General features: G+C 46.0%; 1 protein-coding gene and 1 long non-coding RNA gene across 2 annotated transcripts; both read left to right on the plus strand.

Moving 5' to 3' along the window:
- The first annotated feature begins 7098 nt into the window (after positions 1-7098).
- On the plus strand, positions 7099-37194 carry PIRT (phosphoinositide interacting regulator of transient receptor potential channels). Its single transcript, XM_077458547.1, has 2 exons — positions 7099-7470; positions 35379-37194. The coding sequence occupies exons 1-2, from the start codon at positions 7306-7308 to the stop codon at positions 35820-35822; spliced, it is 609 nt and encodes a 202-aa protein (XP_077314673.1). The 5' UTR covers positions 7099-7305; the 3' UTR covers positions 35823-37194.
- Positions 37195-59918: 22724 nt separating this feature from the next.
- On the plus strand, positions 59919-69547 carry LOC143934827 (uncharacterized). The gene is made up of 2 exons (XR_013263374.1): positions 59919-60601; positions 68939-69547. It is a non-coding gene; the product is annotated as an uncharacterized LOC143934827 (long non-coding RNA).
- Positions 69548-72089: the final 2542 nt, after the last annotated feature.

Raw genomic sequence — 72089 nt, forward strand, 5'->3', positions numbered from 1 at the left:
AGGAGGTTCAATAGCAGTATTCCACTTTTGTGATCCTGTTTCTTTGAAGCCCCATAAAATATAAACCAGTTTAGGAATCCTATTTAATGAGGAGGGGGAAGAATCATTCGCTGATGCCATGCATGGTTGGGTTTGGACGCATTTTCCGTTTAATTTTCATTTAAAAAGGTAAATACCATATCGTGAGCAATAGGCCGTAAGGTGGTGGCACCCTGGGGTGTGGATTTCACAGGTTGGTGTGACGGTGATATAAAATGGGAAAACTCTGAGAAATAACTTTCAGTGGCTCCTACTCACTTCCATGTCCGCAATGCAAGTTCTCGTTGCCGCCGACGTTTTTCTGGGTTTGACCAACTTGATTGACTGGCCCAGCAATTACCAGGATTGTATAGAGATCTACAGACTCACATAAACACACATTGCTGTGCCAATGCTAGTGACAGACCACAACATACAAGTCTTTTTTTTTTTATATTGGCTAGAGTGACACTTTAATGTCCCCTATCTGGTCCTTTATTGGCTTTGCCTTGTAATAACTTTTATCACCACAAGATGGTGCTGTGAGATTGTTGGATTTCACTAAAGTGTTCAACTAGACCGGCATTTCTGAACCTTGTTTTATTTCTTTTTTACCCTTGAAATAAATTTCCAGTCCCACGTTAATAATTAATATATCTGACAGCTGATTGGAGGCAATGGGCACCCCCTCCCCCAAACACAGGAATAGAGCTGAGGCTGTCAATCACAGGCTGTGTGCTGAAGCTCCCTCCCTTGTCACCATGTTTCTCTTGGTGTCAGCAGAACGTATCAGAAGTGACTCATGCTGATAACAGAGGAAGGAAGCAGCAGACAGAAATGACACTTGGTGCTCTGGACTGAGACAAGTAGACACTATAGAGGGATGTGCTTTGTTCAGGTTTCATGTCTGAGGTTTACAAACCACTTTAAGGAACGAGCGTCGCCTCGCATTAAACGATGAACGATCTGCCAATGTGCTGAAAAGCATTTCATCCTGTGCCATGCAGCACAACGGTAATAAAATAAATCAATTATGTTGTGCCCCTGGTGCACGAGGGGGGGGGGGGCGCTATTCCAAACAAATTTTCTGTGCATTGCAAAAGTAAGCATGACAACAACTTGACACTCTGCAGGACCTGAATGCACCCCTCCCCCCATGTATGTCCACCAGGGGGCGTCACCCACATCTTATTGGGCGACAGATCAGATAACAGCGTTTGGCAGTTGAATAAACACGGAGCGCTGGCTGTGAGTGGGCGTGCACAGGAGGCGGAGCCTATCATCATTATTAATGAACTCCGACCATACACTATACAATCTGATTGTACAATCTCCTTTCGCTCTACCATCAAATATGTAGTGCAAGACCCCTATATTAGGTTTGTGCTTCTATGGCCGCGTACACACGCGGGGACTGTTCGCCCAACTCTGTCCGTCAAACAGTTTCGGCAAACAGTCCGCTCAAAATTAGCATGGACGGACATGGCCACACACGACGAACGAACAGTTTGCTGAAACCGTGCGCGATGACGTGAACGGCACGTACGACGGGACGAAAAATACGACGTCCTATACACTGCATTATAACTTTCGGCGTGTAAATCCTTTCTGAGCATGCGCGCAACTTAGTTTGACGAACAAGCCTACACACGAGGGGACTGTTCGCTGAAACAAAGTTTCAGCGGACAGTTTTTCGGAATTTCCGAAAAACCTTGTTCAGCACACTGTCCGCTGAAACTGTCCGCTGAAACTGTCCGCTGAAACTGTCCGCTGAAAGCCCACACACGGGCGGACTGTCCGCCGAAACACTGTTCAGCGGACAAAGTTGGGCGAACAGTCCCCGCGTGTGTACGCGGCCTAACACATCGTTTTGCTAAAAAGCAAAGAGTAGATTGTACAATCAAATTGTATAACGTATGGCTAGTTTTAGACTCACCATACAGGTGACAATCTGACCATACAATCTCTGTACAATCAGCTTTAGGTCTACCAAAATACTATGCAATAGGAGGACCTACCTCAACTATCCAATCAGGCAGGCACTTGCACACTTATTGGTTGATCTAAAGCTTGCCATATACTATACAATTAGATTGTACAATCTCCTTCTACCAAAACTGTAATAGGACAAACCCAATAACTCTATTCATTGGCGACTGGTGCTCCATATTTTGTGTGGGGGTTGGGGGGCGGCAGACAAACCTTCAGGCCCCCCCCCTCCCCAAGTCCCTGGGGAGCTCGGTCAATCTTCCATGCTTGCCAGCCCCATATTTACCCCATCCAGGTCCCAGGCAGCTTCAGTGGCTTCCCCACTGTGCCTCCTCCTCTTCCCTCCTGCGTCTCCTCCTCTTCTTCCCCTGTGTCTCCTAATCTTCCTCCCCTGCGTCTCCTCCTCTTCCTCCCCTGCGTCTCCTCCTCTTCCTCCCCTGCGTCTCCTCCTCTTCCTCCCCTGCGTCTCCTCCTCTTCCTCTCTGCGTCTCCTCCTCTTCCTCCCTGCGTCTCCTCCTCTTCCTCCCTGCGTCTCCTCCTCTTCCTCTCTGCGTCTCCTCCTCTTCCTCCATGCGTCTCCTCCTCTTCCCCCTGCGTCTCCTCCTCTTCCCCTGCGTCTCCTCCTCTTCCTCCCCTGCGTCTCTTCCTCCCTGCATCTCCTCCTCTTCCCCCGCGTCTCCTCCTCTTCCCCCCTGTGTCTCCGCCTCTTCCTCCCCCACGTCTCCTCCTCTTCCCCCTGTCTCCTCCTCTTCCTCCCCTGCGTCTCCTCTTCCTCCCTGCGTCTCCTCCTCTTCCTCTCTGCGTCTCCTCCTCTTCCTCTCTGCGTCTCCTCCTCTTCCTCCATGCGTCTCCTCCTCTTCCTCCATGCGTCTCCTCCTCTTCCTCCCCTGCGTCTCTTCCTCCCTGCATCTCCTCCTCTTCCCCGCGTCTCCTCCTCTTCCCCCCTGTGTCTCCGCCTCTTCCTCCCCCACGTCTCCTCCTCTTCCCCCTGTCTCCTCCTCTTCCTCCCCTGCGTCTCCTCCTCTTCCCCCCCCTGCGTCTCCTCCTCTTCCCCCCCCTGCGTCTCCTCCTCTTCCTCCCCTGCGTCTCCTCCTCTTCCTCCCCCAAATGTAGATTAGGGGGGCGCCCTACATGTAGATTGGGGGCAGCGTCTCCTCCTCTTCCTCCATGCATCTCCTCCTCTTCCCCTGCGTCTCCTCCTCTTCCTCCCCTGTGTCTCTTCCTCCCTGCATCTCCTCCTATTCCCCCCTGTGTCTCCGCCTCTTCCTCCCCACGTCTCCTCCTCTTCCCCCCTGTCTCCTCTTCCTCTCCTGCGTCTCCTCCTCTTCCTCTCCTGCGTCTCCTCTCCCCCCCTGCGTCTCCTCCTCTTCCCCTCCCTGCGTCTCCTCCTCTTCCCCCCCTGCGTCTCCTCCTCTTCCTCTCCTGCGTCTCCTCCTCTTCCTCCCCTGTGTCTCCTCTCCCCCCTGCGTCTCCTCCTCTTCCCCTCCCTGCGTCTCCTCCTCTTCCCCCCCTGCGTCTCCTCCTCTTCCCCCCCTGCGTCTCCTCCTCTTCCCCCCCTGCGTCTCCTCCTCTTCCTCCCCTGCGTCTCCTCTCCCCCCCTGCGTCTGTTCCTCTTCCCCCCCCTGCGTCTGTTCCTCTTCCCCCCCCGCGTCTCCTCCTCTCCCCCCTGCGTCTCCTCCTCTCCCCCCTGCGTCTCCTCCTCTCCCCCCTGCGTCTCCTCCTCTCCCCCCCCCCTGCGTCTCCTCCTCTCCCCCCCCTGCGTCTCCTCCTCTCCCCCCCCTGCGTCTCCTCCTCTTCCCCCCTGCGTCTCCTCCTCTTCCCCCCTGCGTCTCCTCCTCTTCCCCCCCTGCGTCTCCTCCTCTTTCCCCCCTGCGTCTCCTCCTCTTCCCCCCCTGCGTCTCCTCCTCTCCCCCCCTGCGTCTCCTCCTCTTCCCCCCCTGCGTCTCCTCCTCTCCCCCCCTGCGTCTCCTCCTCTCCCCCCCTGCGTCTCCTCTTCTTCCCCTGCGTCTCCTCCTCTTCCTCCCCCAAATGTAGATTAGGGGGGCGCCCTGCATGTAGATAGGGGGACATCACCCTGCATGTAGATTAGGGGGTGGCGCCCCTCATGTAGATTAGGGGGTGGCGCCCTGCTTGTAGATTAGGGGGGCGCCCTACATGTAGATTTGGGGTGACATCCCTGCATGTATATTAGGGGGGTGGTGCCCTGCATGTAGATTGGGGCAGCATCCTCCATGTAGATTAGGGGGTGACGCCCTGCATGTAGATTAGGGGTGGCGTCCTGCATGTATATAAGGGGGGCAGCGCCCTGCTTGTAGATTTGGGGGCGGTGCCCTGCATGTAGATTAGGGGGTGGCGCCCTGCATGTAGATTAGGAGGGGCACCCTGCATGTAGATAAGGGGGGCGGCGCCCTGCGTGCAGATTAGGAGGGTGGCGCCCTGCATGTAGATTAGGAGGGGCACCCTGCATGTAGATAAGGGGGGCGGCGCCCTGCGTGCAGATTAGGAGGGTGGCGCCCTGCATGTAGAATAGGGGGGCGGCACCCTGCGTGCAGATTAGGGGGGTGGCACCTTGCATGTAGAATGGGGGGCAGCACCCTGCGTGCAGATTAGGGGGGTCGGCGCCCTGCATGTAGAATAGAGGGGGACCCGTGTATCCTGCATGAGCGGCCGCCACTTATTCTATTCGTTTTGTATCCAATCAGGCAGACCCTTGCACTGCAGAGTCAATCTAATGGAGATTGTACAGTGTATGGCCAGCAAAACAATGTGATTTGAGGACCTTTACTAAACTATCCAATCAGGCAGGCTCTTGCCCTACAAACTGTAGTTGGCAGATCTAAAGCTGGCCATACACTATTCTCTATTCTCATTGTATGATCTAATTTATTCGTGTTACGGTCTGACCATGCAATCTTTGTACAATCAACTCTATATCTACTAAAACGATGTGGTAGGAGGACCTGTCTGACCTTTCCAATCAGACCTTTGCACCACCTAGCTGTGGGCGGATCTAAAGGAGACTATAATGTGTGTGATTGGAGGGAAGGGACACACCCCCTTCACACAGCACACAGGAGCAGAGCTGAGGCTGTCAATCACAGGTTGTGTGCAGGAGCTCCCTCCCCTGTCACCTTTTATCTCTTGGTGTCAGGACAACTTGTCAAACTTGACTCCTGCAGATAGCAGAGGAAGGAGGCAGCAGACAGAAATGACACTCAGTGCTCTGGACTGAGACAAGTACACACTATAGAGGGATGTGCTTTGTTCAGGTTTCATGTCTGAGGTTTACAACCACTTTAAAGGAGATTGTACAATCAGAGTCTATAGTGTATGGGCAGCGTTATGTGTATGGTGAGCTTCACCCGGAACAGGTGACACCATTCTCTGAACCTGCCCTTGTATCCTTGTGTGTCCGTCCTCATCACATATCCGACCCTCCCCTGCCTGAAACTGTCTGTGTTTACCTGTCAGTAACCCTTCGGTTTCAGATTCGGAAGAGAACAAAAAACAAAAATAAGCCCCCCCCAAAAAAAGAAAACGCATCAACACATGCAGTTCTTATTTCAGACATAAAATAAAAGCTTCCAAATACCTCCCCACCCATCTATGAGCCCCGCCCCAGCACCTGAAACATGAAACTGTCAGAACCCCCCATGCCTGCATTTGGTTTCTAATGTCTACTCTCTTACTTCTCTTATTTCAGCCTTGTTTTGAATTTCAGCTGGTGTGCAAGGAACAACTGGAGGCCAATATACACCTGACAACGGATCACCAAAAATTGTACAATTTTTCTTTTTTACGCTGTCGCCTTCTAATTTGCTGAGCGCTTTTTTTATGTTCATTTTTTTTGTACAGTTGCCTTTTAATTTGTCTGACACTTTTTATTTTTTTTTATTTTTTTTTATTTAGCAATGTTGCCTTTTAATTTGTCAGACATCTTTTTTTTTTCTTTTCCTTTTTGTGCCATTGCCTTTTTAAATTTGTTGACTTTTTTTTTTTTTCCCTTTATCAATTTAGCACTGTTGCCTTTAAATTTGCTAGTAGACATCGTTTTTTGTTTTTTTAAATTTTGCACAGTTGATTTTTAAATTTGCCAAATTTATTTTAAATTTATTTTTTTTGCACCATTGCATTCTAATTTGCTGAACTTTTCTTTATTTTTTTATTATTTTGTAAAGTTGCTTTTTAATTTTTATTACACCTTTTTTTGTTTAGCAACATTGCCTTTTAATTTGTCGAACGTCTTTTTTTTTTTTCTTTTTTTTGTGCTATTGCCTTTTAATTTGTTGAGTTTATTTTTTTTTTCTTTATCAATTTAGCACTGTTGCCTTTAAATTTGTTGGATGTCCTTTTATTTTTTAAATTTTGCACCATTGAATCTTACATTTGTCGGATGTCTCTTTGTTTTTTTGTACCATTGCCTTTTAAATTTGTTGAACTTTTTTATTTATTTTTATTGTTTTATTATTTTGTACAGTTGCTTTTTAATTTGTGCAACAACTATTTTTTTTTTTTTAGTGCCACTGCTTTTTAATTTGTTGACCTTTTTTTTTTTTATCTTTATCAATTTAGCAATGTTGCCTTTTAATTTGTTTGACGTCTTTTTAGTTTTTTTTTATTTCACACCATTTGTTTTGTTTTTTTATTATTTTGTACAGTTGCTTTTTAATTTGTCTGACAACTTTTTTTTTTTTTATTTATTTTTTTCTTTTTTAATGCCACTGCCTTTTAATTTGTTGACCTTATTTTTTATCTTTATCAATTTAGCAATGTTGCCTTTTAATTTGTTTGATGTCTTTTTTTGTTTTTTTAAATTTTGCACCATTTGTTTTTTTTTTTATATTTTGTACAGTTGCTTTTTAATTTGTCCGACACTTTTTTTTTTTTTTTTCAATTTAGCGGTGTTGCCATTTAATTTGTCAGACGTCTTTTTTTTTCTTTCATTGCTGCTTCATATTTGTTCACCTGCTCTAATGAGTGATTGAAAAACAAAGCTTGGCTCCTCCTGAAGGTTTTCCATCTCTCCTCCCTGGACTCCCCCCCCCCCCCCCCCCCCCCCTCCTAAAAATACATCTTCCAGAAGTGCTGGATTCACGCCTGAACTGCCGGCTGGCCGGTCCAAACTCTCCGACCAAAACTTTGCACTCTGCACAATCCGTGCGGATTATTGCCCCCCCCCCCCCTTCTCCCGGAGCTGCACTCAGCGGAAATCTCCTAATGTGACGGCTGGGAAGAACGCGATTTGCATACCGCGCAGTCAGGGGCCAGGAAGGGGTTAAAAAGCATTAGCAGCCCATTATGCTGGCAAGAGCCTCGCCGGGAGAGGACGGACCGTACGGCTGCGACAGTGTGAGTCGCATGTACAGCGAGCAGGGAGGAGACCCCCACACCAGCGCGCTCCACTGGTCGCTCGTCACCAAACTTCTGCAGCTGCGCTACGATGGGAGCTGCCCCACCGACGATGTGAGTAGCACGCCAAACGTTTTCTTCTATTTCTGACGCTCCCACATATTCCTTTCCATCCTCCTGCCTGCAAAAGGAGCTTGCACTCTAATGTCTCCGCCGTCATTCCATTAATATCGATTTATATCTCTGGCGTGCCAGGCGGAGATATGGAGAAAAAAAAATCAGTGTGTGTGCGCCAGAGGGCGATCGCCCTACCATTGTATAAGTGATCTATGGCTCCGACATATACCGCAGCGCTGTACAGAGAACACAGAACCAACCAGAGGAGCTTACACTCTAATGTCCCTTCCCCCCACAGGCACATCAGTCTCTGTACAGAGGAGCTTACACTCTAATGTCCCCTCCCCCACAGGCACATCAGTCTCTGTACAGAGGAGCTTACACTCTAATGCCCCTTCCCCCCACAGTCACATCAGTCTCTGTACAGAGGAGCTTACACTCTAATGTCCCCCTCCCCCCCACAGGCACATCAGTCTCTGTACAGAGGAGCTTACACTCTAATGTCCCCTCCCCCACAGGCACATCAGTCTCTGTACAGAGGAGCTTACACTCTAATGTCCCTTCCCCCCACAGGCACATCAGTCTCTGTACAGAGGAGCTTACACTCTAATGTCCCCCTCCCCCCACAGGCACATCAGTCTCTGTACAGAGGAGCTTACACTCTAATGTCCCCCCCCCCCCCCACAGGCACATCAGTCTCTGTACAGAGGAGCTTACACTCTAATGCCCCTTCCCCCCACAGTCACATCAGTCTCTGTACAGAGGAGCTTACACTTTAATGTCCCCTCCCCCACAGTCACATCAGTCTCTGTACAGAGGAGCTTACACTCTAATGCCCCCTCCCCCACAGTCACATCAGTCTCTGTACAGAGGAGCTTACACTCTAATGTCCCCCCCCCCCCCCCACAGTCACATCAGTCTCTGTACAGAGGAGCTTACACTCTAATGTCCCCTCCCCCCACAGTCACATCAGTCTCTGTACAGAGGAGCTTACACTCTAATGTCCCCTCCCCCACAGTCACATCAGTCTCTGTACAGAGGAGCTTACACTCTAATGCCCCCTCCCTCACAGTCACATCAGTCTCTTTACAGAGGAGCTTACACTCTAATGTCCCCTCCCCCCACAGTCACATCAGTCTCTGTACAGAGGAGCTTACACTCTAATATCACCTCCCCCCACATCACATCAGTCTGTACAGAGGAGCTTACACTCTAATGTCCCCTCCCCCCACAGTCACATCAGTCTCTGTACAGAGGAGCTTACACTCTAATGTCCCCTCCCCCTACAGTCACATCAGTCTCTGTACAGAGGAGCTTACACTCTAATGTCCCCTCCCCCACAGTCACATTAGTCTCTGTACAGAGGAGCTTACACTCTAATATCACCTCCCCCCACATCACATCAGTCTCTGTACAGAGGAGCTTACACTCTAATGTCCCCTCCCCCCACAGTCACATCAGTCTGTACAGAGGAGCTTACACTCTAATGTCCCCTCCCCCCACAGTCACATCAGTCTCTGTACAGAGGAGCTTACACTCTAATGTCCCCTCCCCCTACAGTCACATCAGTCTCTGTACAGAGGAGCTTACACTCTAATGTCCCCTCCCCCACAGTCACATTAGTCTCTGTACAGAGGAGCTTACACTCTAATGTCCCCTCCCCCCACAGTCACATCAGTCTCTGTACAGAGGAGCTTACACTCTAATGTCCCCTCCCCCACAGTCACATCAGTCTCTGTACAGAGGAGCTTACACTCTAATGCCCCCTCCCTCACAGTCACATCAGTCTCTTTACAGAGGAGCTTACACTCTAATGTCCCCTCCCCCCACAGTCACATCAGTCTCTGTACAGAGGAGCTTACACTCTAATATCACCTCCCCCCACATCACATCAGTCTGTACAGAGGAGCTTACACTCTAATGTCCCCTCCCCCCACAGTCACATCAGTCTCTGTACAGAGGAGCTTACACTCTAATGTCCCCTCCCCCTACAGTCACATCAGTCTCTGTACAGAGGAGCTTACACTCTAATGTCCCCTCCCCCACAGTCACATCAGTCTCTGTACAGAGGAGCTTACACTCTAATGTCCCCTCCCCCACAGTCACATCAGTCTCTGTACAGAGGAGCTTACACTCTAATGTCCCCTCCCCCCACAGTCACATCAGTCTCTGTACAGAGGAGCTTACACTCTAATGTCCCCTCCCTCCACAGTCACATCAGTCTGTACAGAGGAGCTTACACTCTAATGTCCCCTCCCCCCACAGTCACATCAGTCTGTACAGAGGAGCTTACACTCTAATGTCCCCTCCCCCCACAGTCACATCAGTCTCTGTACAGAGGAGCTTACACTCTAATGTCCCCTCCCCCTACAGTCACATCAGTCTCTGTACAGAGGAGCTTACACTCTAATGTCCCCTCCCCCACAGTCACATTAGTCTCTGTACAGAGGAGCTTACACTCTAATGTCCCCTCCCCCCACAGTCACATCAGTCTCTGTACAGAGGAGCTTACACTCTAATGTCCCCTCCCCCACAGTCACATCAGTCTCTGTACAGAGGAGCTTACACTCTAATGCCCCCTCCCTCACAGTCACATCAGTCTCTTTACAGAGGAGCTTACACTCTAATGTCCCCTCCCCCCACAGTCACATCAGTCTCTGTACAGAGGAGCTTACACTCTAATATCACCTCCCCCCACATCACATCAGTCTGTACAGAGGAGCTTACACTCTAATGTCCCCTCCCCCCACAGTCACATCAGTCTCTGTACAGAGGAGCTTACACTCTAATGTCCCCTCCCCCTACAGTCACATCAGTCTCTGTACAGAGGAGCTTACACTCTAATGTCCCCTCCCCCACAGTCACATCAGTCTCTGTACAGAGGAGCTTACACTCTAATGTCCCCTCCCCCACAGTCACATCAGTCTCTGTACAGAGGAGCTTACACTCTAATATCACCTCCCCCCACATCACATCAGTCTCTGTACAGAGGAGCTTACACTCTAATGCCCCCTCCCTCACAGTCACATCAGTCTCTGTACAGAGGAGCTTACACTCTAATGTCCCCTCCCCCACAGTCACATCAGTCTCTGTACAGAGGAGCTTACACTCTAATGTCCCCTCCCCCCACAGTCACATCAGTCTCTGTACAGAGGAGCTTACACTCTAATGTCCCCTCCCTCCACAGTCACATCAGTCTCTGTACAGAGGAGCTTACACTCTAATGTCCCCTCCCCCACAGTCACATCAGTCTCTGTACAGAGGAGCTTACACTCTAATATCACCTCCCCCCACATCACATCAGTCTCTGTACAGAGGAGCTTACACTCTAATGTCCCCTCCCCCACAGTCACATCAGTCTCTGTACAGAGGAGCTTACACTCTAATGTCCCCTCCCCCCACAGTCACATCAGTCTCTGTACAGAGGAGCTTACACTCTAATGTCCCCTCCCCCACAGTCACATCAGTCTCTGTACAGAGGAGCTTACACTCTAATGTCCCCTCCCCCACACAGTCACATCAGTCTCTGTACAGAGGAGCTTACACTCTAATGTCCCCTCCCCCCACAGTCACATCCGTCTCTGTACAGAGGAGCTTACACTCTAATGTCCCCTCCCCCCACAGTCACATCAGTCTCTGTACAGAGGAGCTTACACTCTAATGTCCCCTCCCCCCACAGTCACATCAGTCTCTGTACAGAGGAGCTTACACTCTAATGTCCCCTCCCTCCACAGTCACATCAGTCTCTGTACAGAGGAGCTTACACTCTAATGTCCCCTCCGCCACAGTCCCATCAGTCTCTGTACAGAGGAGCTTACACTCTAATGTCCCCTCCCCCCACAGTCACATCAGTCTCTGTACAGAGGAGCTTACACTCTAATGTCCCTCCCCCCACAGTCACATCAGTCTCTGTACAGAGGAGCTTACACTCTAATGTCCCCTCCCCCACAGTCACATCAGTCTCTGTACAGAGGAGCTTACACTCTAATGTCCCCTCCCCCACAGTCACATCAGTCTCTGTACAGAGGAGCTTACACTCTAATGTCCCCTCCCCCCACAGTCACATCAGTCTCTGTACAGAGGAGCTTACACTCTAATGTCCCCTCCCTCCACAGTCACATCAGTCTCTGTACAGAGGAGCTTACACTCTAATGTCCCCTCCCCCACAGTCACATCAGTCTCTGTACAGAGGAGCTTACACTCTAATGTCCCCTCCCCCCACAGTCACATCAGTCTCTGTACAGAGGAGCTTACACTCTAATGTCCCCTCCCTCCACAGTCACATCAGTCTCTGTACAGAGGAGCTTACACTCTAATGTCCCCTCCCCCACAGTCACATCAGTCTCTGTACAGAGGAGCTTACACTCTAATGTCCCCTCCCTCCACAGTCACATCAGTCTCTGTACAGAGGAGCTTACACTCTAATGTCCCTTTGTATACATTGATCACCGGTGTAGAGGGGCGTCTCTCCACTCAGATTAGAGGAAAATACAGTTTTCACATTCCGTGTTTCTTTTATGGATATTATTATTTATTTTCATGATGATCATCGATTGTATAGAGAGAACGTTGTAACATAATTGCCAAATATTCTGCTGAATGTGTTGAATTATTGACTCTTATTTAATACTTGTAGAAGTGGATGGATTGTGTTATTGTCCTATGAAATGTGTAAATGTTCGGATATTTGGTATTGTGTCGTCCCGGACTGTGTGCTTCCTGAATGTAAACTTTGAAAAAATATATAATAAAATGTAATATGTTAAAATGAAAAGTGTAATAATAATAATAATAATAATAATAATCATAAATTATTATAACCATCATTGTATTTTGATGATGGATGATAATTATTATTTTTTTTCATCATCATGATCAGGGGTTCCCGGAGACCCCATATTTATTTTAAAGGGTTCCTCCAGGGTAAAAAGGGGGTTGGGAAAGGTTGCGCTAAAAGAAAAGAAACATCGACCCTTCAAAGTAAACGTTCAGTTAGCTTAGTAAATAAGACAAAGCTGCGTTCTCTTCAGTCACCCAATCACATGCAAGTAAAAATCTATTTTTTTTTTTTTTAATTAGTTTTTTCTCACGTTGATTTGGGTATTCAGAATCCAATATACATTTTGACTTGTGTGCTAAGCCAAGTAAAACTGTCTCCGTTCCTTTAGTAAATTAGCCCCACCGCACTTCTGAATTGGCAGCAGCAGTAGTTTCAGGGCAGATTGTGTTAGAACTTTGTTTGCATTGGAAAAATAATCCAAGCTATAATAATAAAAAAAATAATAAAAAACGTAATAAAATTTGTATTATACATAATAAATAAAAAATATATAACTTGATACCAATTAAATAAAATAAGAATAATGATAAGAATAAAATATTATAATAATTAAATTAAAAAAATTATATATTTATATATATAATATTATATTATATGCAGCAGCTAGTGCCATTTATTGGTTAATGAAGTCTAATTAGCGTTTTTTTCCCGTTCTTCCATATCGCGCTTGTTTTTTGTGAAAAATAGGACATTTCTTTCATTTTTTTTGTTTTATATATACACATACACATACATACATACATATATATATATATGAGATAGAGAGATATCTCTATCTATCTCGCTATCTCTCTATCTCTATATGTAAAATTGTACAGGATTTATATAGCGCCAACAGTTTGCGCAGCACTTTACACCATGAGGGCAGACAGTACAGTTACAATACAATTCAAAATTATATAAATATATAATATGTATGTAAAGCGCTGCGTAAATTGACAGCCCTATATAAGTACCTGTAGTAGTAATAATAATAATAATAATACAGGAGGAATCAGAGTTCCCTGCTTGCTAAAGCTTACAATCTAGAAGGGGGGGGTTAAGTGAAACAAAAAAGGAAATAAGTGTGGGGGATGAACACACACACACATACTTATTATTAAATAAACACAAATCATTTGTGATACTAACAATATTAAATACCAATTTAAGAAAAATTATAAAATAATAATAAAAAATAATAATAATAATAATAATATAAATAAAAAAATAAAACATTTTGCAAGTGCTGAAATCTCTCTAGCAAAGGATATTTTGGACCCCTCTGAACCAATTTGCTAAAGACAGATTTACAAATTTTCGGCATAAATTATCACGGGATGAACAGCACATGGGGACTCCGAGTATTTATATCTGACGGATGTCAAACTGGTAATAATAATGATGATAATATACAGGGGATCGTATGACTTGTAGGAGAGAGGGCTGAACAAATGTATATGTCGTTCTTTTTTAATTTGCGATAATGAGGGATGATCGTTTCCCACACTCGGCACATTTCCGGTCGGCAATCTCATTGGATGAGGCGGAGAGCCCCTCACTCCACCTTTTAGACTTGTCTATTACTTTTTGTTCTTTTATGCTTTTATTTCCTCTATATTGTTGTCAATATTTCAAAGTATAAAAGGATTACAAATTGGGGGGAAAGTCCTGGGAAACGATCGGATCCCATGTGTCAGGGGGCGCTAGATTTGGACCAGATGTCATTATTTTCGGTGTCCTGAGCCTCTAAAATTTCTGTGTGATTTTTAGCAGATCTAATTGGTTTCTGCCTCATATCTGATTCTCCTGTTCCATCAGCACCTCTTAAATTGGATTCCAGTCCCGCCAGGCCCCGCCCTTCTAATACATGTTGTTCTTTTTTTAATTTTCAAGATACAAGTGGTGCCCAACTGGGCAATGTGGAAAATGATACTATGTTGGGCACTCATAAAATTTGTTATGCATGGCATTGGGCAAGAATGGGGCGTACGGTATCTACAGTAAGGCAGACAATAGAGAATACCTGGTAAAAAAGTCATACATGATCTGGAGGTCACCTTCTCAATCGGGGGGGCCCAGATGAGTTATGAAGAGCAAACTAGGCAGGAAGATGATGTGTCCTGAAAAGGAACCTGGGGTATGAGGGTAGAGGGGGGGGGGTTGTTATCGGGGATCCCAGAGAATAAATGGAAGGGAAAGAGGGAAGTGGGAAAGAGGAAGGGGAAGGGGGGGGGGTGGCTTTGAAGGACTTAGAGGGTAAGATTTGGAAAGAAAAAGGCGCACTTCCTGATTAGGGTAACCTGGATGGGGCATCAAGAACAAACCAGGCAGGAGGGAGTGCCATAGTGAAAAGGAACTTGGGCTGTGAGGTTAGATTAGGGGGATTGTTACAGAGGATCACAGAGAAGATATACAGAAGAAGGGGGTAGTGGGGAAGTGGATGGGGGAGAAGGGGGGTTCAAAGGGTAAATAAAAGGGTGCCTTTCCTGATCAGGGTACCTAGATGGGTCATCAAGAACAAAACTAGGCAGGAGGGAGTGCCATTGTGAAAAGGCACCAAGAGTGTGAGGGTAGGCTTGCTGGCGGATGATTGTTATAGAGCTGTGGTCTCCAAACTGATACCCAGGGTTGGGTGCAGCCCGTTGCTTGGATTTATCAGGCCCTTGGTGTAATATTTCATTCTCGGAACACCAACAATGAAGCATATTTCCCCCACTGACACCAGCGAGGAGGCAAAGTTCCTTGCAATGACATCAATGATGGGGGGGGCACAGTTCCTCGCATTGACACCAATGATGGAGACACAGTTCCTCGCATTGACACCAATGATGGAGACACAGTTCCTGTCAATGACACCAATGATGGAGACACAGTTCCTGTCAATGACACCAATGATGGGGACACAATTCCTGTCAATGACACCAATGATGGGGGGCACCGTTCCTCTCAATGACACCAATTATGGGGGCACAATTCCTCACAATGACACCAACGATGGGGCATTGTTTACTCCCACTGATATTGGGGCGTTTTCTACTTCTAATGACTACAATTTGGCCCCCCATTAAGTCTGAAGGACAGTAAACTGGCCCTTTGTTTAGAAAGTCTGGAGGCCTCTGTTATAGAAGATAAAAAAGAATGTATATGGAAGTAGAACAGGGAGCAGGGTAAGACAAAAGGGGAAGTTTAGAGGAGAAGAGCGAATGAAAAGGTGCATTTCCTGGTGAAGGTACCCAGATGGGTCACCAAGAGCAAACTAGGCGGGGGGGGAGCACCATTGTGATAAGGAACCTGGAGTGTAATGTACAAGGGGGAGGGGATGGGGAGATGTTAGAAAGGATCATAGACTAGATAGGGAAGTGAAGAGGCAGCAGAGGAAGTGGGAAAGGGAAAGTGCTCTGAGTGTGTGTGTGTGGTTGGGGCGGGGGTTGGGTTTGAGGGTGCTTTGTTAGCGTTAAAAATTTAATTGACCAATCGTAGGTGAGGGGGCGGGTTGGCGACCAAACTCTGTTGATTAAAAATGTAGAGAAAGGGGAGGTCACCGACCAGTTTTGTAGAACAAGGTTGGCTAAAAGGGATTACAAATTCTTCGGTAGGTTATAAAGAACAGATCACGTCTATTCTCTCTGACCCAGATCAACGAGACCAGTTCTACCATGACTAAGACATTTCGCTGCTTATCCAAGAATTTTCTTCCACTCCAAGTCCAGTTGAATGCGACTCTAGCAGGATGGAGCCCCCTCTTAGTCGGGGTTCCCCCCATTTAGGGGTATTTAAGGGAGAAGTTTTCTTTCGTCTCCACAAAGTTGAGATTTTCTGCTCACTTCCTCTTCGGGGATAAGCTGGATCTCCGCCACCCTCCCTGGACAGAGAAGAAATTGGCATTTACAGCCGGAAATACTTCTCACCGGAAATACTTCTCGCCGGTTTCAGGAGTACCGCGGCACTCCTCATGGAACACTTGACTTTGGGCCAAACTATGCTTAAGCCACAATGTGAATGGGGTCCTTGACCATGTTTTTGGAAGTGAACAATGGTTGTACCACCTCCCAGGAGAACGGGTCTGTAACCACAGAATACTAGGGGTCCCTCATAAGTGTTTGCTGACACAGCCTGTAGAGTAAAGGTACGTAAAGCTGCAGACTTCGAATCTCGAATTTTGAACCCTCAACCACTGGCAACCTGGTACAGCAAGCCTGCCGCAAGAACTGGCTTAAAACAACCCAACACGGGGTACAGATTTTATAAAACATATGATATATCTTTTGTTTTTTGACCTGCTATGGCAATATACACTATATTACCAAAAGTATTGGGACACCTGCCTTTACACGCACATGAACATTAATGACATCCCTGTCTTAGTCCATAGGGTTCAATATTGAAGGAATTCCCATAGACACCCTCCTAAACCTTGTGGACAACCTTCCCAGAAGAGGTGAAGCTGTTATAGCTGCAGAGGGTGGTCTAATTCAATACTGAACCCTACGGACTAAGACTGGGATGTCATTAACGTTCATGTGTGTGTAAAGGCAGGCGTCCCAATACTTTTGGTAAAATAGTGCGTATATAGAACAAAAGACCAACCAGAATTTAATAAATGCTAATTACAAATTAAGCTTAATTAATTTGGTTTTGAAAGTACCAATTTCAGCAGCGAAATTTGCTTTAAAAATACTGTTTTGGGTGTATTTAGGGTCGTTTAGTATTCTTGGCATGGGAGGGATTGATCGTTTTGGGAATATAATTAACATGTTCAGCCAGAAAACTGACAGTAATCCCCCATCCAGCTCTCTCCTTAAAAGGGCCGGAGACTCGGAGCGCCTGACTTTTATGGAGGATCTCGGAGAGGTGAGTATGAAGACTCGGAGCTCCTGACTTTTATAGAGGGAGGATCTCGGGGAGGTGGGTATGAAGACTCAGAGCTCCTGACTTATTTTATGGAGGATCTCGGGGAGGTGAGTATGAAGACTCGGAGCTCTAGATTTTTATGGAGGATCTCGGGGAGGTGGGTATGAAGACTCAGAGCTCCTGACTTATTTTATGGAGGATCTCGGGGAGGTGAGTATGAAGACTCGGAGCTCTAGATTTTTATGGAGGATCTCGGGGAGGTGGGTATGAAGACTCGGAGCTCCTGACTTTTATGGAGGATCTCGGGGAGGTGGGTATGAAGACTCGGAGCTCCTGACTTTTATGGAGGATCTCGGGGAGGTGGGTATGAAGACTCGGAGCTCCTGACTTTTATGGAGGATCTCGGGGAGGTGGGTATGAAGACTCGGAGCTCCTGACTTTTATGGAGGATCTCGGGGAGGTGGGTATGAAGACTCGGAGCTCCTGACTTTTATGGAGGATCTCGGGGAGGTGGGTATGAAGACTCGGAGCTCCTGACTTTTATGGAGGATCTCGGGGAGGTGGGTATGAAGACTCGGAGCTCCTGACTTTTATGGAGGATCTCGGGGAGGTGAGTATGAAGACTCGGAGCTCCTGACTTTTATGGAGGATCTCGGGGAGGTGGGTATGAAGACTCGGAGCTCCTGACTTTTATGGAGGATCTCGGGGAGGTGAGTATGAAGACTCGGAGCTCCTGACTTTTATGGAGGATCTCGGGGAGGTGGGTATGAAGACTCGGAGCTCCTGACTTTTATGGAGGATCTCGGGGAGGTGAGTATGAAGACTCGGAGCTCCTGACTTTTATGGAGGATCTCGGGGAGGTGAGTATGAAGACTCGGAGCTCCTGACTTTTATGGAGGATCTCGGGGAGGTGAGTATGAAGACTCAGAGCTCCTGACTTTTATGGAGGATCTCGGGGAGGTGAGTATGAAGACTCGGAGCTTCTGACTTTTATGGAGGATCTCGGGGAGGTGGGTATGAAGACTCGGAGCTCCTGACTTGTTTTATGGAGGATCTCGGGGAGGTGGGTATGAAGACTCGGAGCTTCTGACTTTTATGGAGGATCTCGGGGAGGTGGGTATGAAGACTCGGAGCTCCTGACTTGTTTTATGGAGGATCTCGGGGAGGTGGGTATGAAGACTTGGAGCTCCTGACTTTTATGGAGGATCTCGGGGAGGTGAGTATGAAGACTCGGAGCTCCTGACTTTTATGGAGGATCTCGGGGAGGTGAGTATGAAGACTCGGAGCTCCTGACTTTTATGGAGGATCTCGGGGAGGTGGGTATGAAGACTCGGAGCTCCTGACTTTTATGGAGGATCTCGGGGAGGTGGGTATGAAGACTCGGAGCTCCTGACTTTTATGGAGGATCTCGGGGAGGTGGGTATGAAGACTCGGAGCTCCTGATTTTTATGGAGGATCTCGGGGAGGTGGGTATTAAGACTCGGAGCTCTGCATTTTTATGGAGGATCTCGGGGAGGTGGGTATGAAGACTCGGAGCTCCTGACTTTTATGGAGGATCTCGGGGAGGTGGGTATGAAGACTCGGAGCTCCTGATTTTTATGGAGGATCTCGGGGAGGTGGGTATTAAGACTCGGAGCTCTGCATTTTTATGGAGGATCTCGGGGAGGTGGGTATGAAGACTCGGAGCTCCTGACTTTTATGGAGGATCTCGGGGAGGTGGGTATGAAGACTCGGAGCTCCTGACTTTTATGGAGGATCTCGGGGAGGTGGGTATGAAGACTCGGAGCTCCTGACTTGTTTTATGGAGGATCTCGGGGAGGTGGGTATGAAGACTCGGAGCTCCTGACTTTTATGGAGGATCTCGGGGAGGTGGGTATGAAGACTCGGAGCTCCCAGACTGCTCGGCGAGTCTATATTACATTTCTGTGTATAAAACGAATTAGCGAGCACTTTTGTTCCTCTGCGCCAATAAAGCCCCCCCAGGAGGAGTTGTTTGGGGTTATCGGAGGATTCTCGGTGCCAGAGACAGACATCTATCTGGATTCACCCTCTGCAGTTCCCACATCCCACTAATTGCTTTCTTTGATGGGCGGAAATTAATCTGTTTGATGGTTTTAGAGATGACTGACGCAGCCTGAGACTGTGGCCATATGCCAACGGGGCACCTCCCAAGCCAGCTCATGCCCACGTCTGGGGTGGCAAAGCTTGGAGTGGTTTGATCCGTAGAATGAGGAATGGCGAGCTGTTTTTTTAAATGCTAGTCACATTTAGTAGGCATTAAAGCGGAACCCCCCCCCCCGATGGAAGATTTTGCTTTGCTCCCTCCTTTCCCCTCATCTCCTGTTATTGTCACTTCTTTTGGGGGGGGGGGGGGCAGGTACCAGGTTACAACACCCACTTCCAGTAGGATGCATTCCATCAATAGTCCCACCAGCAACCACCAACAGGTCCCAGGAGGCTGCTGGTGGTCCACACTAAACATGCCGGGGGACCTGAACACCGGCAAAGAACTGGCACAGGGCGAAGCATCTCCCAAATTTGGGAAGCATTGGGGAAGAACTCAGTCCCAGCAGTCTCCTAGATTCTACTAAATGCTTACTGAAGATCGGCAAGTGCCTAATGAAGCTCAACAAGTACCTGATGAAGCTCGACAAGTGCCTAACGAAGCTTGACAAAGTGTTCAGTCCCAGCAGTCTCCTAGATTTTAGTAAATGCTTACTAAAGCTTAGCAAGTACTTAATGAAGCCCGGCAATACCTGATGAAGCGTGATAACTGCCTAATGAAGCTCGGTAAGTGCCTAATGAAGTTCAACAAGTGCCTAGTGAAGCTCGGTAAGTGCCTGATGAAGCTCAGCAAGTGCCTAAGGAAAGCTTGGCAAGTGCCTAAGGAAAGCTTGGCAAGTGCCTAATGAAGCTCAACAAGTGCCTAATGAAGCTCGGCCAGTGCCTAGTGAAGCTCAACAAGTGCCTAATGAAGCTTAACAAGTACCTAAGGAAAGCTTGGCAAGTGCCTAATGAAGCTCAACAAGTGCCTAATGAAGCTCGGCCAGTGCCTAGTGAAGCTCAACAAGTGCCTAATGAAGCTTAACAAGTACCTAAGGAAAGCTTGGCAAGTGCCTAATGAAGCTCAACAAGTGCCTAGTGAAGCTCGGCCCAGTGTCTAATGAAGCTTGATCAGTGCTCAGTCCCAACAGTCTACTAGATTCTACTAAATGCTTACTGAAGCTTGGCAAGTGCCTAATGAAGCTCAGCAAGTGCCTAAGGAAAGCTTGGCAAGTGCCTAAGGAAAGCTTGGCAAGTGCCTAATGAAGCTCAACAAGTGCCTAATGAAGCTCAACAAGTGCCTAATGAAGCTCAACAAGTGCCTAGTGAAGCTCGGCCAGTGCCTAGTGAAGCTCAACAAGTACCTAATGAAGCTTAACAAGTGCCTAGTGAAGCTCGGCCCAGTGTCTAATGAAGCTTGATCAGTGCTCAGTCCCAACAGTCTACTAGATTCTACTAAATGCTTACTGAAGCTTGGCAAGTGCCTAATGAAGCTTTCTAAATGCGTGTTAAAGGATAAGTCCACCTGAACAGTAAAATCTCTACATCTACAGCCACGCACGATCGAACACTTACCTATCCATCCCTGTAAAGAAGAAATCACTATACATACATGCAATCCGATCCCATGCTGAGCTGTCAGCCGCGGCTTTGCTGTGTAAGCGGTGTGCAAAGGACACAGCCGACAACGGAAGCCCCATAGAAAGTCTATGGGTGACGTCACTCCCCATCCATTTCCCAGCCGTTGTCGGCTGTGTCCTCTGCAGAGCTTCCCCCGCTGGAGATCGTCTTCTGAAAAAGTACGTATAGCGATTTCTTCTTTACAGGGCTGGATAGGTCAGCGTTCGATCGATGCGTGTCTGTAGATGTAGAGATTTTCGTGTTGGGGTGGAATTATTCTTTAAAATTCTACAGCTAGCCCCTTCCCTGAGAAGAACATGACAGGGTCCCTTTAAAGCCCACCCCCCGCCCCTCCCCCCCACAGTGGTGACTGAAGAGCGTGCAGACCGAGCCGTGCGATTTGACTATGTACAGAATATTCAGCACTTGCCTGTAAATATTATTCTGTGCTCCGCTGCGGATCGCATTCAAACTACTGCAGGTGAAATTTTCTTCTGTAAACAGCCCGGATGTCCCCTTTAAGGGGCAGAAAATCTAAACGGGAAATTTGCCTAAAAAAAATAAATAAAACAAAACCACAGACTGAAGATGTATTATATGGCAGCTGAGCCGTCCTTACATGTGTGTGGCGGCTGCATTTGTTTTCTCTATTCAGGATTTTATTATATTTGATTATAGTTTCCCCCGGTGATCCCTGTCTTAGGGGGGCAACACTCACCCCCCCCCCCCCGCACTGTAACTATGGAAAGCACGGGGTGAGATGTCCCACATGTGGAAGTAATGAGCGTTGTGGAGCTTGTGAATAATTTACAGCCCGTTCACCCATTAGCCATTTAAGCAGCTGATGGGATATCACCGGTTCAGGCTGGTGGTGGGGGTGTAATGGTGTGGGGGATGGGATATCACCGGTTCAGGCTGGTGGTGGGGGTGTAATGGTGTGGGGGATGGGGTATCACCGGTTCAGGCTGGTGGTGGGGGTGTAATGGTGTGGGGGATGGGGTATCACCGGTTCAGGCTGGTGGTGGGGGTGTAATGGTGTGGGGGATGGGGTATCACCGGTTCAGGCTGGTAGTGGGGGTGTAATGGTGTGGGGGATGGGGTATCACTGGTTCAGGCTGGTGGTGGGGGTGTAATGGTGTGGGGGATGGGGTATCACCGGTTCAGGCTGGTGGTGGGGGTGTAATGGTGTGGGGGATGGGATATCACTGGTTCAGGCTGGTGGTGGGGGTGTAATGGTGTGGGGGATGGGGTATCACCGGTTCAGGCTGGTGGTGGGGGTGTAATGGTGTGGGGGATGGGATATCCCTGGTTCAGGCTGGTGGTGGGGGGGTAATGGTGTGGGGGATGGGGATCCCCATCTTCTGATGGCTCCTTCCAGCAGGATAATTCCCCATGTCACAAAGCTCCAATCATCTCACCACTGGACAATGAGGTCCCTGTCCTCCAATGGGCTCCACACTCACCACATCTCATCCAATAGAGCACCTTTGGGATGTGGTGGAACGGGAGATTGGCCTCATGGATGGGCAGCCGACAAATCTGCAGCGACTGTGTGATGTTATGATGTCACTATGGAGGAAAATCTCTGAGGAACGTCTCCAATGCCTTGTTGTATCTCTGCCACCAAGAATGAAGGCCAAAGGGGGTCCAACCCGCTACTAGGAAAGGGGATCTAATAAAGTGTCCGGTGAGTGTATATTATTGTTCAAACGGTAAGCAGGTTCACCTGGCGGTAGCCCCCTACTCGGAAGGTACAGCAGTACACCAGAAGCCTATTATCGCTTAGCGGTGGATTACACAAACCCCCAGTGGGTTTCTACCCCAGACCTCCATTATGAGAGGGGGGGAGGGTAGGTGTCCACCTCAGCAGAGGCTGCATTGAGGAGCAGCCAAGTCCCGGCACCCCACACCCCATTGTCCTCAGAGGCAGCTGAAGCTTCACACTGACATTTATGTTCTCCAGGCCAACTGTGACATTGACCCCACAGGTAACCTTCACCCCGCCGTCACCACTTATAGATACAGCTGCTCACACTGACCTGGGGGCTTCTCTTACATCCTGCTGGGTCAATCGTTTGAGGTAAAAGCAGCAATAAATAAAAAACAAAAAAGAACATTGCATGCTTAAAACCCCAACCACATTCTTGAATTCTTGGATTTCCATCCTCTGGTTTCTTTGGCTTGGCAACAACCAAGAAAAGAGGAACCCCCCTCCCCCCCCTCCACTATTCAGCGGGTCTGGGTGCTGGAAATGTTTTATATTCCGTAAATCATTTGTAGTAAAGAAGAAGAACAATTTCAAGCAGTCACAACAACAAATAAAAGCGTCGCTCGATCCTCGCAGCATATAGAAATAACCAACCAATGGCCAGCAGGACATGTGACCGGTCAGAAAGACTCATCGGGGTCCTTCATTGGGAAATGTTCCGATTGTCTCCGGAGGACAATACATTGTAGATTCAGCCGGATATTATATTTGGCCAAAGACAGGCAGTCTTGGTAAAAACATGAACATGTCCATCTGGGCACAGTGCATCTCCAAGAAGAACGGACTTCACTTGGGTTATAAAATGAACAAATACTGTAGCTGTTGACCTTTAGGAAACAGATTCAGGGCCTTGAAAAAGTATTCACACCCCTTGAAATTTTCCACATGCTGTCATGTTACAACCAAAAACGTGAATGTATTTTATTGGGATTTTATGTGATTGCTTTGACCTTCTGGTGCCGCCATTTTGGATTGGGGAGCCAGTTGCGACACCCTACAAAGCATGCACGAGGCATGGCAGGGAAGCCAGACTGGCCCTACAGCAGTGTCTCTCAATTCCAGTCCTCATGGCCCAGTAACAGGTCATGTTTTCAGGATTTCCCTCGGATGAAACAGCTGTGGTAATTACTAAGGCAGTGAAACTGATCAAATCACCTGTGCAAAATAATGGAAAGCCTGAAAACCTGACCTGTTAGTGGGCCATGAGGACTGGAATTGAGAAACACTGCCCTACAGGAAGGCTGCAAGTGGTGGAGGATGCGGGCAGAGCGAACATTATTCACGCTTAGGAAAAGGGTTGAGGAAGTGGAAGAGCGTATCCACCCAAAAAAAAAAAGTGCCTGCCCCCCCCCCCCCCCCCCCACGAAATAAAAAAAGAGTGTGTGTAAAGGCAGGCGTCCCAATGCTTTTGGCAATATAGTGTATATAGAGTGAGGCATGATGCCAAACATACTGACAAGTAATGTATGGTTTACATACAATGTAATCGTTAATTGCCGTGGTTCCAGAACTGGAGCCGGTTTACAGTAAAGGCTGATCTGGCAATAATCGCGGTGCTGATGTTCCGTACTCACATAACGTCTATTTGTGGAGCCAAATCGCCCCAATTATACATCATTGTCTCCGAGTTCTCGCTATCTTGGCAGAACACAAAAGTCAGTTAATCGCACGTCCAGCGTGCGTAGGAGGCATTAAATGATTGGGGACCTCGGGGTTAATCACTCTCACTCTGCGATGATGACCCAGTCGTCACATTCCAGATATTTTTCACTTTGATCTCCTGACAAATGGTCCGTCTATGATCTCAGAAACCACTGAGGTCCTCCTAGAACGTTAGACGCTGATTGGTGGAAATGCTCTCGCATTCCGGAACAAAGTATTTCTTCTCAACACTTTCCCACTTTTTTTTTTTTTTACCATGAATAGATCTAAGCCGGGACACATCTCACCGAGGACAATGGGTGATGAGAACCTGTCCTCTCTCGCTATCACATGACGCCAACCATAGTCCTCTTCTCTGCATTGGCTTGAAGGAATTCTATGAAGAGAAGAGAATAAATTCCCGCGTGGTCACCAATTTATAGAGGAATGTTGAAGATAATCCTTCCATGGAGCTCCCGCCTTTTCCATCTTCTGAAATTTGATTGTCAAGTCTCAACTGAAAAAGTTAAAATGGCTCTTCAGGTTTCGGGTTTTTATTGGATAGATTTTTTTTGTGGGTTTGGACTTGTTCTATTTTCTTTATTCTATTTTCTAAATTAATCTTCCAGAAGATGGTTATATTCTTTCTATTTTATTCTATTTTTATTCTAATCTATTCAAAATTTAAATTTCGGAAGGTGGCTATATTCTATTTTATTCTATTTGAATCTATTCTTTTTTTTTTCCTATTCAATTTTGTAACATTTTTGTAAAATGTAAAAATAAAATAGAATAGAAAAAAAAATGTAAACTAGAATAGAAAATAAAGGAATAGAACCGAAAAAAAAAACTAGAATAGGAAATTTAAAGCGGGAGTCCGCCGGGACTCCGCGTTTTTTTTTTTTTTTTTTAAAGCCAGCAGCTACAAATACTGCAGCTGCTGACTTTTAAAATAGTGACACTTACCTGTCCAGCGCGCCCGCGATGTCGGCACCCGAAGCCGATCTGTAGATCGTTTCTCGGGTGCTGCCGCCGCCATCTTGGGTATGGGAATCAGGAAATGGAGCCTTTCGGCTTCATTTCCCGGTTCCCTACTGCGCATGCGCGAATAGCTCTGCGCAATAAGGACGGTCCCCGCTGCCTCTGGGATCTGTGTGTTTTCCCAGCAGGCAGCGGGGCACTTGCGGAAAGGGGCGTAATCTACGCCCCTTTCCGCAGAGAGCTATCCCGGAAGTGGGTGCAGTTACCTGGATTATCCAGGTAACTGCACCCCCCTCCCCCCTGAAAGGTGCCGATTGTGGCGCCGGAGGGGGGGAGGATTCCGATGAGCGGAAGGTCCATTTTAGGGTGGACCTCCGCTTTAAAAAAATGAATAAATAGAAAAAAATTGAATCTTTTTCTTTTTTTTTTCTATTCTATTTTCTATTTGTGTTTATTCAATTTTTTTTATTTCCTATTCTATTTTTTTTTTCGGTTGTATTTCCTTTATTTCTATTTTACATTTTTTTTTCTATTTTTTTTTTTTTTTTAAATCTATTCTGTTTTATTTTATTCTATTCTTCTATTCTTTTCAAAAAAAGATTCAAATAGAATAAAATAGAAAGAATATAGCCGTCATTTTTAAAAGAATAAAATAAAACAGAATAGGAGAAAAAAAAAAAATGTAAAATAAAATAGAATAGAATTTTTTTTTTAATTAGAATAGAAAATAAAACGGAAAATTTATATCAAATACTTACCGTAATTTTCCTTTCCTGATAGGCTCCATGGCAGCATACGTGTGGGTAGCCCCGCCTCCACGATTACCCAATAGGACCCAACTCCCATAAATCTTTGCTCCTGGCCACTATCAGTGTTCCGTAACTAGCCGACTCCAGACATTTGGGAGGGAACTCCTGCTGCCATGGAGCCTATCAGGAAAGGAAAATTACGGTAAGTATTTGATATAAATTTTCCGTTTTCCTGAAAGGCTCCATGGCAGCATACGTGTGGGAAATAACTCGCCAAACACACCCGGGTGGGCAAAATGTCGAGCAAAGAACAAAAGTTTATTTAGCATTGTCAACCGACAAAACTTGCAAACCAAAATTAACAGAAGACAGAGCCGCTGGCTCTACACAGTAATGAGAAATAAAGGTATTAATAGAAGACCAAGAGGCCGCTCTGCAAATAACTTCAGGCGCCACATGGCGAGAAGCTGCCCACGATGTTGAAATACTCCGTGTTGAATGAGCCGTTAATGCCTCAGGAGGAGCCAAGCCCTTTGCTCTGTACGCCCTCTGAATGATCTGAATGATCCAGGTAGAGATAGATCTAGCCGAAGCTTGCAATCCTTTATTCTTGCCATGAGGGAGAACAAAAAGAAATTTCGTTTGTCTAAAGGGAGCTGTGACTTCCAAATATTGTTTCAGCGCGTGTCCTACGTCCAGAGGATGAACATCCTGACTCTCTGAGTTTTTGAAAGTGGGAAGCACAACTTCCTGATTCTCATGGAAGACCGAGGTTACTTTGGGATGCGATCCCAACATGGGAATCAATACTGCCCTATCTGGAAAGAAAGTCAGAAAGGGTTCTTCCGAACCTAGATTCCTAATCTCAGAAACTCTCTTGGCTGAGGTTATAGCTACCAAGAAGATGGTCTTGAGAGTGAGATCCCTTATGGACAGAGGCTCCGTAGAATCCTTTCCAAGGTTTGAGAGAAAATCCAGCACTAAAGGGAGGTCCCATTTAGGAAACCTTGGTTTTCTTTGGGGTCTGAGCCTAGTAGCTCCCTTGAAGAATTGTTGTACCAGTGCATGGTTTGCCCAGGAAATACCCGTAAAGGCTGAAATAGCCGATACTTGCACTCTCAATGAACTGATAGCTAGAGGTAAATCAAGGCCTGTTTGAAGAAAGCTTAGTATGTCTTGTATTGTTGGAGAACTGCAAGAATTTTCTCTGGAGGACATATGGGCCGAAAACTTGGACCATATACGCTCATATACCCTATTAGTACTCCCGCGTCTGGAATTGAGAAGGGTTGGGATGACCTCTTCCGGACAACCAAGAGCTTCTAGCCTTTCCCTCTCAAAAACCATACCTTGAGGTTCAGACATGATGGGCATGGATGTAACCTTGTGCCTTGAGATAGCAAATCCGACCTGAGAGGCAGGGGAACTGGCTCTTGATAACTGAGGAGCAGCAGTAGAGGGAACCAAGGTCTGTTGGGCCAGAAAGGAATTACTGCGAGAATCTCCGCCTTCTCTGACCTGAGTCTCCGAAGGAATTGCAGGATCACCGGAACTGGAGGGAAGGCGTAAGCTGTCTGAAACTTCCAATGTTCTGTGAGGGCATCTATCCCATATGCCTGGGGATCCCTGAACCTTGAGTAATATTTCGGGAGCTTCCGATTGCACGGGGAAGCGAACAAGTCGACTTCCAGGGACAATCCTAAGGTCAGGAGCCAATCGAATACTTCCCGGTGTAGAGACCACTCGTTGTTGTCCAACTCGACACGCGATAGGAAGTCCGCCTGAACATTCTGCACCCCTGGGATGTAGACTGCAGAAAGGTTGGACAAATTCTTCTGAGCCCAATTCATTATTGGCTCCGTCTCCTGTAACAGGGACCAGCTGCGAGTTCCCCCTTGCTTCTTTACGTAAGCCACCGCGGTTGTGTTGTCCAACCTTAGCATGACCGAGGCATTCGCTGTCAGATGATGGAATGACCGAAGCGCCTGGAAGGCCGCTCTTAGCTCCAGAACATTGGAGACGACTCTCTGTGATGGAAACGTCCACCTGCCCTGAGTGACCTCCGAAAGGCAGTGAGCGCCCCATCCTCGGTTGCTGGCATCTGAAGTTACCGTGACCCATGAGATGGGAATGATTGAATGGTGGTTGCGCAGGTTCTTCCCCTGCAGCCACCAAAGAAGAGACGTCCTCATGGCTGGAGTGAGGAATATGCGCTGTGTCTGGCTGGATAAGTCCCACTGTTGTAGAAACCCCTTCTGAAAGGGACGAGTGTGCCACTGGGCCCACTTTACCATGGGAATGGTGGCTGACATTGTGCCAATCACCCTCAGACATTGGAGAGCCGAGAGATGGGATGCTGCAAGGGCTGCATGAATCCTGTCTCGTATGACTCCAACCTTCTCTTCTGGAAGGGCGATAGTACCTTCTGCTGTGTTGAACTGCGCCCCTAGGAAAACAAGAGACTGAGTTGGATCTAGGTGACTCTTTTCTAAGTTCAGAAGCCACCCGAACTCCTGTAGAGTGGAGATGACTAGGTCTTTGTGCTCCAAGAGCTGATCTTTGTTCTGGGATAGCAGAAGAAGGTCGTCGAGATAGTGATGGAGACGAACACCTTTGACTCTGAGAAAGGCCACAACTGCCAAAAGAACTTTGGAGAAGACCCGTGGGGACGTTGTTAACCCAAAGGGAAGACATGTAAATTGAAGATGTTGAATGCCTACTGCAAAGCGGAGGTATTGTTGAAACTCCTTTGCCACGGGAACATGGAAGTAAGCGTCCTTCAAATCGACTGATATCATCCAGTCCCCCAGATACACGGACTGCTGGATGGTAAGCAGAGATTCCATCTTGAACTTCTCTTTGCGAATGAAGGAATTGAGATGGGTCAAATCTATTACCGGCCTCCATGTGCCATTTTTCTTTTGAACCAGAAACAAAGGGGAATACATGCCCTCTCCACGTTCTTCTTCTGGAACGGGAACGGCTGCGCCTTGATCCAGTAAAGAGTTCACGTAGGTCAATAGGACTTGTTTCTTCTCTTTTGATTCTGGAAGATTTGTGGGAATAAATCTTAGCTTTGGGGTGCTGATAAAACCCACTTGTGACCTGAGGAAATTGTTTTTACAGTCCAAAAATCCCGAATTGAGGCCGCCCAAACATGCCTGAAGTGGAGAAGACGAGCCCCCACCTGACAAGTTTGAGCGGGCCCAATTTCAAAAGGATTTCGCGGAATCCTGCTTGCCGGACGAACCCCCTTTTGAGGTATTTTTGAAAGAAGATTGCCTGGATCTCCATGACCTTGAGAATTCTCGACCAGGTCTATAGCTCCGCGCCTCCCTGGCACGATCAGGGCCTTGTCTTCTAGGAAATGGACGCCTTTGATTTTGAAGACGTCTGTCCTGGGGAAGAAACCCAGATTTCTTGAATAGGGGAGTCTTTTGCTGATTCAATAGAAATACCCCTCAGGAATTCCTCTACAGAATCAGCCCATGATTCTATGGCCTTGGATACCGCTGCCATTGCAAGCACTGGTTTGCAAGCCATTCCAGAAGTCAGATATATCCTCTTAAGGTCTGAATCGATCCGCCTTTCCAAAGGATCTTTAAAGGATACCGTATCCTCTAAGGGTAGGGTTACATATCTCATCAAACGCATGAGCGCTGCATCCACCAGTGGTGCTGACTCCAGGTGCTTCACATCCTCTTCTTTAAAGGGATATAATTTCAGGATTTTTGACTGCATGGAACCCTTTTTATCCACCTTGCTCCATTCCTCGGTAATAATGTCACCCAACTCTGAAAGGAAGGGAAAAAATTGTCGCTCCTTATTGAGCTGTTTAAAGAACTTTCTCTGCTTTGGTGGGGAAGTAACAGGGTCTTCCCACTACAGAGCCTCTCTCACTGCTTTGACCAACGAAGGCACCAGTCCATAGTCAAAACCTAAACTAGGATCCTCACAGTCAGATTCACTATCTGAGATGGGAGCAGATAGGCGGCTTGGCTGAGAGGATTCCCATGTCTCCTGCAATGGGTTCTCTCCAGGTGGAGGAGCCAATAATTCTGACGGGGATTCACACAGCTGTAGAGCATCCCTCTCCTGCAGAGACTCCTTCACAACCCGTTTTACTATTGCCTCCAAACGCTGGTCTGCACCATCCCTTTCATCTGCAGCTTTGGAGAAGCAATGATCGCATAAGGATACGTCCGAAGGAACAGGCATCCTGCACCCCCAGCATGATTTTTCCGTACGCTTGCTGGAGTGAGCAGCAGGGGGGTGAGAATAATTCTTATTATGCTGTTCAGATCTTGACCTATGCTGGCTAGATCTTGAGGAGGATTTATGGCGGTGTGATCTTGATGATCTACTGCGTCTAGAAGTGTTAGGTTGTGGATCAGACCCAGAAGGGCTGTAAGGGTAAAACAGACAGAGAGAGAAAAGGATATACAGTCAATCCTACCTATGCCAAACACTCTCTCCAATATATAAAAAGCATAAATACTAAAAGACCTACCTAACATGAGCGGGCTGGCCACTAGGAGGCAGTAAGGCGTCCATATTCACAATAAACCCACAGTTTAAGAAACACTGCAACCAAAGAGAAAAATAAAACACACATTTTTTTTTTTTTTTTTTTTTTTAAAAAGCATTTCCCCAGCCTAAGGGACACGCTCTTACCTTAAACCGCCGCGCTGACAGCCCCGGGAAGTCGCTGCGACCACTGCAAACATTCCCAGGGTTCTGACAGCTTCCAAAGCCTTTTAAATTTGGCGCCCGTGACGTCATCGCCGACGTCAGACGCGAGGCGCTCGCGCGCATGCGCGGGAACCAAGCCTCGGTCTCATACCGGGTTCGCACATGCGCAGAACGCCTGCATAACCCGGAAGTAGGAGAGAGGTTTGCTGGAACGCGGAAGCGAACGCAAACGGCATGGAGGAGACCGCAAGACAAACAAAAGAAATACACACAAATACAATGCTGCCATGGATAGATAAAAGGCTCACCACTCCACCAACGATCACCTGGCCGAACGGACTGGAACACACACGCCATACCTCCAGCAGATAATGGTCACCCATAACAACGGGACACAGACCGTGCGCACTCAGGTAGGAAATCCTTTCTTCAGCGCTACTCTGCAAATACTCTCCATACCCTGCTTAACAGTCAGGGCCTATCGGAGGAAAATTTCTCAGTCAATCAGCCAATCGATCGTCGTGAAGTTTTATTTCCAGGAAAGAAACCATCTGGTCCTACTGGGGAGGACAAAAAAGGAACACTGATAGTGGCCAGGAGCAAAGATTTATGGGAGTTGGGTCCTATTGGGTAATCGTGGAGGCGGGGCTACCCACACGTATGCTGCCATGGAGCCTTTCAGGAAAGGAGTATAACCAAAAAAAATAAATAGAATAGGAAATAAAAAAATGGAATAAGAACAAATAGAATAGAAAATTTGTTTTTATTCCAATTTTTTGTTTCCTATTCTATTTTTTTCAGTTCTATTCCTTTATTTTCTGTTCTATTTTATTTTCAATTTTTTTTCTATTCTGTTTTATTTTATTCTATTCTTTTCCAAATTAGAATTTCGGAAGACGGCTATATTCTAATACACGCAGTCTTTTAAGGAAATCAGGTTGTTTGGATTCTTTTGATGTTGGGGAGTTATTTATGGAGGCAACATGCGAGCCAAAAATGTTGGTCTTCAGTGGTTACCATCTACCTACTGAGGACCTTGGGTGAAAGCTGGGCGTTTAGGAAAAAAAAAAAAAAGTATAATTTAGACATGTGCGGTTCCAAACCAAAATTCGGACGACATTTTTGTTATTTGGAGATTCAAATGTATCTGAATTTCCAAATTACAATAGTAACACATTCTAAATGAATCTAAAATAAAATTTGGTGCCAAATAATAAATCATCCAAATCAAATTTTGAAATGAAATCAAAATACATTTTGAAATGTAAACATATTGCTGAATTCCTTCAAAGACTGCGTGTATTAGAATACAGCCATCTTCCGAAATTCTAATTTTGAAAAGAATAGAATAAAATAAAACATAATAGAAAAAAAAATTGAAGATAAAATAGAATAGTAAATAAAGGAATAGAATCGAAAAAAATAAAAAAAAATAAAACAGAATAGAAAAAAAATTGAAGATAAAATAGAATAGTAAATAAAGGAATAGAATCGAAAAAAAAAATAGAATAGGAAATAAAAAAAAATGGGAATAAAAACCAAATAGATAAAAATAGAATAGAAAAAAAAAAAGAATAGATTCAAAACAGAATAAAATAGAAAGAATATAGCCGTCTCTCCGAAATTTAAATTTTGAATAGATTAGAATAAAATAGGAAGACTAGATCTGTCTTCCAGAAGATGAATTTAGAAAATAGAATAAAATAAAACAGAATAGAAAAATAATAGAAAATAAAATAGAATGAAAAACAAAGAAATAGAATAGAAAATAAAAGAATAGAAACAAATAGAATAGAAAAAAAACAGTAGAATAAAAACAAAATAGAAAGCTGTCTTCTGAAATTTGAATTTATAAAAGAATTGAAAAAAAAAAAAATACCAGAATAGAAAGAATCTAGCTGTCTTCCAAAATTTGAATAGAATAAAATAGAAAGAATATCCTCTTATGGACCGTCCCACGCATGTATACCGCGGCAGGGTGGCCCTCCTGCGCGAAATCACCTACCTGTACGGGATTTCGCGCAGTGGGTATGGGGCACACGTCGCTGGCAGCCCACTCCTGCTGGGATTGGACAACCGATGTCTGCCAGGACCTGCCGATCATTCTGTAAACAAGGCAGACCGCCATTCTGTGAGAGGAAAAGATGGAGGAGATCTTGCATTTCTGCTAAGCAGAAACACGGATCTCTGTCTTCCCCAGTCAAAGCACCTCCCCCACACAGAAAACACTCCCAGGGATAACCCCTGATGTTTACCTCCTTCCCAGCCAGTTAGTACAGTGACAGTGCATATTTTTAGCACTGATCACTGTATTAGTGTCACTGGTTCCCCAAAAAGTGTCAGGTGTCCGATTGTCCACCGCAATGTCGCAGTCCTGCTAAAAATAGCTGATTGCGGCCATTACGAGTAAAAATAAATAAAGATTCCATACATATATGCCATAGCCTGTAGACGGGATAAGGTTTGCGTAAACCAATCAATATATACTTATTGGGATTTTTATTTTTATTTTTTTTACCAAAAATATGTAGCAGAATACATATTGGCCTAAATTGATTAAGAAATTAGATTTTTTTTCTTGGATGTTTTATAGCAGAAAGTATGTACGTTTTTTTTTTTTTTTTTAATTGTCGGTCTTTTTATGTTTAAAAATGTAAAAAATATAAACCGCAGAGGTGATCAAATACCAACAAAAGTAAACTATATTTTTCAGAAAAATAGACATCAATGTTATTTGGGTACAGGGTCGCACGACTGCGCAATTGTCAGTTAAAGTAACGCAGTGCAGTATCGCAAAAAATAAATAAATAAATGACCTGGTCATGAAGGGGGGTAAATCTTCTGGGGCTGAAGTGGATATAGCCATAGCGCCTAACTGTCCCTGATTTGAACAAAATCCCTCTGTCCCTCTTACCTCCTTTATGTGTCCCTCATTTTGGTCTGATCTATATAGTTGTACAGGGGTGTTGCTGGGTCTACAAAAGATCTGGGGCCGGAGCCCATAGCAGCGTAGTAAAGAAAGGCACACGTTTGGGTGGGCATACACCTGTATATAATATATATGTGTGTGTGTGTGTGTATATCCCCAGAGAGCCCCCCTTACATCAGAGTCCCCAGAGAGCCTCCCCCCTGCATCAGGTTCCCCAGAGAGCCCCCCCCCCTTAAATCAGGATCCCCAGAGAGCCTCCCCCTTATATCAGGGTCCCCAGAGAGCCCCCCCCCTTATATCAGGGTTCCCAGAGAGCCTCCCCCTGCATTAGGTTCCCCAGAGAGCCTCCCCCCTCCATCAGGTTTCCCAGAGAGCCCCCCCCCCTTAAATCACAGTCCCCAGAAAGCCTCCTCCCAGCATCAGGGTCCCCAGAGAGCCTCCCCCTTAAATCAGGATCCCCAGAGAGCCTCCTCCATGCATCAGGGTCCCCAGAGAGCCCCCCACTTACATCAGGGTCCCCAGAGAGCCCCCCACTTACATCAGGGTCCCCAGAGAGACCCTCGCTTAAATCAGGGTCCCCAGAGAGACCCTCGCTTAAATCAGGGTCCCCAGAGAGCCCCTCCCTTAAATCAGGGTCCCCAGAGAGTCTCCCCCTTAAATCAGGATCCTCAGAGAGCCTCCTCCCTGCATCAGGGTCCCCAGAGAGCCCCCCTTAAATCCGGGTCCCCAGAGAGTCTCCCCTTAAATTGGGGTCCCCAGAGAGTCTCCCCCTTAAATCCGGGTCCCCAGAGAGCCTCCCACTTAAATCAGGGTCCCCAGAGAGCCTCCTCCCTGCATCAGGGCTCCAGAGAGCCTCCCCCTCAAATCAGGGTCCTCAGAGAGCATCTTCTCTCCTTGGGGACCCCTGCAGGGACTCTGAGTCCCAAAATCCACCCCCTAGCGTCGCCACTGTAGTTGTATATAAAATTATTATTATTATACAGGATTTACGCAGCGCTTTACAACATTGGGGTAGACAGTACAATACAATACAATTCAAGACAAGGGAAATCAGCAGGGCCCTCTGATTCCCCTTGCGTAAACTGTCGGCGCTATATAAATCCTGTATAATAATAATATAAAATGCACCAAGTATCTTTCAAAAAGCCTTTCCCAGCGCTAAACCTTTCATCCAATTTCTAAATTGCTGCATTCGTGAATTTCACAGGTCAGTATAAATAAATAGTAATGGTAAAAAACAAAAAAAAGCCCTTGTGGGTTTAACTAATCCTTTTTTTTGTTGTTGTAGAATTCTCCTTTAGGGGGCGTGACAAGGGGTGTGTCCTATTCCTACATACATTTGCTAATAGGTGTCCAGCTACGTATTCTTCACAATGAATTTGGATCAAGTTGATATTTTAGATTCAATTTCGATTCGAATCTGGTTGAAAAAAAAAAAAAAAAAATGAAAACAAAAAACAATTTTTTTGTTACGAAATGCAATGAAATGAAAATTAGTAGCTTAACAAATCGACCCGAAAACTAAACATATTTTTTTTTTTTGTTCTGCACAAGTCTAGTAGAGGGTGAAAAAGTTGAATCAGTGAGAAGAATTCTACAATGGTCAGAATGTATTAGTACAGACTGAATAAATACAGTGGGTTGGACGCGGCCCACTCACCAATCCATCTTTTTGGTGGTTCTCTTGGGGTTTTAATCGCTGTGTGTAGCTCCTTTGGGGGAAATGGTAGCACACAACTGACTAAAGTTTGAGATACTAGGCACAAAAAAACAAAAAATTAGTATCCTTCTGCCCTTTGTGTTTTTCAGATGCTAGTTGCCGACTTAAAGAAGAACACCATGGAAAAGACGCCGGAGCACATCGCCCTCAGCGAGTACAGCATCGCCGACATTTCTTCTTCCGAATCCAAGGACCTGGTCACCAGCAGGACTGAAAGCACCTTGTACAGTTCCTCCAGAAGCGAATCTTCGTGGAATACCGTACACCGAAGTGCCTGGGACACCTACCAAAAACCCATCATCATCATGTCCATTGGGGGTTCAGTCTTCCTTTTGGGGATCATAATGACCACCATGAACTTTGTCTATACCTACGCTCCGGTCTCCAAGAACTTTGGACCTGTGGCCCTCTCCATCGGACTGATGGTTTTAGTTGTGGGTTTGGTCTGGGTGCCCATCATCAGGAAGAAGAGGAAACAAAGGTCAGCCTCGCGGCTTTTCAACAATTCGCGCCAGTTTTTCTTTCACTTTTGAGCTTTTATTTTATTTTTATTTTTTTCCGGGAGGTCTGGCCACAGGAGTTACCATCCAGAAAATGAAAGCTACTTGCTCGGTGAATGCATCGAGTCTTGGATCTCATAACCATAAGAAATATTTCCAAGAAGTGTAAACGGTCCTTAAAATGTTGACACGAGGGAGAGCTGGGAAATGGTGGAGCAAAAAAAAAAAAAGCAAATGGGCTTCCAGGCCACCATAGCAAGAGACGGCCTTCAAGGAAAAAAAAGGGTAAAAAGGCGCCCTCTAGGGGCTGCAAATGCCAAATGAAGGAATGCATGATCACCCTTTTGGTTTGCATAATCCCCATCTTGAAGGCATGGAGCTGGTACTTTGTAGCCATAGGACTACCCTACAAGAAGATAAAGCTGTGGAACATCATGACTTTTACCAATGAACGGTTCCCCATAATTCCCTAATCATGGGAAGGCTCGCCTACCAGGATCAAAAGAAAATATGGCCAACCTTATTTATTTTTACCTACGTCTCTCATTGGATCTGATCTTCAGGAGTTTTGTTTTTCTTCTATACGTTCCGGAACTTCTTCCCACCCAATGGTGCAGCCCTATAAAGTGGGCGTGGCCTGTCCTCTGATCTTCAGGAGTTTTGTTTTTCTTCTATACGTTCCGGAACTTCTTCCCACCCAATGGTGCGGCCCTGTAAAGTGGGCGTGGCCTGTCCTCTGATCCTTATGAATTTTGCTTTTCTTCTATGCGTTCCGGAACTTCTTCCCACCCAATGGTGCGGCCCTGTAAAGTGGGTGTGGCCTGTTCTCCGATCTTCAGGAGTTTTGCTTTTCTTCTATGCGTTCTGGAACTTCTTCCCACCCAATGGTGCGGCCCTATAAAGTGGGCGTGGCCTGTCCTCTGATCTTCAGGAGTTTTGCTTTTCTTCTATACGTTCTGGAACTTCTTCCCACCCAATGGTGCGGCCCTATAAAGTGGGCGTGGCCTGTCCTCTGATCTTCAGGAGTTTTGCTTTTCTTCTATGCGTTCTGGAACTTCTTCCCACCCAATGGTGCGGCCCTATATAGTGGGCGTGGCCTGTTCTCTAAGCAGACAGTGACAGATGGAAATCGGGGCAGAACCTCTGGAAACTCGCATGACAAGTTATATTTAAAATTCATTTTATGCACAGCAAAGGAAGGGATACTATATCTGCTGAAAAGATTATATAGCTGTATAATAAGTCACATATTTTTGTTACCATCAAAGCTTTAAATGACCTCTTTTTTTTTTTATTCTGTGCCGACGTTCTGCAGCGGAAGGAATGTTTTATGAAATGTATTTATTGCAATTGTAAATATTCCAACGCGTGTCTTTTTCAGGAAAATAAACCTTATTAAGCGTGACTCGGGGTGCCCCTTCAACACCAATCTGGAGACAGATTTTAATTACCAGAATTATAAAGCTTTGTAAACTTTCAAATATTTTTTATTGTTTATTTGCTTTACTGTCTATTGATGGGCCCACATGTGACTGCAATTTGTAGTTTCATGGCAGATCGATTCCCCTATGTCCGTGTATTCATTCATCTAGCTTGTCCCCATATGCCAAAGCAGGGATCTCCAAACTTTCTAAACAAAGGGCCAGTTTACTGTCCTTCAGGGTTAGGGGGTGGGGGGGACACCAGACTACAGCCAGTGGGAGTAATAGTGCCCCATCATTGGTGTCAGTGGGAGGAATAGTGCCCCATCATTGGTGTCAGTGGGGAGGAATAGTGCCCCATCATTGGTGTCAGTGGGAGGAATAGTGCCCCATCATTGGTATCAGTGGAAGGAATTGTGCCCCATCATTGGTGTCAGTGGGAGGAATAGTGTCCCATCATTGGTGTCAGTGGGGAGGAATAGTGCCCCATCATTGGTGTCAGTGGGAGGAATAGTGCCCCATCATTGGTGTCAGTGGGAGGAATAGTGCCCCATCATTGGTGTCAGTGGGAGGAATAGTGCCCCATCATTGGTATCAGTGGGAGGAATAGTGCCCCATCATTGGTGTCAGTGGGAGGAATAGTGCCCCATCATTGGTGTCAGTGGGAGGAATAGAGCCCCATCATTGGTATCAGTGGGAGGAATAGTGCCCCATCATTGGTGTCAGTGGGAGGAATAGTGCCCAATCATTGGTGTCAGTGGGAGGAATAGTGCCCCATCATTGGTGTCAGTGGGAGGAATAGTGCCCCATCATTGGTGTCGGGAATAGTGCTCAATCATTGGTGTCAGTGGGAGAAATAGTGGCCCCATCATTGGTATCAGTGGGAGGAATAGTGCCCCATCATTGGTGTCAGTGAGAGGAATAGTGCCCCATCATTGGTGTCAGTGGGAGGAATAGTGCCCCATCATTGGTGTCAGTGGGAGGAATAGTGACCCCATCATTGGTATCAGTGGGAGGAATAGTGCCCCATCATTGGTGTCAGTGGGAGGAATAGTGCCCCATCATTGGTATCACTGGGAGGAATAGTGCCCCATCATTGGTATCAGTGGGAGGAATAGTGCCCCATCATTGGTATCAGTGGGAGGAATAGTGTCCCATCATTGGTGTCAGTGGGAGGAATAGTGCCCCATCATTGGTATCAGTGGGAGGAATAGTGCCCCATCATTGGTGTCAGTGGGAGGAATAGTGCCCCATCATTGGTGTCAGTGGGAGGAATAGAGCCCCATCATTGGTATCAGTGGGAGGAATAGTGCCCCATCATTGGTGTCAGTGGGAGGAATAGTGCCCCATCATTGGTGTCAGTGGGAGGAATAGTGCCCCATCATTGGTGTCAGTGGGAGGAATAGTGCCCCATCATTGGTGTCGGGAATAGTGCTCAATCATTGGTGTCAGTGGGAGAAATAGTGGCCCCATCATTGGTATCAGTGGGAGGAATAGTGCCCCATCATTGGTGTCAGTGAGAGGAATAGTGCCCCATCATTGGTGTCAGTGGGAGGAATAGTGCCCCATCATTGGTGTCAGTGGGAGGAATAGTGGCCCCATCATTGGTATCAGTGGGAGGAATAGTGCCCCATCATTGGTGTCAGTGGGAGGAATAGTGCCCCATCATTGGTGTCAGTGGGGGGAATAGTGCCCCATCATTGGTATCACTGGGAGGAATAGTGCCCCATCATTGGTATCAGTGGGAGGAATAGTGCCCCATCATTGGTATCAGTGGGAGGAATAGTGCCCCATCACTGGTGTCAGTGGGAGGAATAGTGCCCCATCATTGGTATCAGTGGGAGGAATAGTGCCCCATCATTGGTGTCAGTGGGAGGAATAGTGCCCCATCATTGGTATCAGTGGGAGGAATAGTGCCCCATCATTGGTATCAGTGGGAGGAATAGTGCCCCATCATTGGTATCAGTGGGAGGAATAGTGCCCCATCATTGGTGTCTTTGGTGTTCTTTGTATGCGGTTCCCTCATAGACCCATCAGAAGCCCATTCCAACCATCAAATAAAACACTTTGATTTGGTTCTTCTCCCCTTAACTCCGATGTGTTTTGTCAGATAGTTCTCCCTATCGGTCTGTGTGTCCCCATTGAGATAATCGCTATGGAAGGAGAATTCTTTATTCTATGATAAATGCCCAGCCTACCCGACACCCATCATTTCCGTTACTATCTCTGCTGAAGAAGTAGTAAGGGACGAGATCTGCCCCAGCAGCGGCGGGGGGGGGGGGGGAATGGGGGGGGGTACGAGGACGGCGTTTACAAAGTTTTTAGACATTGATGGGCAATTCTCGTTAAATCAAACAGAGCAGCTGAAGAAAGAGTGGGGGGCGGAGGGGGGGGGGGTTTCTGACGGGGACTCACAAGATTCTCTGTAGCTCAAGTGACAGCCAAAACATGCATTAAAAAAAGTCAGGTTGATCCCAGTCGGGTGCTTGAGTTTTAACCACTTCAATGCCGGGCACTTTTACCCCCCTTGCTGCCCAGGCCAATTTTCAGCTTTCAGTGCCCTCACGTTTTGAATGAGAATTGTGCGGTCGTGCAGCACTGTAAACATTTTTACGTTGACATTGTTATAATTTTTTTTTAAAACCAATGGAGCTTTTTTTTTGGTGGTATTTAATCACCATTGTTTTTTTTTTTTTTGGTGACCAACATATAAAAAAAAAAAGGTTTTCTTAGTTTCTGTTATACATTTTTGTAAATAAGTAATTTTTTTCCTTCACTGATGTGCGCTGATGACATGGCACTAATATGCAGCACTGATGTGCACTGATAGGTGGCACTGTGGAGGCTGAACTGATAGGTGGCAGTGATGGGTGGCACTGATGGGTACTGAGGAGGCTGCACTGATGGGCACTGATAGGCAGCAGTGATGGGTATTGAGGAGGCTGCAATGATAGCTGGCACTGAGGAGGCTGCACTGATAGGTGGCAGTGATAGGCGGCACTGAGGAGGCTGCACTGATGGGCACTGATAGGTGGGACTGACGACCACTGCTAGGCAGCAGTTATGGGCACTGAGGAGGCTGCACCGATAGGTTGCACTGATTGGCAATGAGGAGGCTGCACTGATGGGCACTGATAGGTGGGACTGATGGGCACTAATAGGCGGCAGTGATGGGTACTGAGGAGGCTGCAATGATAGGTGGCACTGAGGAGGCTTGGCAGTAATAGGAGGAACTGATGAGGCAGCACTGATGGGCACTGATAGGTGGGACTGATGACCACTGATAGACAGCAGTTTTGGGCACTGAGGAGGCTGCACTGATGGGCACTGATAGGCAGGACTGAGGAGGCTGCACTGATGGGCAATGTTAGGTCACACTGATGGGTGGCACTGATAGGCGGCACTGATAAGTGACACTGATGGGTAGCACTGAGGAGGCTGCACTGATGGGCAATGATAGGTGGCACTGAGGAAGCTGCACTGATGGGCACTGATAGGTGGCACTGATCAGGAGGCACTGAAAGGCAGCACTGATGGGCAGCATGGATGGGGCTGCACTGATATTCAGGGCAATGATTATCAGTGCAGATGTCCACACTGAGGAAATCCACTTATCAGTTCTCTCCTCTTATACTGTCAATGTAAAGAGAGGAGTGCCGATAACCGGTATTTCCCATTTACACCGTGATCTGCTGTGATTGGACACAGCTGATAACATGGAAAAGATCCCACATCATAGGCTCTTTACCGCGATCGGTGATGAGATGTTTCCCGTGGGACACACCTGCAGCACCGATGGCCATGCTGCACGCCCTCGGGGGACGCGCACGGGAAGGTGCGAATTTTAGCACAATATGATCGGTAGAACCAAATGATGGAGACTGCACAACATTGTAATATCACCCCGATGATCTTGGGGCGTCTTCCCCGACTCTGACAGATGGAGAGAGGCTCTGCGCCAAACAACAAACCTCATCGATCCTTCGAGAGACGCAATAAAAGCACGCCCGGGGGGGGGGGGGTGGGGGCAGAACACATCTGCTTTGTTTGTACAGCTAATATAGCGGCAAGAGTAAACATTTCATACCCAAATGCGGGAGAAGGCAGCTGTTCAGCGAGGAACCATTAGGACTAATGGTGGTGAGAGAGTCATCAATCATATTCTTCAGCCACAACATCTCAGAAGGTTGGTAGTTTGGTGTATTCCGCAGAGGAAGACGCTTCCCAGACATAAATCGTAGGAGAAGGAGACATCCCCATAGAAATGACACAAATGAGGCTTTTATCTCAGGACTACTCATCCACCCCCTGCCTGTGTGGAAGACTATAGTTTGGGCCCCACTTCTCAAGATAAAAAAAAAATGAAATGGAAGCTTCATCCACCCACGCTCGTTTTTGTGGCTCCTCAACCATAAATCTCATGGATTTGGATGCAGTAAGAGCGATCGGTTATATACAAGGTGTGGTTCCATTGTGTCACAGCCTAGTCTCACGCTGAGGAGCATGTCCTCCATGTGGTGGGGAGAAGGTGCCCTCCCGAATTCCTGCCTGGCATAGGCTGGTCCTCTTAGGCTGGCTGAGGAGCTATGGCTACGGGGTCCTCCCTTGACACCATGAGAGAGGCGCCCTCAGTTTTGCCTAACCGGTACCACCAGTAGCCCATTTCATACCTTCCAATAGACCACAAGATCAGCCTCATCCCGCAGAGGTCTCTTTTCTAGAAGACATTTGCAGTTTGAGTTTAGTAGAAAGAAGAAGAAGAAGAAGAAAAAGGAAGAAGAAGAAGAAGGAAGAAGAAGGAGAAGGAGGAAGAAAAAGGAGAAGGAGGAAGAAGAAGAAGAAGGAAGAAAAAGAAGGAGAAAGAAGAAGAAGGAGGAAGTAGAAGGAAGAAGAAGGAGAAGGAGGAAGAAGAAGAAGAAGGAAGAAGAAGAAGAAGGAGAAGGAGGAAGAAGGAGGAAGAAGAAGAAGGAAGAAGAAGAAGAAGGAAGAAGAAGGAGAAGGAGGAAGAAGAAGAAGGAAGAAGAAGAAGAAGGAAGAAGAAGGAGAAGGAGGAAGAAGGAAGAAGAAGAAGAAGGAAGAAGAAGAAGAAGCAAGAAGAAGGAAGAAGAAGGAGGAAGAAGGAAGAAGAAGAAGAATCCACCCAACATCAGCCTCTTCGCTCTTTATACTAGAATACAGTTCATGGACTGCAGCACTACCCCCATAGGGGTCACTTTGGTCCGGGTCCCCACCGCTGCACAGCCAGTCACACAGCATTTCCTTCATTCACTCAAAACGCAGTAAAACAGTCCTTGGCTTGCTTTTGTTATTTTATTGGGGGGGGGGGGGTAATAACTTGGGTGGAGGGGTAGGGAATTATGGGATGCCCAATTTGAAAATGCCCAAAAAACAGAATAAAAAAAAAGGGGACAACTTCCTCCCCAAGTACAAAGAAATCCTCTTCTTCCTTCCACCCGCACAAACTTGGGTTCACTATGTGAAGCGCCTGCCCATCGCTCCGGAGGAATTGGCAGTCTTTTGTAGATATGTGCAGAACAAAAAATAATTTGGTTTGTTTTTCGATTTATTCAGAAAAATGTTATTTAGTTTCATTCGTTGAATTCATTTTTTGAATCTGTTTCGTTTATTCATGTTCGAATCGATTCGAAAAGATTTCCAATTTCCAAAGAGAATAAAATAGAATAGAAAAAAAATTAATAGAATAAAAAAAGAATATAATAGAGTAAAACAGGACAAAAAAGGATAAAAAATAAAAAAGAACATAATAGAATAGAAATGAATAGAAGACAATTAAACAGATTATAACCATGGTTCTGAAAATTGAATAGAATTAAAAAACAAAAAAAACAATAGAATAGAAATAATATAACCATTTTCCAAAATTCAAATAGAATCAATTTGAATAGAAAAGAATAGAACGTAACACTAGTATTTTTTTAATTGCATTCTTTTTATATTTGTTCTATTCTTTTCTCTTATTTTCTATTCATTCAAACTTAGTCTATTTGAAATTTAAATTTCAGAAGATGGTTATTATTTCTATTCTATTCAGTTTTTTTCTATACTATTCAGTTATTTTCTATTCTATTCTAATCTATGCTTTTCTATTCAAATTGATTCTATTTGAATTTTGGGAAATGGTTATATTCTATTCCATAGTTTTTTTTGTTTTTTGTTTTTTTATTCTTTTCTATTCTGTTATAGTCTATTCTATTCTTTTTCTTATGTATTCAAATTCAAAATTTGTTCTATTTGAAATTCGAATTTCAGAAGATGGTTATATTCTATGTTATTCCATTCTATTTGTTTTTAATATATGCTATCATTTTATTTACTATTCTATTTTGCTCAGTTTTACTCCATTATAATATATTTTATTATTTTATTTTCTTACATTTTTTTCTCTTCTATTCCTTTATTTTCTATCCTATTTTATTCTCTTTGGAAATTCAAAAACTATTCAATTAGAAAAGTATTTGGATTCAGAAAGTATTTGAATTTGCAACAATTTATGGTTTAAAAAGTATACAAAATGATACTCACAAACGAATGCATAAATCAAGCAAATTACAGTCCACCTAGTGTGGTCTGCTGACTAGTGCCAATTGTGAAATGAAAAGTCCAAAAGAACTGACGCGTTCCGAGGGGTGTCCCCTCCCCCTCAGAGCTCTTGGCTTGGCGTGTCCTCTGTTCCTTCCTTTATAGAGTTCCAATGGGGTTTCCCTGATCCGTAGTGAGTGGCGGCACAGCCAATGTGGAGGTTGAACTGGTGGAGACGCACGACCATATCCAGCCGCACATTTCTCTCAAGCGCAGGAAATTTGGTTTTCTTTCTGGGAAGCTCCCGCCCCTTTGTGGATAAATGATCACAATTTTTTTCCGAACAAAATCTCCTTCTGCCTCCCTGTAGACACGGAGCCCAGTTCTAACATTGCAGAGGACTACCAGCCCACCTGGCTGTTTGCTTTCCCCAGTCCTTCCAACTGGCACACACAAATGGAGATTCCCACAGGGCAAGGTTAGATGCAGACTGGCACACCGCGGTCTTCAACAGAGGACTATTACAGCAGACAGTGTCCCCCTGATCTTGTCCCAACACCGTGCTGATCTACTCCCTGTCTCTGCTTGTTCTCTCCCACTTCCCCAGTATAAATCCCTCCAACTGCCTCCTGCGGTGGGATCCTTCCAGGCCAACTTTACAGAGTTCTGGCCAGAGGTAAAACCCCTCTCCTGGAAGGGTCTCTGTGATGTCACTGGTCTCTAGTGATTGGATAGGCTGTGTTCTCATGAATATGAAGGGTCTCTGTGATGTCACTGGTCTCTAGTGATTGGATAGGCTGTGTTCTCATGAATATAAAGGGTCTCTGTGATGTCACTGGTCTCTAGTGATGGATAGGCTGTGTTCCCATGAATATGAAGGGTCTCGGTGATGTCACTGGTCTCTAGTGATTGGATAGGCTGTGTTCTCATGAATATGAAGGGTCTCGGTGATGTCACTGGTCTCTAGTGATTGGATAGGCTGTGTTCTCATGAATATGAAGGGTCTCGGTGATGTCACTGGTCTCTAGTGATTGGATAGGCTGTGTTCTCATGAATATGAAGGGTCTCGGTGATGTCACTGGTCTCTAGTGATTGGATAGGCTGTGTTCTCATGAATATGAAGGGTCTCGGTGATGTCACTGGTCTCTAGTGATTGGATAGGCTGTGTACTCATGAATATGAAGGGTCTCGTGATGTCACTGGTCTCTAGTGATTGGATAGGCTGTGTTCTCATGAATATGAAGGGTCTCGGTGATGTCACTGGTCTCTAGTGATTGGATAGGCTGTGTTCTTATGAATATGAAGGGTCTCGGTGATGTCACTGGTCTCTAGTGATTGGATAGGCTGTGTTCTCATGAATATGAAGGGTCTCGGTGATGTCACTGGTCTCTAGTGATTGGATAGGCTGTGTTCTCATGAATATGAAGGGTCTCGGTGATGTCACTGGTCTCTAGTGATTGAATAGGCTGTGTTCTCATGAATATGAAGGGTCTCGGTGATGTCACTGGTCTCTAGTGATTGGATAGGCTGTGTTCTCATGAATATGAAGGGTCTCGATGATGTCACTGGTCTCTAGTGATTGGATAGGCTGTTTTCTCATGAATATGAAGAGTCTCGGTGATGTCACTGGTCTCTAGTGATTGGATAGGCTGTGTTCTCATGAATATGAAGGGTCTCGGTGATGTCACTGGTCTCTAGTGATTGGATAGGCTGTGTTCTCATGAATATGAAGGGTCTCGGTGATGTCACTGGTCTCTAGTGATTGGATAGGCTGTGTTCTCATGAATATGAAGGGTCTCGGTGATGTCACTGGTCTCTAGTGATTGGATAGGCTGTGTTCTCATGAATATGAAGGGTCTCGGTGATGTCACTGGTCTCTAGTGATGGGATAGGCTGTGTTCTCATGAATATGAAGGGTCTCTGTGATGTCACTGGTCTCTAGTGATTGGATAGGCTGTGTTCTCATGAATATGAAGGGTCTCGATGATGTCACTGGTCTCTAGTGATTGGATAGGCTGTTTTCTCATGAATATGAAGAGTCTCGGTGATGTCACTGGTCTCTAGTGATTGGATAGGCTGTGTTCTTATGAATATGAAGGGTCTCGGTGATGTCACTGGTCTCTAGTGATTGGATAGGCTGTGTTCTCATGAATATGAAGGGTCTCTGTGATGTCACTGGTCTCTAGTGATTGGATAGGCTGTGTTCTCATGAATATGAAGGGTCTCGGTGATGTCACTGGTCTCTAGTGATTGGATAGGCTGTGTTCTCATGAATATGAAGGGTCTCGGTGATGTCACTGGTCTCTAGTGATTGGATAGGCTGTGTTCTTATGAATATGAAGGGTCTCGGTGATGTCACTGGTCTCTAGTGATTGGATAGGCTGTGTTCTCATGAATATGAAGGGTCTCGGTGATGTCACTGGTCTCTAGTGATGGGATAGGCTGTGTTCTCATGAATATGAAGGGTCTCTGTGATGTCACTGGTCTCTAGTGATTGGATAGGCTGTGTTCTCATGAATATGAAAGGTCTCTGTGATGTCACTGGTCTCTAGTGATTGGATAGGCTGTGTTCTCATGAATATGAAGGGTCTCGGTGATGTCACTGGTCTCTAGTGATTGGATAGGCTGTGTTCTCATGAATATGAAGGGTCTCTGTGATGTCACTGGTCTCTAGTGATTGGATAGGCTGTGTTCTCATGAATATGAAAGGTCTCTGTGATGTCACTGGTCTCTAGTGATTGGATAGGCTGTGTTCTCATGAATATGAAGGGTCTCTGTGATGTCACTGGTCTCTAGAGATTGGATAGGCTGTGTTCTCATGAATATGAAGGGTCTCGGTGATGTCACTGGTCTCTAGTGATTGGATAGGCTGTGTTCTCATGAATATGAAGGGTCTCGGTGATGTCACTGGTCTCTAGTGATTGTTCTTATTAATATGTGATGTCACTGGTCTGTGGCAAAGTCTGGCAAAGGTAATTGAAAGGACATTGACAGCCGTTTTACAAAAACAAGGTGTACTTCAATTTCTTGACCTACATAAGGTAAATATCGGTTCAATATTTATCATTAGGAGAAATATTCTCTTGTATACACCAGATCCACATCACTGTGAAATAACAACTGAATTGAAATGACTACCAGGAAATCAGGCCAACAAAAACTAAAAAAAAAAAAAAAAAGGCAAACAGTTGTACATTTCTGTGAGAAGCCTCGGGTTGAAGCTTCTCACAGAAGCCTTTTTTTGCTTTGAAGTCAATCAATAAAATTTGGCTTTACTAAGACCTATTAAACTTTCCTTTGTGGTAACAAAACTTCCAGTTCCAAACCAGCCAGCCGATTTACAAGAATAAAAGGCTCGTTTTAAGAGCGCAGAGGAAATCCCAGCAGGCCATAAATGATACAAAATGGTTGCATTCAAGCAAGTGCGGTTTTGACAATAGACGGTTTTAATGCCAAATCAATAGACACACATTTTATATAACATATTCCCAGCAATTCAACATAAAAGCCGTTAGTGAGTGCAACAAAAAAATTGAAAAGAAAAAAAGAAAAAAGAAAAAAAAAACGTAAAAAAAGAAAAATGCATTTAGTTGCGAGCCGCTACGTTGGGCACATACATCGGAGATGGTGGAAACCCCTCGATAGGACTTTTAGAAGGCTGCGGTCGGGGAGAGAGTGGTCCTGGATTTCTATACGGTGCTGCGGATGGCTTTCCGTTACTAAATGGATCAAATGTACTTTCAGCTCTTAATCCCAATTTGATTACAGAGCAATTTAGACTTTGTTCTTCCACTCAGCGAGGGGGGAAAACAGCCAAACGCATTACAAATTAACCATCAGCCCATTAAGAGCAGACAGGGAAGGGCCCCCCCCCCCCGCGCCGTCCTCCACGCCGCGCCATTCTCCACGCCGCGCTCTTACTCTGATGCTCTTTAAAGAGCTGCCTGAGGACTGCGAAACTATTAACCCCGTTCTGGAAAACCATTACCATACACCTTCTGTCCTCACACCTGACCGGTGACAGACCTCAACACTTTGATTAACCCCTTCACACCGAAGGGTAAAACTAATCTAAATACAGTGCCTGGAAAAAGTATTCATACCCCTTGACATTCCCCACATCTTCTCATGTTACAACCAAAAACATAAATGTATTTTATTGGGATTTTATGTGATGGACCAACACAAAGTGTCACATAATTGTGAAGTGGAAGGAAAATGATAAATTATACAAATATGTGAAAAGTGTGCTGGGGGGGGGGGCATTTGTATTTAGCCCCCTTTACTCCGATACCCCCAACTAAAATCTAGAGAAACCAATTGCCTTCAGAAGTCACCTAATTAATAAATAGAGCCCACCTGTGTGTCATTTATTCTCAGTATAAATACAGCTGTTCTGTGAAGCCCTCAGAGGGTTGTTAGAGAACCTTAGTGAACAAACAGCATCATGAAGGCCAAGGAACACACCAGGCAGGTCAGGGATAAAGTTGTGGAGAAGTATAAAGCAGGGTTGGGTTATAATAAAATCTCCCCCAAGCTTTGACCATCTCACGGAGCTCTGTTCAATCCATCATCGGAAAATGGAAAGAGTATGGGCACAACTGCAAACCTACCAAGACATGGCCGTCCACCTAAACTGACCGGGCCGGGCAAGGAGAGCATTCATCAGAGAAGAGCCAAGAGGTCCATGGTAACTCTGGAGGAGCTCAGGGGGAGAATCTGTCCACAGGACAACTATTAGTCGTCTCTCCACAAATCTGCCCTTTATGGAAGAGTGACAAGAAGAAAGACATTGGAGAAAGAAAGTCATAAGAAGTCCTGTTTGTAGTTTGTGAGAACCCATGTGGGGGAGGGGGCAGGAAACATGTGGAAGAAGGTGATCTGGTCAGAGGAGACCAAAATTCTACTTTATGGCCTAAAAGAAAAACGCTATGTGTGGGGGAAACTAACACCGCCCATCCCCCGAACACACCATCCCCACCGTGAGACATGGTGGTGGCAGCATCATGTGGTGGGGATGGTTTTCTTCAGCAGGGACAGGGAAGCTGGTCAGAGTTGATGGGAAGATGGATGGAGACAAATACAGGACAATCTTAGAAGAAAACCTGTTAGAGTCGGCAGAAGACTTGAGACCGGGGCGGAGGTTCCCCTTCCAGCAGGACAACGACCCGAAACATCCAGCCAGAGCTACAATGGAATGGTTTACATCAAAGCATATTCATGTGTTAGAATGGCCCAGTCACAGTCCAGACCTAAATCCCATTGAGAATCTGTGGCAGGACTTGAAAATTGCTGATCACAGACGCTCTCCATCCAATCTGACAGAGCTTGAGATATTTTACAAAGAAGAAGAATGGGCAGAAATGTCCTCTCTAGATGGGCAAAGCTGGTAGAGACACCCCCAAAAAGACTTGTAGAGAAAGGGGGTTCTACAAAGTATTGACTCCGGGGGGGGCCATACAAATGCCCCTCCCCCACACTTTTCACATATTTATTTGTATCATTTATAATTTTCCTTCCACTTCACAATTATGTGACACTTTGTGTTGGTCCATCACATAAAATCCCAATAAAATACATTTATGGTTTTGGTTGTAACAAAATGTGGGGAATTTCAAGGGGTATGAATACTTTTTCTAGGCACTGAACAGAAGGTCAATTTTGCAACTTTGACATGTGTTAGTAAAACTGTACATATCACCACAACTACACAACTGCATCCAGGTGGATTATAGCTTGTTTTTTTTTTTCCAGGACAAATTGGGCTTTCATTTGGTAGTAAATATTAAAGGATATCTCCTGATTTATTTATTTATTTTAATTATCAGAAGGAAACTTGGCCAAAATAGTAAAAATATAATAATATTAAATTTTTCCACCAAAGAACAACCCAAAATAAATTCTCCTGCTCCTCACGATCGCAGTGATATTGCATATGTATATGTTAGTTGTTGTTTGAACCCGCAGTACAGCCCAGAATGAATTGTGCGCATTTTGCATTTTTTTTTTTATCTGGCCTAAAAACCCGCTGAGAAGTGATACCAAATAAAAATGTTTTTTCTTTTTTTTAATTCTACCCAAAATATACTGATCGTGACCTTTGACCTGGACCTTGACTCCAACACTGACCTTGCCAACCCTGATCTTGATATTTTTTATTTTTTATTTTTTTACATACTTTTGTTTGTTTACAATTCCTCTTCTACAAGAAGAAGAAAGTACAATGTATCGCAAGGGGGTTAAACCAAGAAAGGAAAGAATAAAAGTGATCGGCTAAGTAACCCCCCCCCCCCCCCCATAGTGTCCATCAATAAATTCCTGACATGTCTCATAATAACAACAACATACTTTTTCAGAAAAACCTCCAGCAGGGGCTGTTCTGTGTCAAGAGGTTTGTGAACACAGCCCGGAACAGTACAGGGGCCAGGATTTGCTTGATTGTGTCGTCTCTAAGGTAGAATCTCAGTCCAGGAAGTGGATGGTGACCCCGGACGAGGCCTTCTGGAGGAGGAAGTCGATGAAGACATTGTCATGGAGAGTGCTGTTTTAAAGACCACACCGCAGCAACGGGGCCAATTTCGGTTTTCATCCGTGTCTTTATGGCCCTTGCTCTGTACACTGGTGAGCAGTCATGTTGGAACAGGAAGAGGCCGTCCCCAAAACTGTTTCGACAAAGTTGGGAGTATGAAATTGTCCAAAATGTCTTGGTATGCCGGCGCCTTAAGAGTTCCCTTTACTGGAACTAAGGGAACAACCCCCCACCATAATCCCCCCTCCTCCACCATAAACCCCCTCCCCCCACACCATAATCCCCCCTCCACCAAAATGATTTGGACCAGTGCACAAAGCAAGGTCCATAAAGACATGGATGAGTGAGTTTGGGGTGGAGGAACATGACTGACCTGCACAGAGTCCTGACCTCAACCCAATAGAATACCTTTAGGATGAATTAGAGCGGAGACTGCGATCCAGGCCTTCTCATCCAACATCAGCGCCTGACCTCACAAATGCTCTTCTGGAAGAACGGTCAAACCTTCCCATAGACACCCTCCTAAACCTTGTGGACGGCCTTCCCAGAAGAGGTGAAGCTGTTATAGCTGCAAAGGGCCAACTCAATATTGAACCCTCCGGACTAAGACTGGGATGTCATTGAAGGTCATGTGTGTGTAAAGGCAGGTGTCCCAATACTTTTGGTAATGCAGTGTATAGACATAGATGGATAGATAAATAAATAGACATACAGATAATAGAGGAATGCAGTGGCGGCCCCGTCCATTAGGGGCACAGGGGAGCCGGACGCATTGGATTTCAATGGGGTGATTTATTTTTAAGCACATATTTAGCCTGAGGCTCTAATAGGCTTAAAAAAAAAGGGGCGGAGCTCGGGGCACAAAAGCTACCTTGATGGCGAGGAGGAGGAGATGTAGGGGAAGCCGCCGCCCAGAGGAAGCACTGCCCCCCCCGCAACATAGATGGGGTAAGTGCGGGCCCGCTGACCAACCGACCGAGGGGGGGTGTCTGTGGGTGCATCGTTTAAAAATAATACCACCAGCCGCCACTGGAAGGATGGATAGATAATTAGGTGACATCACCAGTATGACATCACTGTATGAAGAATGAAGGAGGTGGGAATGGAGTGAGAGGAGTAGCTGTGATGACATCTATGGGGTGATTAGAGTGGGGGAAGGGAAGGGATGGTGGGGAAAGGTGAGGGAAGGTGGGGGAAGGTGGGGGAAGTCAAGAGAAGGTGAGGGGAGGTAAGAGAAGGTGGGGGAAGGTGGGGCAAGGTAAGGGAAGGTGGGGGAAGGTAAGGGGAGGTGGGGGAAGGTAAGGGAAGGTGGGGGAAGGTAAGGGGAGGTGGGGGAAGGTAAGGGAAGGTGGGGGAAGGTAAGGGAAGGTGGGGGGAGGTAGGAGAAGGTAAGGGAAGGTGGGGGGAGGTAAGGGGAGGTGGGGGAAGATAAGGGGAGGTGGGAGGAGGTGGGAGAAGGTAAGGGATTGTAAGGGGTGGGGGATGGGTGGAGATTGCATTAGTTCCTTTAACTATTGCTGACCATGCTATAGCTGAACGATAGTTACAGGGTGGTTGGCCACTTCAGGGATGGCATCACGGGGTGTCCTCCAGGGATCGCACCGGCTGTGGCACGCGGGCAGCGGGCTTTGTGATCGCGGTGTCCCTATAGCTCCCAGCTGTCCCAGATTTGGAGGGATTGTCCCCCATTCAGTGTCCCTCTGTCCCCCTCATTGTTTCCCTCGTGTTGCTCTGATCTATGCTGTAGCTTTATATAAAATGTAACAATTATCTATCAAAAGTGTTTCCTGCCATTATAAACCTTTCCTCCAATCGCTAACTTGTAAGTTTCAACATCCAGTATAAAGGAATGGTGGGGGGTAAAAAAGCACTTGTGGGTTTAACTAATAATTTTTTCTGTATAATTCTCCTTTAAGGGGGCGTGGCAGGGGGAGTGTCTTATATCTACCTACTTTTCTTAATAGGTTCTCCCATCTCAGAAAGTTGGGAGGTGTCCCTGGGACACGGCTGATCACAGATCGGGGTAAAGGGCCAATCACACAAGCCGGTTATCGGCATTCCTTTCCTCACTCTGACGAGGGCAGAATAGGAGATACCCGGCTTGTGTGAAAAGGACATCTACACTGATTATCAGAGCTGCCCATCAGTGCCCATCAGTGCCTCCTCATCAGTGCCCATCAGTGCCTCCTCATCAGTGCCCATCAGTGCTGCCTATCAGTGCCTCCTCACAGTGGCATCACTAGGGTTGGTGTCACCTGGTGCGGTAAAATGTGGTGCCACCCCCCATTCCTGTCTAGGCTGCCCAGCACCCTGCAAACAGCACACAGTCACGGGGCGCACCCCAAACTTGCCCTGTAAATGATAGTATAGGGTGGTATAGTGGCAGGTTGGGGTGGTATAGTGCAAGTTAGGGTGGCACAGGGCAGGGTGGGGTGGTATAGAGCAAGTAAGGTGGTATAGGGCAAGTAAGGGTGGCACAGGGCAGGTTGGGGTGGTATAGGGCAAGTAAGGGTGGCACAGGGCAGGTTGGGGTGGTATAGGGCAAGTTAGGGTGGTATACGGCAGGTTAGGGTGGCACAGACAGGTTAGGGGGTATAGGGTAGGTTGGGGTGGTATAGGGCAGGTTTGGGTGGTATAGGGCAGGTTTCGGTGCTATACAGTAGGTTGGGGTGGCACAGGGCAGGTTGGGGTGGTATAATGCAGGTTGCGGTGCTATACGGTAGGTTGGGGTGGCACAGGGCAGGTTAGGACTCTATGTAGTGACCCCGCACTGCATTTATTTACAGCATGCTTCATGCCTGCAGATGGGCGGGGCTGCTGTGTCCCCGCCTCTCATCTCCTTCAGCTGCAGGATCAGCAATAGTGAAGGAGTCTGTGGGAGGAGTGGAAGAGGCAGCCACACCCCCAGCTCCGCCCACCAACTCAGGCTCACTCTGGGATATTAGCATGACTGAGGGGTGTTAGAGGCGCCTCCCCCGCATGGCTGAGCGCCACCACCCCCCTACAAGCCATAAAGTACAGTTGTTAGCGGCAGCCCCGGTGTCAACCGGTGAGGGGCAACCCCATAGCAACGCCACTGCCTCCTCATCAGTGCTGCCCATCAGTGACCATCAGTGCCTCCTCATCAGTGCTGCATATCAGTGCCCATCAGTGCCTATCAGTGTTGCCTATCAGTGCCTCCTCATCAGTGACCATCAGTGCCTTTCAATGTTGCCAATCAGTGCCTCCTCATCAGTGCCTCCTCATCAGTGCCCATCAGTGCCTCCTCATCAGTGCCCATCAGTGCCTCCTCATCGGTGCCCATCAGTGCCTCCTCATCAGTGCCCATCAGTGCCTCCTCATCAGTGCCCATCAGTGCCTCCTCAGTGCCCATCAGTGCCTCCTCATCGGTGCCCATCAGTGCCTCCTCATCAGTGCCCATCAGTGCCTCCTCATCGGTGCCTCCTCATCAGTGCCCATCAGTGCCTCCTCATCAGTGCCCATCAGTGCCTCCTCATCAGTGCCCATCAGTGCCTCCTCATCGGTGCCCATCAGTGCCCATCAGTGCCTCCTCATCAGTGCCCATCAGTGCCTCCTCATCGGTGCCTCCTCATCGGTGCCCATCAGTGCCTCCTCATCAGTGCCCATCAGTGCCTCCTCATCAGTGCCTCCTCATCAGTGCCCATCAGTGCCTCCTCATCGGTGCCTCCTCATCGGTGCCCATCAGTGCCTCCTCATCAGTGCCCATCAGTGCCTCCTCATCAGTGCCTCCTCATCAGTGCCCATCAGTGCCTCCTCATCGGTGCCTATCAGTGAAGGAGAAAAATTACCGGATTTTTCTAAATTTCATAACAAAATCTGAAAAACTTTATTTTTTTCAGAATTTTCATATTTTTTTTGTTTATTTAGTAAAAAAAAATAAACCCCCCAGAGGTGATTATATACCACCAAAATAAAGCCCTATTTGTGAGATATAATGATAAAAATGTTGTATGACCGCGTAATTGTCATTCAAATTTTTCCAGCTGAAAATTGGCCTGGGAAGGAAGGGGGGTAAAGTGCCCGGGTATTGGGATGGTTGAGTGAACCTTCATCCTAATGTCATGCGGCCCTGCTTCCACCCAGGAGGTCTGGCCAGTAACGCACCTCCTGTATTCTAGCGTTTCACACTCTGGAGGAAAGAGCACAGGGGGGGGGGCATTCATGGACAGCAGCATCATCAATCTGGGATCAGGGGAGCGTTTGATGAACTAGCAGGTTTAGATACACTAACACATTGAAGCCAAACTCCGGCAAACACACACAAATTTACAGCCACGTATTGTTTTTTTTTTCTTTTGGAATGCAGGTTTTACATAAAAAAATAAAAGCTGATCATTGTAAGAACCCCTTGTAGGTATAAAGGGGGAAAGAAAAACACATGCAGAGCTATTTATCCAGTGAAGCGGTTCATTCATTGTGTGTGAATGTGGGAAAATACCATGTTATGGCCACTAGATGGCGCTAGCAATCATAGGAAATCGATATTGGTCCTCGGCTCCACCTAGTGGCTACAATGCAGTATTTCCCCCCCCCCAGCCGCCTGTCACCCGCCCTCTGAAAAGCGATTTGTGGCCTTAGGCTGAGAGAGACATAGAAGTGACTTTTTGCTACAGGACGAGCTCCTCCCACAAGCCACGCCTTCATTTGTTTTCAGTCCCGATCCTCCGCCAAAAATATCTTCCACACATACCGATAACTATCCGTCAGCCGGCGGGTCACACGGGGACACGCAGCTCCGTGACGCACTGGCCTGGCCACATTACAGAATGGCGATATCCATTCCGGTGCAATACTCTGCAGCTGCTTTTTTAAGAAGACGTTAAGCGGGGGGGGGGGGGGGGGGGGGGCACCGTTTGAAGGAACGCTCTGCAGTCAGTTTTCCTTTAGATGCAATACTCTGCAGATGCATGTGGTTAGATAAAATATTAGTGTGTGAGCTTCCTTGGCACCTCCGTTCTCACTGCTGCGACTTCTCATGCGACTTTGGACACATAAAGTTGCAGGATAAGCCTACGGACTTCCACGCCCCCCCCCCCCCCCCCCCGCTCTGATCTATGCTCCACGCCCCCCCCCCTCCGATCTATGCTCCACGCCCCCCCCCCTCCGATCTATGCTCCACGCCCCCCCCCCCCCCCTCCGATCTATGCCACTTAAAGGCACAGCGGACTGGCAAAAAAAAAGTTTCCGGCACTACAATGATGCGACTTTCTTGCGACTTGAGTGCCAGATAGTGTGAAGTCGCACTAGAGTCGCACTAGTGGGAACAGAGCCTTAGACTCGATGCCCTGCAATTATTTTTTTTCCCCTTCTTTAGCTGTAATGCTCTGCAGAGGCTATACAATGCAAACAATGGGTTATTTTAGTCGTAATGTTCTGCAGCAATTTTCCTTTACACAAAGTGCTCTGCACTTTTTATTTTCTCTAGCTGCAACACAATGCAGCAGCTTGTTATATTCAGCGCTAAGCCACATAGAAACAATGCTCTGCAGAACTTTTTTTCTTTAGATGCAATGCTCTGCAGTCGTTTCTCTTTTGACGCAACGCTCTGCAGAAGCCTGTTATATACAGTGCTAAGCCAGAGATTACCTTTAGAAACAATGCTCTGCAGATTTTTTTTTTCTTTAGATGCAACGCTCTGCTGAAGCTTGTTATATACAGTGATAAGCCACAGATTAGCTTTGGAAACAATGCTCTGCAGAACTTTTTTCTTTAGATGCAATGCTCTGCAGTAGTTTCTGTTTAGATGCAACACTCTGCTGAAGCCGGTTATATACAGTGCTAAGCCGCAAATTAGCTTTAGAAACAATGCTCTGCAGAACTTTTTTCTTTAGATGCAATGCTCTGCAGGGATTTCTCTTTAGATGCAACGCTCTGCTGAAGCTTGTTATATACAGTGCTAAGCCGCAGATTACCTCTAGAAACAATTCTCTGCAGATTTTTTTTTCCTTTAGATGCAATGCTCTGCAGGGATTTCTCTTTAGATGCAACGCTCTGCAGAAGCCTGTTATATACAGTGCTAAGCCAGAGATTACCTTTAGAAACAATGCTCTGCAGATTTTTTTTTTTTTTTATGCAATGCTCTAGAGTGATTTCTCTTTAGATGCAACGCTCTGCTGAAGCTTGTTATATACAGTGATAAGCCGCAGATTAGCTTTAGAAACAATGCTCTGCAGAACTTTTTTCTTTAGATGCAATGCTCTGCAGTAGTTTCTGTTTAGATGCAACACTCTGCAGAAGCCTGTTATATACAGTGCTAAGCTGCAGATTAGCTTTAGAAACAATGCTCTGCAGAACTTTTTTCTTTAGATGCAATGCTCTGCAGTGATTTCTCTTTAGATGCAACGCTCTGCTAAAGCTTGTTATATACAGTGCTAAGCCGCAGATTTCCTCTAGAAACAATGCTCTGCAGATTTTTTTTCCCTTTAGATGCAATGCTCTGCAGTGATTTCTCTTTAGATGCAACGCTCTGCTGAAGCTTGTTATATACAGTGCTAAGCCGCAGATTAGCTTTAGAAACAATGCTCTGCAGAACTTTTTTCTTTAGATGTAATGCTCTGCAGTAGTTTCTGTTTAGATGCAGTACTCTGCAGCGGCTTTTTGTTATATGTTGTGCTAAGCAGAGGACACTTCTACCGGTAGATGCAACGCTCTGCAATCATTTTTTAAACTTGCATGTAATAGTCTGCAGAGGCTTGTTTATATATAAAATGTTAAGCAGTGGGGTACCTTTAGATTCAATGCCCTGCAATGGTATCGCTTTAGATGTAATACTCTGCAGCAGCTTGTTTTTCTACAATGCTAAACAGCGGCTGCTCTGCAGTGATTTTTTTTTCTTCAGACGTAATGCTCTGCAGAGATTTTTCTTCATACAAAATGCTCTGCAATTATTTCTCTGTAGAAGCAACAGCTTATTATATAGAATGCTGAGCTGCAGATTAGCCTTACCTGCAATGCTCTGCATAAACTTTTTCTTTAGGTGCAATGCTCTGCAGTGGTTTCTCTTTAGATACAGTACTGTGCAGCAACTTGATGTTATATGCCACGCTAAGAAGAAGTATACTTCTAGATGCAACGCTCTGCAATCATTTTTTACCTTCTACGCAATAGTCTGCAGAAGCTCGTTATTACATGCTGTGCTAAGCAGAGGAATACTTCCAGATGCAACGCTCTGCAATCATTTTCTATGTGTAAGAGTCTGCAGAGGTTTGCTGTGATATAAAACGTTACTCAGTGGGTTACCTTTGGAGTCAATGCCCTGCAATGATATCGCTATAGATGTAATACTCTGCAGCAGCTTATATAATGCTAAACAGTGGCAGCTCTGCAGTGATTTTCACTTTAGACGCAATGCTCTGCAGAGATTTTTTTATTTTTTTTATACAAAATGCTCTGCGACTATTTTCTGTAGACACAACACAATGCAGCAGCTTGTTATACGCAAAGCGAAGAAGTGGATTATCTTTAGATGCAATGCTCTGCAGAAATGTTTCTTTAGCTGCAACGCTCTGCAGTAATTTTTTTTTTACTTCTGTGCAATAGTCTGCAGACGCTTGTTGTTACATGCTGTGCTAAGCAGAGGAATACTTCCAGATGCAACGCTCTGCAATCATTTTCTATCTGTAAGAGTCTGCAGAGGTTTGCTGTGGGGTAGCTTTAGATTCAATGCCCTGCAATGGTATCACTTTAGATGTAATACTCTGCAGAAGCTTGTTTTTATACAATGCTAAACAGTGGCTCCTCTGCAGTGATTTTCACTTTATATGCAATGCTCTGCAGTGATTTTTACTTTAGATGCAATGCTCTGCAGAGATTTATCTTTGGAAGCAATGCTCTGCAGAGACTTATCTTTGGATGTAATGCTCTGCAGAGACTTATCTTTGGACGTAATGCTCTGCAGAGATTTATCTTTGGACATAATGCTCTGCAGAGACTTATCTTTGGACGTAATGCTCTGCAGAGATTTATCTTTGGATGTAATGCTCTGCAGAGACTTATCTTGGGACATAATTCTCTGCAGAGATTTGTCTTTGGACGTAATGCTCTGCAGAGATTTATCTTTATATAAAATGTTCTTCAATTATTTTTCCTGTAGACACAATGCTCTGCAGAGATTTATCTTTGGATGCAATGCTCTGCAGAGATTTATCTTTGGACACAATGCTCTGCAGAGATTTATCTTTGGATATAAGTGCTCTGCAGAGATTTATCTTTGGACGCAATGCTCTGCAAAGATTTATCTTTGGACGCAATGCTCTGCAGAGATTTATCTTTGGATGCAATGCTCTGCAGGGATTTATCTTTATATAAAATGTGCTTCAATTATTTTTCCTGTAGACGCAATGCTCTGCAGCATCTTATTATAGTCAATGCTAAGAAGTGGATTACCTTCGGACACAATGCTCTGCAGAAAATGTTTCATTAGATGCAATGCTCTGCAGAAGATGTTTCTTTAGATGCAATTATCTGCAGAAAATGTTTCATTAGATGCAATGCTCTGCAGAAAATGTTTCTTTAGATGCAATGCTCTGCAGAAAATGTTTCTTTAAATGCAATGCCCTGCAGAAAAAGTTTCTTTAAATGCAATGCTCTGCAGAAAATATTTCATTAGATGCAATGCTCTGCAGAAAATGTTTCATTAGATGCAATGCTCTGCAGAAAATGTTTCTTTAAATGCAATGCTCTGCAGAAAAAGTTTCTTTAAATGCAATGCTCTGCAGAAAATGTTTCATTAGATGCAATGCTCTGCAGAAAATGTTTCTTTAGATGCAATGCTCTGCAGAAAATGTTTCTTTAAATGCAATGCTCTGCAGAAAATGTTTCATTAGATGCAATGCCCTGCAGAAAATGTTTCTTTAAATGCAATGCTCTGCAGAAAATGTTTCTTTAGATGCAATGCTCTGCAGAAAATGTTTCTTTAGATGCAATGCTCTGCAGAAAATGTTTCATTAGATGCAATGCTCTGCAGAAAATGTTTCATTAGATGCAATGCTCTGCAGAAAATGTTTCATTAGATGCAATGCTCTGCAGTAAATGTTTCATTAGATGCAATGCTCTGCAGAAAATGTTTCATTAGATGCAATGCTCTGCAGTAAATGTTTCATTAGATGCAATGCTCTGCAGAAAATGTTTCTTTAAATGCAATGCTCTGCAGAAAATGTTTCATTAGATGCAATGCCCTGCAGAAAATGTTTCTTTAAATGCAATGCTCTGCAGAAAATGTTTCTTTAGATGCAATGCTCTGCAGAAAATGTTTCTTTAGATGCAATGCTCTGCAGAAAATGTTTCTTTAGATGCAATGCTCTGCAGAAAATGTTTCATTAGATGCAATGCTCTGCAGAAAATGTTTCATTAGATGCAATGCTCTGCAGAAAATGTTTCATTAGATGCAATGCTCTGCAGTAAATGTTTCATTAGATGCAATGCTCTGCAGAAAATGTTTCTTTAGATGCAATGCTCTGCAGAGACTTCTCTTCAGGTGGAATGTTCCGCCACCAGCGTGGCCCAGTTTATCACAAAGCTAAAAATAAAGTTTGCAGTGGAAGGTGTAATCAGCCCCGCCCACTCACCTTTATCCTCCACTCTTATGCAACAACAAGGTAGTCTGTGACTGGCCTGGGAGTGGCTCCCAATTTATGCAAATGAGGAGGAAGGCAGGGAGTCAGGTAACACTCAGAGCTCACAGGTGAGCAGACCAGGTGAATGGCCGCCGAGGCTCCCTGACCCAGAGATGTTTTGGTGTAAGCCAAGGAGGTTGGTTGGGCGATGCCCGGTCCTCTTCCTATTGGCCTTGTGCTTTGACATGCTGGGGGTTGCCCTCATCCTGACCGGCATCTTTGCCAACCTGCAGCTGGACGGTCGTAGTTTCGGGGAGTTCATCATCTACAGCGGGGGCATCCTGATCTTCTTCAGCCTCTTGTGGTGGATGGTTTGGTACGCCTTCAACCTGGAGGTCTCCATGGAGGACTTGTTGAAGGAGAACCTTCCATCGCCCAGGAAGAGCAACCTGAGGCAGCTGGCCAGGAAGTTCTCTGAGAGGCTCAGCCAGACGGGCCGGAGGAAAATGGTGAAGGTCAGAGGTGGGTTACCTTTCGTGGTTTCCTCCTCCCCGAATCCGCCAAGTGGACCTGTGCACCTCACCCCGACCATCCTCATCCATAACGGACTTAATGGCCGGCTGGACACCCCCTCCCTGCAGCAGAAGAACCTGGAGCTCAGCGCCATCGGTAGCCTGTGTGGGCAGCTGGAAGCGGCGGGTATCCAGGTGGTGGTGGACAGACTGGTGTGACCCCCTGCAGGAGACGGTAAGGAGACCCTTGTTGTAGAACCAAACGTTGGTGCTGCAGTTGGGCCAGACTGGTTAAGACTGGGCGCCGGTGGTAGACGTGAGACCTCGGTTGCCTAGGTGATATTGGGTGACAACTTGATGTCTATGGTGGTAGATTGGCTAATGGTGGTAGATGTGAGACAGAGGTTGGCCGGGGGTTTATAATGGGTGACAACCCAGGTGCCCTATTGGCTGGGAAACCATCCAAGGTGATGGAAGCGGGTCACCCGGATTCGTTTTGGTTATTTCAACATTTGAAAAATTGTTGGAATACATATGGCGGCGTTGCGCATGCGCACTCCAGCGGGTAGCAAAAATGTCTCGGTTAGCCGAATGTGACGTGATACGCCTGGGAGGGGGTGGTGGGTGGAGCCTTGTTCATACTTTTTTAGCAGGAAGTACCTGAACAATGCCCTACATGGCAGGATCACCGGGCATTACTTTTAATGAGAGCTTCCGTTTTGGTGACAGTGGGGGGCACCAGAGCCGGCGCATTTCCACACACCGCGTTTTTAGGTGGCCCATTTATTTCGCAGGCTTTTCCTAGGGGTGAGAAACGCACAAAAGTCCCTGACCCCTTTTTTTGCAAAATGGCACCAAACTGTATAACGGTGCGGTGACATGCGGTTTGGCGCTGGTAAAAAAATGCGTCAGATGCTTGGAGGGGCCATTAACTAACAAAATCATCAATAGCACTGCTGTGCGTCCGCTAGCGGAGCGCGTTCCTGTGCATGTCGGGGAAGGAGAGCATGCGTGTTGTTGTTTTTTTGTTTTTTATACAACTTGCCGTAATTGCAAAAAGTTTGTGTGTGTGTGGTTCTTTTTTTTTTTTTTTTTTCTCCTGGTGTCTCCAAATCCCTTTTCAGTTTGTTTGCATTGCACGTTGTTGTGTTGTTTGTTGTGACTTGTCCCACCGACCTGCGATTGCCCCTCCTCCGCTGCGGAATGTTGGGGGGGATTTCTTGCAACATTTGCACATGTTTAGCTCTTTATTTGCTCTGGAAGCACCAAAGAGACATTTACTAGAATTGCCTTTTACACAACTCCCAACTGTCCCTGATCTGGAGTAATGTCCCTCTGTCCCATTTATTTCAGTCTGATCCATAGAGTTGTATATAAAATGCGCTTTTTATCTTTTAAAAAGGTGTTTCCCGGCACAAAAATCTTTCTTCCAAATTATAAATTGCTGCATTTGTACATTTTAAGAACCAATATAAAGGAATAGTATTGGTTAAAAGCCTATGTGGATATATAATATATAAATTATTTCTTTTTTTTATATTGGCTGCCTGCATTAGGGTTGCCAACTGTCCAGGATTCACCCGGACAGTTCGGGTTTGGAATCGTATGTCCAGGTTTTAGACTGGACTATGGCTTCCAAGCAGGGTTGCTGGCTGCAGTTGTCTAAACTTAGAGTGTCTGTTACACTCTTTCACACTACCCAAAGCCAACACTAACAAATCTCTCCCCCCCCCCGCAAACACACAGACAGCAGAGGAGAGAGGGCTCGATCTGCACCTCTTTCCCACCCCTCTCTCTGCCCACACTCTAATCCCCAGCACTGTGCCTCAGAAAAAGAAAGTTGGGGCTGGAAATCCTGAAGTCCAGCAGCTTCAGATACATCTGGTTGAGAGGTGCTGACTGCCAAGGGGTGAGTGAGCTCACCATCCATCCCTGTCTGTGACTGAAGTCTCCCCCCTTCTCTCTCCTGCCTCTGAGTGAGGTAAGGTAAATCAGGGTTCTCAGAGCACCCCTTACATCAGAGTTCACCTTTACAACAGAAGCCACAGTTTTCCCCCTTACATCAGTCTTCTCCATACATCAGAGTTCTCAGTGTTCCCCCTTAAATCAGGGTTCCCAGAGCATTCCTTATGTCAGAGTCCCCAGAGTTCTCCCTTACATCAGAGTCTGCAGATTCCCCCCTTACAGTGAAAGGGAACTCTGCAAGTTCAGATGTAAAAGGGGAACTCTGTGGACTCTGATGTAAAGGGGGACTCTTGTTGTTAACTTCGTATGATTAAAAATGTTATTTAATAGCAAAATATATGTACAGTATAAAAAACATTGCTGTGTGCCGCTAAAGTGTTCGGGTTTGACTTGAAGGAAAGGTGGCGACCCTAGCCTGCATCCTGCCCTGACATCCTTCAAATAGACAGGAAGTGGGGAGAATTCTTTTCCAAAGAGTACAAAATAAAAATTGTATCAATTTTCCTGGATGCCAATCCATGGCGGCAAACCTGTGGTGGTATGCTACCATGATGGCGCCAGGGAACACAATCTGTAACCCTTTCAAATACCAGGTACTCCTTCCTGCCCAGCCTCATTCTCGGTTTTCAGTGCTGTCACTTTTTTAGAGAGAAAGGGGGGGGGAACCCCACATTTTTACTTTTCTTAGTTTCTGGTAGAAAATTTGGTAAATGAGCACTTCTTTTTTTTTTTTTTTTTTTTTTTTTTTTCCTCTCCTGCACTGATGAGGAGGCACTAATATGCAGCACTGCTTGTCACTGTTGGGGCTGCACTGATGATCGGTGCCCTGATTACTGGTACAGGTCTCCTTTCACTCTGTCAGTACGAGCCGATAACCAGATTATTATTCTTAAAGCGGAGGTCCACCCTAAAATGGACCTTCCGCTCATCGGATTCCTCCCCCCCCTCCGGCGCCACAATTGGCACCTTTCAGGGGGGAGGGGGGTGCAGATACCTGTACAGGTATTCTGCACCCACTTCCGGGATAGCTCTCTGCGGAAAGGGGCGTAAATTACGCCCCTTTCCGCAAGTGCCCCGCTGCCTGCTGGGAAACACACAGATCCCAGAGGCAGCAGGGACCATCCTTATTGCGCAGCGCGATTCGTGCATGCGCAGTAGGGAACCGGGAAATGAAGCCGAAAGGCTCAATTTCGTGATTCCCATACCCAAGATGGCGGCGGCAGCACCCGAGAGACGATCGAGAGATCGGCTTCGGGTGCCGACATCGCGGGCGCGCTGGGCGGGTAAGTGTCACTATTTTAAAAGTCAGCAGCTGCAGTATTTGTAGCTGCTGGCTTTAAAAAAAAAAAAAAACACGCGGAGTCCCGGCGGACTCCCGCTTTAATATATATATATATATATAACCCCAACAGTTTCTGCGCATTGCTTTACAACACGAGGACAGACCGTACAATTCAATATGGGAGGAATCGGAGGGTCCGGCTCTTTAGAGCTTACAATCTAGAAGGGAAGATTTCACATGTGATTGGACACAGCTGATCACATGGATATAGAGCCTCGTCATTGGCTCTTTACCGAAATGCGCCGCGTCGCACGCAGGGACACAGTGTGACGTGATCGCCGCACTGTCATTCCCCCCCCCCCCCCCCCCCAATGTCATATGACATTGGCCCTTAAACAATAGAACCGCCCCACACCCATCCTTTCCCAATACTGCGGGCCGGGGGATGGTTTAAAAAAAAAAATACAATTGAAATGATCTGTCTAGAACTTCTAATCCCGATCTCTATGATCTCCTCATAAACGGGTATTTCCAAAAGTCTTTGTAAGTCATTTTTATTTATAATCTCTGGTGATCCCGCCATGCAGGTCACTTCCTGTTGTAGGGTGACAACACTTTCCCTGTCTCCTAGCTGTGCTCCTGTGTTGTCACTTGGACCTCTAACTGAGGCTTTGCCACCCCCCCCCCCCCCCCCCCCCACCACCATTCTATTTAAAACTTCAAAGTTTTATTTCTTTTTTAATATCACCAGCGATGGGGAAAAATGTTCCTGAAGTGGCAGTTGATTATGCAGAAAGGAAGCCAGTAGTCACCCTGTTGGGGTTCACGTCTACTTCATACCCCCCCAGGCTCTCGCTCCTCTTGCCCCGGCTAACAATCGTGTAATGTAGTGAGGACACAATGGAGTCTTCCTTGAAGGTCTGGGCGGGGTCCTCCCATCCTCCGGGTCGGTAATGATGATAAACTCCTGAATTGCACAATAATACGGACCGGCTGACGGTGCCGGGGTGAGTGACATATTGTTATCTGATCTGGTTTGTGCAGCTTCCTTGAGACGTCACACAGGGTGAGAATATCGTGTGCCAAACGCATCAAAACAATCGCTCTCCCCGCCCACAACTCCGCCCACCCGCTCACCTGGTATAGTGAGCTTCACAAAATAACTTTTTGTAGATGGGGCCCCTCCCCCCGAGAGAATGTCCCGGGGGGGGGGGGGGAACAATGTGTGCCCCCCCCCCCCTGGTGAATGTAGGGGGGGGAAAATGTACCTTTTTTTTTTTTTTTTTTTTTTTTTTTTGGAATGTATGCTCTCCTCCCCTCCAGGCGAAGGTACCCTTGGGGGAATGTGTGCCGCTCCCCCTTGTTCGAATGTACCCCGGGGTAATGTGTGCTCCCTTCTGGGCAAATGTACACTGTCATCAGAAATCTGCACTGGGACAGAGATTGACAGTGTACAAGTATAAGACGGTTCATCATACAATAGTACGATGTCATTGCAGGGAATGATGAAGGTGATTTGGGGGGCTGTGTAAGTGGTAGGGGGTATAGAAGGGCCTGTAAGGGGTAGTGGGGTATAGAAGGGCCTGTAAGGGGTAGTGGGGTATAGAAGGGCCTGTAAGGGGTAGTGGGGTATAGAAGGGCCTGTAAGGGGTAGTGGGGTATAGAAGGGCCTGTAAGGGGTAGTGGGGTATAGAAGGGCCTGTAAGGGGTAGTGGGGTATAGAAGGGCCTGTAAGGGGTAGTGGGGTATAGAAGGGCCTGTAAGGGGTAGTGGGGTATAGAAGGGCCTGTAAGGGGTAGTGGGGTATAGAAGGGCCTGTAAGGGGTAGTGGGGTATAGAAGGGCCTGTAAGGGGTAGTGGGGTATAGAAGGGCCTGTAAGGGGTAAGTGGGTATAGAAGGGCCTGTAAGGAGTAAGTGGTAGGGGGTATAGAAGGGCCTGTAAGGGGTATAGCGGGGTCTGTGATCTACTTCCTCCCCTTCTTAAGCCTCGTGAGCAATTCTAACATTTCTTGTAGTTGGCAACTTTCCTGGATTTGCCCAATCCCACGTTGTGACCCTCTCTGTCCCGGCAATGCCATGTCCCGAATCACACCATCCACCTTATGAATTGGTGCACATGGGCAGGAACTCAAAGGCTTTAATTGTAAGGGGGGGGGGGGGGCAAATGGGAAGTCTCTGTGTATTTAGAGGCAGGGGTCTGGGGTGGAACCAGTGTTGGGCCAAGGACATCTAGAACCCACCAGTGCAAACGTCGCAAACAGCGTGCCACCCCCCCTCCCCCCCCCCCACACACTAAAAATCAGCTGTGTGCTTTTATGATTTTAAAATGGAATTGCATGTTGCTTGTGTTGAGTTGGCATGCATTGGATTGGGCCTTGGGGCGCATCCCTGGGAGGTATTAATAATAATAATAATAATAATAATATTATTATCCCTGGTGTGAGGCGTGTACAAGTTCCCCCCCCCCCCCCTGTACATGTCAGGACAGGTGGTAGAATTCTGTGCTCCATACAATGTGTGTGTTTTTGGTATTCCATACTGTAGCCAATTACCAAACCCGAGGCCCTCATTAATATTCACCAATTAGAACGGCTGGCCTGATTTGTCTGCTAATAGGCCATGAAATGAGTCGGGTCACCTGACGATCGCTCTGCGATCCCCACCCACCGTTCTGGAGGCTGATGGCATTTCTGTAATTAGCAGTCAGACTCCATTTGCTGCCATAGAGAATGTTTTATGGCCCATTAGTATAAAGAGGTTTTCTACTTCAATATATTATTCAAAGCTGAAGTTTAATCTGCTTACACTTGTCTTTTCATGATTCCTCCCCTCCCCCCTCCTCCTCGTCAACATGCTAATGTTGTTTTTAAATAAAATCTTTTTTTTTTTTTTTTTTCCATTACATACTTTTATTTCAGACTCGAGGATGTCATTACCGGGTCCCTGTGCTTGTCTATGCATTGCCAGTAGATCATGGCTGGTGGGCGGGGCCAGCAGGGTGCTGTGTATAGCCTGCTGGAAACGCCACCGTACCATGAACCCGTGGGCTGGCTCTTGGGAGGAGTTATGCACGTATTAAAATGCCCTTATGTCTGGATGCTAATTTTTGGGGGAGTGGGCGGTCCTAGGCAGGCTGAATTTGCATGTCAGCATTTTTACACAGCTCAAGGTGCATAAAGTTTTAAAACCGTATAATACATTGCAAAAATGTGCAATTGGCTAATGTGACCAGCATTTCATTATTATTATTATTATTATTTCACTTCGCATCCAGGCCAATTCTGACATTTCTCTCCTACATGTAAAATTCATAATTTTTTTTGCTAGAAAATTATATATATATATATATATATATATATATATTATATTGTTATATATTTTTTTTTTTTTTTTGCAAAGACCCTAGAGAATACGATGGCGGTTGTTGCAACTTTTTATCTCGCATGCTATTTGCGCAGCAATTTTCTAACGCGTTTTTTTTTTCAGAAAAAGTTTCATGCTTTAAAAAAAAAACAGTAAAGTTAGCCCAATTTTATTTTTTTTTTTTTGCATAATGTGAAAGAGGAGGATACGCCGAGTAAATAGATACCCAACATGTCACGCTTCAAAATTGAACGCGCTTGTGGAATGGCGCCAAACTTTGGTATTTAAAAATTCCCATAGGTGATGCTTTAAAAAATGTTTACTGGTTACATGTTTTGCGGTACAGAGGAGGTCTAGTGCTAGAATTATTGCTCTCACTCTAACGTTCGCGGCGATACCTCACCCGTGTGGTTTGCACACCGTTTTCATATGTGGGCGGGACTTGCGTATGCGTTCGCTTCTGCGTACGAGCTCACGGGGACAGGGGCGCTTTAAATATTTTTTTTTATTGTTAATTTTACTTTTATTTATTTTTAGTTTGACACTTAGGAATAAAAAAGTCATTTTTTTTTTTTTTTTTTTTATTACAAGGAATGTAAACATCCCTTGTAATAGGAATATGGCACAATTGGACCTCTTTACAGTGAGATATGGGGGGGGTGTCAATAAGACCCCATATCTCACCTCTAGGCTGGGAAGCCTAAAATAAAATTTTAAAAATAAAACGATCCTGGCTTCCTAGGCAAATCGGCGCCGTTATTTTGAATGCAGAGGCCGGACGTGACGTCATAACATTGCGCCCGGCCTCCGAACGATCGTAGAGACTCCGGGGACGATCTGGTCCGCTGGAAATCTCTATGGTATTATCCGGGGGGGTCGGCGGATCCTGTGACCGACTCACCGATGGAAGCGGTGAGTCGGTAGAAGCACCGGAGGGAGGCGGGAGGGGGGAGGGGGGGGGACGTCTCCTCCCGTAAGAACGATCAAGCAGCGGAACAGCCACTATGATCATTCTTATGGTGAAGGGAATCACTGGCTGAAAACGGCAATATCTGAATGTCTGTGGCCTCAGGCATCATTCAGATATACCCCCAGAAAGTCAAGGACGTCCCCAATAGAACCCCCCTAAATCGGTGGATTCCCAGCTCAGTGGTACCCTTGTTCAGCAGATCCCAAACCTCCCCCCCCCCCCCCTCTGCTCCAGTAGTACCCTCACTCAGCAGATCCACCATAGCCCCCCCCCCCCCAATCCAGTAATACCCTCGCTCAGCAGATCTCTTCCAGCCCCTCCATTAGTCCCCCCCGGCTCCAGTAGTGGTTGCTTATGATGTCCTTTCCGGTTCACTTGCTGTTGGTTTCCCAGTGCATCCTGGGATATCTCATACCTCCTAATATAGGGGTAGGAAACCTGGGGGGGGGGGGGGCCTTCAGCTGTTGCAGAACCACAAGTCCCATCATGCCTCTGGGAGTAATTATAACTTGCCAGCCTTGCAATGCCTCATGGGAAATGTAGTTCCACTACAGCTGGAGGGCCCCGGATTGACACCCCGGATTGACACCCCTCCCCCCCCCCCCGATCCAATACCTCCTAAGCAAAGCAGACGCTGAATAAAAGCCCCTCTAAAGCTTCAGGTGTTGTAAGTGAGCGTTATCATAGACTTCTAGGGAGGCTTTGGAGAAGCACCAAGAAAGTGTGTGTGTGTGTGTGTGTGTGTGGGGGGGGGGGGGGTTGTAGTTTAAGCAAACACAACGTGTGACCAGGAGGGCAAGGGACGGCTTTATTTAGTGGGAGGAGCTTTGATTGACCTTCAGAGCGCTTTTAAAAAATTGTATCCGATGCCAAATTCTGAAGCAAAGTGTCAAGGAGCCCCAACTATTCTGGGGGCGACCAAAACTCAGATTTTCTTTCACTTGTGTGTTTTTTATTTTATTTTTATATTTATTTATTTTTTTTTTTACAGGTCTCCAGGACCCTCCAGTACACTTTTCGTCCCCTCCTTGGACCTCGGAATATAGAAGATGGGACCACCGAAGGAAAGAACTTGTTTACATTCAGACCATAACGGATTCTGAGAGACCGCCCTACCTCAGCTGAGGCTCCGCCCCCACCAGGTGGAGCAACAGCCGGACTTTAAATACATTTTTTTTTTTTATTTTTTTTTTTTTTATACAATGTACAGACACTATTTATACATGAACATGCACAGGATATCCCGTTTTTATACATGAAGTGTTAACAAGGTTTCATTTTTGCCCGGGGTTTTTTTTTTTTTTTTTTTTTTTTTTTGGTGATGTATTTTACATTTTAGTGAAGAAAACTTGAAGGAACTCTGGGAACAAAAACAAAAAAAAAAAAAAAAAAAGAAAAAAAAAACCTTTCCCATATTTTAGAGAGGAATTGACAATGTTTTGGGGGTTTTACTATTTTCCGAAGAGAAAAGTTCATCTTTTTATTTTTCCTGCATTTTAAAGTCAAAAGGATTCGGCTCACAAGAAAGAAGATGACTTTTCCATTCTCTCGGGATTTTCCTTCCTCACTCTCGCATTGCAATAAATATTGATTTACTATACATTGTAGCCTTGTAGTGCATTAAAATGGGGGGGGGGGGGGGGTTGAGATTGAAACTGCTATACTTACTAGTTTTAAGTAGGGTGTTTTTGTTTTGGTGTGTGGGGTGTTTTTTTTTTTTTTTTTTTTTTTTTTTTTTATATTTCCATTTGTGTCCCTATTGGGGAGATTTCACTTCACTTCCTGTCCCATATTCACAAAAGGAAGTGAGAGAAAATCCCTAGTTGTCGCCACATTAGGTGTCTGCATTACAAAATATCCTCTCTATTACTATTTTGGTGACAACTTATGTTGTCACCAAAATAGTATGTTAGCGTAAATTTTAAATTTTTCTTACACGAACGCCAGTCACTATCATTTTCATGTACTTCTTCCATCTAAAGTATCTGCTTGACAATGTCAGTCACCTTTTTTCTTCCTTGTCCTGAACTGATCACAAAAAAAAAAGCATAGGAGCTGAGCTGGGGTCAGTTTTCATCCTTCGGCTGGCCATTTGAAGGTACAGGACACTGTGCAGACACACACCATGCCTGCCCCCCCCCCCTCCACGTAGGCACAGCCTGCCCGTGGGACACGCACGCACAGCCTGCCTTTGGGACACACACACACGCCCGCACCCCCCCCACACAAACACACACACGTAGGCACAGCCTGCCTTTGGGACACGCGCCCCTGCTCAAGCACAGCCTAATTCTTGCCTAGGTCTGAACGGACTGTGGGATACAGGCACACTATAAGTCTGCACAGTGTCCTGTAACCCTGTCTCAACTATAGGGAAGAGGCGCACCTTGGTCACATAACAGAACTTTTCAATATTGTAATTAATTAGACATGTGCTGTCATTTGTTCTAATCGAAACTGGTTATTTTGTAACTTTGGAAAAAAAAATTATTTCGTAATGTGGAAATCCGATTAATGACTAATAAATCATAGGGGTGGGAATTTTCTTTCAAATTTGGCTTTTGGTAAGCATAACGGTATAAAGATCTATATAGAGGAATCAGGACCTCCTTCCTCCTGCCGGTGATCCCTCTAGTGATATAAAGATCTATATAGAGTAATCAGGACCTCCTTCCTCCCGCTGGTGACCCCTCTAGTGATATAAAGATCTATATAGAGTAATCAGGACCTCCTTCCTCCCGCTGGTGATCCCTCTAGTGATATAAAGATCTATATAGAGGAATCAGGACCTCCTTCCTCCCGCTGGTGACCCCTCTAGTGATATAAAGATCTATATAGAGGAATCAGGACCTCCTTCCTCCTGCTGGTGACCCCTCTAGTGATATAAAGATCTATATAGAGGAATCAGGACCTCCTTCTTCCTGCTGGTGACCCCTCTAGTGATATAAAGATCTATATAGAGGAATCGGGACCTCCTTCCTCCTGGTGACCCCTCTAGTGATATAAAGATCTATATAGAGGAATCGGGACCTCCTGGTGACCCCTCTAGTGATATAAAGATCTATATAGAGGAATCAGGACCTCCTTCCTCCTGGTGACCCCTCTAGTGATATAAAGATCTATATAGAGGAATCGGGACCTCCTTCCTCCTGGTGACCCCTCTAGTGATATAAAGATCTATATAGAGGAATCAGGACCTCCTTCCTCCTGGTGACCCCTCTAGTGATATAAAGATCTATATAGAGGAATCGGGACCTCCTTCCTCCTGGTGACCCCTCTAGTGATATAAAGATCTATATAGAGGAATCAGGACCTCCTTCCTCCTGGTGACCCCTCTAGTGATATAAAGATCTATATAGAGGAATCGGGACCTCCTTCCTCCTGGTGACCCCTCTAGTGATATAAAGATCTATATAGAAGAATCAGGACCTCCTTCCTCCTGCTGGTGACCCCTCTAGTGATATAAAGATCTATATAGAGGAATCAGGACCTCCTTCCTCCTGCTGGTGACCCCTCTAGTGATATAAAGATCTATATAGAGGAATCAGGACCTCCTTCCTCCTGCTGGTGACCCCTCTAGTGATATAAAGATCTATATAGAGGAATCAGGACCTCCTTCCTCCTGCTGGTGACCCCTCTAGTGATATAAAGATCTATATAGAGGAATCGGGACCTCCTTCCTCCTGGTGACCCCTCTAGTGATATAAAGATCTATATAGAGGAATCAGGACCTCCTTCCTCCCTCTGGTGCCCCCCTCTAGTGATATAAAGATCTATATAGAGGAATCGGGACCTCCTTCCTCCTGGTGGTGATCCCTCTAGTGATATAAAGATCTATATAGAGGAATCAGGACCCCCTTCCTCCCGCTGGTGCCCCCTCTAGTGATATAAAGATCTATATAGAGGAATCAGGACCCCCTTCCTCCTGCTGGTGACCCTTCTAGTGATATAAAGATCTATATAGGGGAATCGGGACCTCCTTCCTCCTCCTGGTGCCCCCTCTAGTGATATAAAGATCTATATAGGGGAATCGGGACCTCCTTCCTCCCGCTGGTGACCCCTCTAGTGATATAAAGATCTATATAGAGGAATCAGGACCCCCTTCCTCCTGCCGGTGACCCCTCTAGTGATATAAAGATCTA

This window comes from Lithobates pipiens, unplaced genomic scaffold (assembly GCF_037356315.1).
Source record: "Lithobates pipiens isolate NorthernLeopardFrog02 unplaced genomic scaffold, aLitPip1_a1.2 Scaffold_28, whole genome shotgun sequence".
Classification (NCBI taxonomy): Eukaryota; Metazoa; Chordata; class Amphibia; order Anura; family Ranidae; genus Lithobates; species Lithobates pipiens.

Bases quoted from the DNA above. Each gene is read 5' to 3' on its own strand.
- PIRT (XM_077458547.1), top strand. From the start codon at position 7,306: ATGCTGGCAAGAGCCTCGCCGGGAGAGGACGGACCGTACGGCTGCGAC. The intron at 7,471-35,378 runs GTGAGTAGCACG...TGTGTTTTTCAG, and splicing joins GGAGCTGCCCCACCGACGAT to ATGCTAGTTGCCGACTTAAA.